The sequence below is a fragment of the Rhododendron vialii genome, chromosome 6a, assembly GCF_030253575.1.
Source record: "Rhododendron vialii isolate Sample 1 chromosome 6a, ASM3025357v1".
NCBI lineage: Eukaryota > Viridiplantae > Streptophyta > Magnoliopsida > Ericales > Ericaceae > Rhododendron > Rhododendron vialii.
In genome coordinates, this window is record NC_080562.1 from 33790595 (window position 1) to 33860734 (window position 70140).

General features: G+C 38.4%; 8 protein-coding genes across 8 annotated transcripts; 2 read left to right on the plus strand and 6 right to left on the minus strand.

Annotated features, from left to right (window-relative positions):
- Window positions 1–696: 696 nt before the first annotated feature.
- Window positions 697–5822, minus strand: LOC131330668 (uncharacterized). The gene is made up of 3 exons (XM_058364335.1): window positions 5304–5822; window positions 2089–3131; window positions 697–1162 (listed from the first exon to the last, which is right to left on the minus strand). Exons 1-3 carry the CDS (start codon window positions 5622–5624, stop codon window positions 994–996), a joined length of 1533 nt encoding a protein of 510 aa, XP_058220318.1. The 5' UTR covers window positions 5625–5822; the 3' UTR covers window positions 697–993.
- Window positions 5823–8029: 2207 nt separating this feature from the next.
- On the plus strand, window positions 8030–11441 carry LOC131330693 (uncharacterized). Its single transcript, XM_058364369.1, has 3 exons — window positions 8030–8468; window positions 9856–9879; window positions 10757–11441. The coding sequence occupies exons 1-3, from the start codon at window positions 8249–8251 to the stop codon at window positions 11101–11103; spliced, it is 591 nt and encodes a 196-aa protein (XP_058220352.1). The 5' UTR covers window positions 8030–8248; the 3' UTR covers window positions 11104–11441.
- Window positions 11442–12301: 860 nt separating this feature from the next.
- LOC131330695 (uncharacterized) lies at window positions 12302–17928 on the minus strand. The gene is made up of 5 exons (XM_058364371.1): window positions 17129–17928; window positions 15723–15879; window positions 15136–15186; window positions 13963–14055; window positions 12302–12677 (listed from the first exon to the last, which is right to left on the minus strand). The coding sequence occupies exons 1-5, from the start codon at window positions 17275–17277 to the stop codon at window positions 12597–12599; spliced, it is 531 nt and encodes a 176-aa protein (XP_058220354.1). The 5' UTR covers window positions 17278–17928; the 3' UTR covers window positions 12302–12596.
- A 170-nt stretch (window positions 17929–18098) lies between these two features.
- Window positions 18099–27551, minus strand: LOC131330651 (calcium permeable stress-gated cation channel 1-like). Its single transcript, XM_058364309.1, has 12 exons — window positions 27387–27551; window positions 25750–26093; window positions 25108–25254; window positions 24563–24698; window positions 22854–22955; window positions 22124–22243; window positions 21918–21998; window positions 20795–21135; window positions 20009–20254; window positions 19460–19784; window positions 19091–19324; window positions 18099–18615 (listed from the first exon to the last, which is right to left on the minus strand). The coding sequence occupies exons 2-12, from the start codon at window positions 26061–26063 to the stop codon at window positions 18343–18345; spliced, it is 2319 nt and encodes a 772-aa protein (XP_058220292.1). The 5' UTR covers window positions 26064–26093; window positions 27387–27551; the 3' UTR covers window positions 18099–18342.
- A 4114-nt stretch (window positions 27552–31665) lies between these two features.
- Window positions 31666–32494, plus strand: LOC131330706 (uncharacterized). Its single transcript, XM_058364383.1, has 2 exons — window positions 31666–31970; window positions 32077–32494. The coding sequence occupies exons 1-2, from the start codon at window positions 31698–31700 to the stop codon at window positions 32137–32139; spliced, it is 336 nt and encodes a 111-aa protein (XP_058220366.1). The 5' UTR covers window positions 31666–31697; the 3' UTR covers window positions 32140–32494.
- Window positions 32495–32663: 169 nt separating this feature from the next.
- Window positions 32664–35430, minus strand: LOC131330687 (ribonuclease 3-like protein 3). Its single transcript, XM_058364363.1, has 3 exons — window positions 34925–35430; window positions 33830–33976; window positions 32664–33266 (listed from the first exon to the last, which is right to left on the minus strand). Exons 1-3 carry the CDS (start codon window positions 35351–35353, stop codon window positions 32985–32987), a joined length of 858 nt encoding a protein of 285 aa, XP_058220346.1. The 5' UTR covers window positions 35354–35430; the 3' UTR covers window positions 32664–32984.
- Window positions 35431–42119: 6689 nt separating this feature from the next.
- LOC131330685 (ribonuclease 3-like protein 3) lies at window positions 42120–47060 on the minus strand. The gene is made up of 4 exons (XM_058364359.1): window positions 46713–47060; window positions 44111–44541; window positions 43358–43504; window positions 42120–42538 (listed from the first exon to the last, which is right to left on the minus strand). Exons 1-4 carry the CDS (start codon window positions 46834–46836, stop codon window positions 42275–42277), a joined length of 966 nt encoding a protein of 321 aa, XP_058220342.1. The 5' UTR covers window positions 46837–47060; the 3' UTR covers window positions 42120–42274.
- Window positions 47061–47812: 752 nt separating this feature from the next.
- LOC131330708 (lysM domain receptor-like kinase 3) lies at window positions 47813–55961 on the minus strand. The gene is made up of 12 exons (XM_058364384.1): window positions 55111–55961; window positions 53135–53168; window positions 53031–53035; window positions 52743–52904; window positions 52107–52300; window positions 51227–51316; window positions 50568–50661; window positions 50346–50497; window positions 50169–50257; window positions 48765–48903; window positions 48536–48634; window positions 47813–48259 (listed from the first exon to the last, which is right to left on the minus strand). The coding sequence occupies exons 1-12, from the start codon at window positions 55718–55720 to the stop codon at window positions 48095–48097; spliced, it is 1833 nt and encodes a 610-aa protein (XP_058220367.1). The 5' UTR covers window positions 55721–55961; the 3' UTR covers window positions 47813–48094.
- Window positions 55962–70140: the final 14179 nt, after the last annotated feature.

Sequence of the window (70140 nt, forward strand, 5' to 3'; positions counted from 1 at the left end):
AGACTATGTTTGGGGTAACACAAGAAGAAAAATCACTGACGATAATGCCAATGTTGGAATGGTTGGAAGGATCACATTCAACGAGTCACCAATTTTCATCCCCGCCACGGTGCCACCATGGTATTGTTGGTACACCAAACCGGATTGGTTATTGGAATTTTCGGGTTCAGACCGGTTGCTCGCAGTGGGAATGGATTTGGGATAGGGGAGGTCATATGTAGTGTGTGGGGTTTTGTGCTTGTGGACATTCTTGAAGGGCCTGTTTGGTAGAGGGAAATATGGGATTCTCTAATCCACCATATGGAGTATGAGTCGGGCATTGGCATTGCTGTTTGTGCACTTGAGCAGATGGAAGCTCAATGGTTTAAGGCTTTGGTGATGAAACTAGAACTCATGATATCAATGTACTGCTCAGAGAAGGGGTCGGCGGCAGGGATTCAAACCCCACAGGGTATGCTGGCCCGGCCACTGAGCTAGTTCTTAACATGGGAGTCACAATTAAAGTACGATTCCATTCTCTGTATGAAAATTTGCATTATCAACCAAGATCTAAGCTATCACTGGCCAGTGGGTGTAAAATTTCATATGCAAAACTTTAGAATGCAATGTACAAGATGCACAAGATGCGGTGGACCATTACCTTACATATGCAAAGCTCGGTCCAATATTACTAATATTCGATAAAAGATGTTGAAGAAAGACAAATAAAGTCAAAAGCCATTTCATGAAAACATAAGTTCAGATTCAGAAACCACCATTCCGCTACCAATTTCACAACATTTTCCCTTTGCAATACTGTCAATAGATACTTGTACAAGTGGATACAAGACCATTTGGATGCTTTTTTCATAAATCAAAGCCCAATGACCATTTTGATTCTTATAGAAAACAGATTTTTGGAAATACTGGAACTAAAACAAGTGGACATTGATAATACAAGCTCAAATAACTTCGAATTGAGTCTTAATCTTGTGGAAAGGAACTCTGATCATCTTACTTGGAGGGAACTGAAAGATCGCTCTTTAGCATGAAAGAAAGATCGTGCATCTGTGACAATAAACTCTCCACGTCGAGCTCGGACTGTGTGGCTGAATTGAAAATATCTTCATTGTTAGCAGCTTGGACAACATTCTCTCCCACTTCGACTTTAACATTGGCCAACCTAAACATGCATGAGTAACATATTAAGGACAACAGGATGGACTTACACGAACAGAAAACAAAGGATAAGCAATCCAAGAAAAGAGAGAAGAAGAAAAACTTGGCTGCGAAAAACACTGCTAAGAACTAGATTGGAACTTCAACACAAGTTCGTTGATGCACATAGATTAGATTAAGGAATTCCAGGAATTGCCAGAGAAATAAGGAGTGAAGGATGGCAGAACAGAGCAGTTGAATTGCCTAAAAGGCATGCAAAATGTCTTGGAAAACAGATTGAGCTTCAACATAATAATAATAATAATAATATGTACCTCAGAATACCATCATTTATACTAACTTAAACTTCCACCACATTTCCAAGATTTCCTATTTATCACATAATATAAGATGACAGAGAGAATTATTTCCTTCTAGTCAAGATCTTTCTCATTAACCCATGAGGAAGCCTCAAAAAGTAAAGTCCAAAGAAGCACCAGTTGACCTTGAAAAACCAACATTAGACTACTCCCACGTCCATACCACAAAGCTGTGAAGAACGAAGTGAAATCGAACAATTTGACATTAGCCGAAACAAATTCATGAGACTGCTAAGCGAGAAGTCCAAGTTGCTACCTAACGTATCAACAGTATCATGGTAGTTATCAAGAACAGAACCACAGCATCATAAGGATGGTGTAAGAACATTCCCATGAATTGTGTGGCAATTTCATTTAATTTTTTGTTCAATTATAAGAATTATGAAATGACATCTATGAAAATATATTGAGTAGTTTGACATAGTAATATTAAAGAAAATCCAGACCAATGCAACAGCATAAAACATTAGCTGAGAAAATAAGTATCATGGACAAGCCCTTGTATAGATTTCTTAAAAAATTGGTCGACAGATATAACTTTTAGAAGGAAACAGAAATTCTGAGAACAAACCTTTCCGAGGCATGGACCTCTGACTGCATAATGTTTGTTTCAACAGAACCTGTTTCATTGCTAAAAGGTCCAGAAAAGATATCTGGTTGAGATAAAGAACTAAAATCCATTTCCTGAGATTTGTTGGTTGAGCTAGAAAAAGTTACATCGGATATTTGTTCACCAGAAGCAATCTGATCTCTGCTTTGTATCAAAGAATCCTTAGAAGAATCTTGTGCATTCTTAGAGCTAGTAAAATCATTCCAAATCTCAAACGAATCATCTGCTCTTTTTGTCTTATTCTCAGGTGCAGTTGTGCCACTGGTTTGCCACATATCATCTGGCAACCAATCAGTACCCGTAGAAGGATGACTGTACAAATTATCAGCTGCTACGAGACCTTTACTCTTGATTGTTACATCAACTTGTTCAGCCTGGTGCGGCGCCAAAACGTTTACATTATTCCACAGGTCATCTTGAATCTGGTCATCACTTGTCGACTCCAAAAGAGCTGAAGCATGCTTTGCGTTCTCATCTTCCAAGTCTTTTCCAGACCCAAAGACTAAATCCATGTGGGCAGAAAGATCGACTGCAGAACCTGCAAATGCATCAAATGGTCTTGAAACCTCAGGCTGATTTCCAGAATCGGCTGACTGAAAATCCGCTTCCCAACCAGAGAAACCATCGTTATCCTTTGTTTCAGAAGAGCTGAATGCTGTCAAAGAATTATGAACATTCTGAAATAAACTAACATTTTCTTGGCTGGAAAATGCATTCATCTCAGCATTCTCACTCTGACTGTTAGTTGCTCTGGGGTCTTCCATCGAATGAGAAACAAGGTCCCTCTTCGATTCAGTGAAAAAGTTGTCCAGGTCAACACCAGCCAAGTTCAAAGAACTTTTTGTTTGCAACAGCTCATTGTCTGGAAGACTATGCTCAGTTAGCTCTGATTCAGCTGGCCATGGTATTTCTATGTTCAAGAGATCAGACAAAGAAATTTCATCTTTTGGTGTACTACGTCCTCTGTTTAGTCCAGTTTCTTCAATGGATGGTCCAACAGTCTCCTGTTTCAGAAAACAAAGATGTCCAATAATTAAACAATTTTGAATTCCAGCACTTTAGGGGGGGAAATTAAAGGAAAAAAGTTTGACGTAACTGAAGGAGGTAGGCAAAGAAGGGTTAGCACATGACACACAGGACAAGTTGCATGATTAGCTGAAGGTGGAACGCATTGTATAAGAACATGTGTGGGTGTTAAGCTGTAAGCCTGGGAAAGGCGAAGAAGATTCTCCAGATGAACAAAGGACTCATGGTGCGTACCTTGAAACTGAATGGGGATTCTAGATAGAGGGAAATAGATTATTAATGAAATTTTGATGCCTTCATCATTACGGTAACCACTCCTACAAATAGACCCACATCTCCATGTGTGAAGGTTGGCAACAAATTGCACTCATACTTTCTCTCTCTAGCATTCCCCAAGTTACGTACTGACTTAAGCATCACAGGGTTGTGCAGCTGGGCAGCACTTACACTTCTTAACTTGCAGTTGCTCATCCTAGTAGTGAAGAAGACTCCCTCTATTGCGTGGGATCCACTCCCGTAAACTAACTTATCACAGGAGAAGGAAAGAAAGGAAAATAAACAATCTTTAGTCATAAGTTCCCATTCAACCTATAATGGAATGGCAGGAAGCTACATCAAGTGAAAAGTGCCACTCTTGTATTGCATCTCCTCGTATACAGAAAAAATTGTAGTGTATAACGATCACGCAGACAACTAAATCCACGTTCAGCACTGTTAGCCTACATGAAATTAAATTGTGGAAAACTCAACTTCAATGCCATGTTCCTAGAACTTCAGACCAACACTCAACCAATCTTAAACTTCCAAATTGAATTCATTCCAAGCAGTAAATATCACATGAGACGGTGCAGTATTTCTTCCATTCTACAGTGGTCAATTTTCAAATCCTTAGTTTTCTTTTCTTGGTTAGTAATCAAAAAGAACCCCTAACTGCGAATCTTCTCATAAACCGAAGTAGGACACTAGAGCTTGTCCCTTAGTATGCACTATGGATTGCCATAGCTTTATCTTAGCATGAAGCTCCATTTTCCTTCTTCGACAGTGATTCAAAACAGCTGCTGTATTTACCTATAGCTAAAAGTTAGTGATGGACCAAGAATGGGCGAGGTCTTGCCTGACCTCACTAAGGAAGACGAAAGGTAACGTTGGGTCTTTCTCTCTTAAAAAGAGGCAACACCAGCCCTGGGAAGACCCAACCTCCCCACTTTGACACGGGGACCACACCCCATAGCCTTATCCTGTAAATCAAGGACCCGACCCTATATCAAATACCCGTGACCCAGAGAGAATCTCTGAACATGTTGACACCCATGAATAACCGTGACAATGATTTCCGTGCGGGAAGGTGGACGCGTGGTAATTGAGGACCATGGGTGACGTTGAGTAACCTAAGCTCAGGTATTTTAGGCTAACGAGGTGCGCGGCCCAGGTAACTTCATCTTCTTCCTTCCTAGTTCCTTCTACTTTCTGAAAACCCTAATTCATCTACCGTATTTTAACTAGATTGTCGGAGGGTCCATGAAGACACCAACCCAGGTGTTTTTTGAGGCCTTCTAACCCTCCCTTTCTCAGGAACCCAAGGACAGAGCAGCTGAACCGGATTCAAACATCATCAGTAAGCAATCCCCTTTGTTTCTACCTCTCCCATGATGGATCTCACATGGGGAATTCCAGATATTATTTTGTAACAAAAAATATAAACCTAGCATTTTGACACTCTTTTCAATACTAAAATAATGCAATTTCTAGCAATTTATCTTACAGCCCAGAACCCTAATCATACTCAGCTAAATTCCAATCAAACCGGCCAACCTCTCTCAGCTAAATTCCGCAATCATACTCATTGAACCAGATAAAATAATGTCCGAAGCGTGATTCTATCTAAGTATGACAGATAGGTGCGAAAATGAGTACATTTTTTTCTTTTTTGATAACTGAGGTGTCTGGGGAGCTTATGCGCACCTCGACTAATCCGGGGCCATCACACCGCCCGGGAGCTCAATTAAATCCGGAACAATTGCTCATTTGGGGCCATGGACTCCCCACCTGACAGGTTTCGGACCTTAGAAAGGAGGAAAATGCATACATTTATCTAGATATTTTGTGTGTGCATAATTTAGCATGACACATTGCATAGAGAAGAGACTAACCGATCCATCCAAGTCCAAGGACTGAAGTAACCATTGAGACCCGAATGTCGATTTGAATTTGATGGGGTCCGGAGCAACGTCCTTGGGCTGCCGTTTACCGCAGTAGACGCAAATGACCGATTGGAGCCCTCTGAGGAGCCTGCCCTGGCAATGCTTGCACCGGAGGTACGGCGGCGACGGGTCGAACCCGGACACGGATCCGCGGAGCGACGGGAGGGCCGGGAGGGTCGGGTCGGCCGGGTCGTATGAGGAGAGCCCAGCTTGCTTCCGGAGCGAGTGCTGGAGTTGACGGATCAGATCCGTTGGGACTTGGAAATCCATCGGCGGCGTAGTTACGTCTGCTGTTGTATGTAATTCGATCGACGTTTAAGCGGTGTTTCTATGTGACTCTTCTCTCTCTCTCTCTCTCCGAGCAGAGAAGGGTGTGTTTTTTTTGGCGGAGGCGGAAATGTTCCGGGGACTGGTATTTCTCTTCTCAGAAAGGGAAAATTGATTTCCAGCGCCGTGTTATATTTTCACGGAAAATTGATTGAGCAGGGGTATGTGTATTAATTTATGTAAATTCAAAATTGTGTGTAATAAGTTTAGTTACTAGTAAGAAATAATATTATTATTGATGTTTGGTGAATTTTATTTCTGGTTTTCATCAAAAGAATTTAAACTACTACTTCACCTCACATAAATTGCAAAGGAACAAAGATATAAGCAAATTTCAAATAAAACAGCACTATTTATCTTTTTTCATCTAATTTTAAAATAGAGAGCCGACATAATTGTTGGGTTAATGTAGCTTGTATCAAAAAAGTTGTTTCATTTGTCTCAATTTGTTTGTCCGTCGTTGTTTCCTAATCAGATAGAAACTTATCTAAATTTATTAATTGATAACACTTTTTATATGCAATATAAATTTTAATATATCTGAATTCTTTTTACTAAACAAAACTTGTGAAATCAACATTATAAATTTAAAAACATAAATACTTTTAAAAATAGCACAAATTTTCTAAAAAGATTAACAAATTGAGAAGGAGAGGGTAGCTTTTTATTTATTTATTTATTATTGAGATTGTTAGAGTACTACTATGATGTTTTGTGTTTTGACTAGTCACAATACCTATAAATTTCATATGGCTAGGTTATTATACATGCCTGCTGTTGTCTTATCGGCCAACAAACTCAATTCTTCTTCAATTTGGGGGAACTATCGAGCAAAACACACTATCAACAGCTTGGATATCGCCATTTTCCCCCTTTGCTACCACACCCATTGATGTCATTGTAGCACTTGGCAGCTCTCTCTTTCTCCCTTGCCTTCATAGCCACTAGATCAATGCAAGCGACTGCCATGTCGTTGGGTAGCATCAATGGGAGTTTCGATGGTGGAAGGAGGAAACTGCAAGAAGAAGCATTGGACTTTGATGGTGGCTAGCAGTGGTAGGTCAGATTTCAATGGGATTTAAGCGGTCATAGGTATGATTCACAGTTAGATTCCATCATCGCCATCTTTTAGGGTTTTCATGATTTTCATGATTCCGGATGGATTTTGGCCTCGATTTACATGATTCACACCCTAATTTTTCAAAAATACTTTGGTTGTTGGGGTTTTCATTCCTTATTGGCTAGCAATGGTAGAAAAATGGCCCATTTGCTAAGCAAAATGCTTAGGACCGGTTGTAGATACTCTAACATGTCATTTGCCCACAAGATTAGTTTTTGGTTGATATAGTATAAGGGAAGGACTTCGGGTTGGTGTTGTGCAGTGAGGTGCACAACACCGTACTGCACACCTCTGAGCCGTCGGATGGTGCATCCGACAGCTCAGATCTCACATTGGCAACCAACGATCGAGAGCAGTTCATTGCCGATATGAGATCCGAGCCGTCAGATGCACAATCCGACGGCTCAGAAGTGCGTAATACCGTGCTACCCACACCACTGCATAGCACCATCCCCCAATTCATGAAGACGATATGATAAAATGACAAACATATATAGGGGAATATGATAAAGACGGTTTATTTGAGTAATTTCTAGAAGAGATGATATGTAGATGCTTGATTTGTTTTAGAGTGGTTATGAGTATGTGGAAATAAAATTAAAAAATGGAGTATGGCATTTTCGTAATTAAGAAGGCCGATATGAAGACGGATATAATAACACTACCTTTTTCCCTTTCCTTATTATATTTGCCACAAGCTGTTATAATATCATGTGGTCTATATCTGAGCGGAAAACACCAGATACAAGCATTCAGATATATATCTAGAGTGATAACACATCCACCTCTTATGTCTCATCGGCAAACTAGCTATAGTAGGATGGGCCACTTGCAATTCTCCATAACAACGGGACAAAAAACAAAAATATACTAGTTCAAATCTAAGGATGAAAACTGTAAGCTTCCCAAACAACATGACCTGCAGTTATGCACTAAACGCTACCGACGCTCGCCTCCCTGCTGTCAAAGTCATTGAACATAACAAATGCTAGATTTTTCAACTTTATTTCAGAAAAATGAGTTTGGATTACGATGTTTTGCTTTTTCGATTTTTCGATTTTTTTGGTCGAAATGATAATAACTTATAAATTTTTTTTAAAAAAATGTAAATTTTATTTAATAAAAATAAAATAATAAGCGAAATAATTTATTTAACCAAAGACATCCCTAAATCTTAAGAGTTTATTTTAATGTTTACTGAAAATTTAGACTGTATAATTTGTAGCACTAAACAATTATTTAAGGTTCGTTTAAGTGCGAAAACAATTTTCTTGCTCAACTTTACGATCTTCATTTCCCTCGTCCCCACAACCCCTCCGTCTCTCTGTCCCTCCCCGTCTGGGTACTTGCCGAGATCTCCCTCACTCCAGCCCAGTTTAGAGAGATAAACCTCGAGGCCATCTGAATCCCAGAGAGAGAGAGAGAGAGAAGAACAAGAGGAACAGAAATGGCTTTGAATCGACCAAGATCGTGCAATCCTCGAGTGCTGAAAGCGGCAGTGGTGGTGGTGGCGATGTGCTTTTTCGGATACATTCTGGGCCCGCCTCTTTACTGGCACTTGATGGAAGGCTTAGCCGCCGTCAGCCACTCATCCTCTTCATCCTCCGCCTCCTGCCCTCCCTGCATCTGCGATTGCTCTTCTCTCCCTCTCCTCACCCTCCCCCAAGGTACCCAGATCTCTCTTTATTTATTTCCTTAGTGCTCTTTCAATTATGTCCTTAGTGCTCTTTCAATTGAACCCGTGAGGAAAGGGTGTGATAAGAAAGGGAAAGACATGCACTTTTAACACTTTCAAGGCAATCTAACACATAGAAAATTGTATTTTTCTATCATTTTCTTGCCTTATTGACAGGCCATTGGGCTTTTATTAGCATTTTCCATCTAACAGTTATCATTTTTGTACTTTTCTCTCCATTTCTCACCAAATTAGTCAATCCAACCGAGTGATTTGGCAAGAAACTGTAATCTTTTCTTGGAAATCTAGTATATTATTGGGTGAATGATTGAATTGGCTTTGGCGAACTGTATGGGTGATTGCTAGATTTGGGAATAAGGATTAATTTAGCTTGTAGATCTCTAATCTCATGATCTATAATGTTTTTTTTTTTTTTCAAGTGACAGATTTCAGACTCCAAGTGGAAATTGTCTAACATGGGTCTTTTATTTTATTTTTTCCTAAGCCTTCTGATTGACTAAAGCATAGACGTGTGTTTGCCCTGATGGGTAAAATTTGTGAACTGAATATTTAGGGCGAGATATTGTATTTCTTCGGCTTGAATAAACTAAGATTCCGTCTTGGCAAGTTGTGAGTGTGAAAAGGGTTGTGATGGGTTTACGTACAAAACAGGCCTTGTGTCATCTCAATTAGGTCGGCTATGGTATTTAAAAACTGTGGATATGCAAGTTCTTGAGAATTTTTTGCACTTCCATGTACCGTTTGAAGTGGCATGGTTAGGTACTTGGGATGTTTCAAGTTGTAGGAACTTATATGTATTTTGGCCAAGTCAAGTTCTTAGCTTTTAGAGAGACATGGATGTCTTAACCAAGTGTAGAGTTAGATAAGTATCCTTGTCCCCAATGAGTTTTCAGTAGTATCAAGCAATGCCTTCATATTGCATAGTATGCATGGTCGACGTCATTGTCAACCGATATGTCAGTTACCACCACTGCATGACTGAAAAACACCCTGCCTACTTTTAATACACCATCTTAGTTTTGTATTTTGTCCGATATGAGTTTTAAATGGCCTGAATAATGAAGAGGAGATCTAGATACATTACAGGTCTAAGCTTCCTGACTTCCAGTCAACTCACAGTTTACGGTAGTACATCAACCCCTTGTTTTCCATCACTGTCAAACGCCAGGTCTCTTTGTTGTTTTCACCTCTTATCTTTGACAGAATTTTGATGGGCATTCTTTGCACATTGGCTTGAGCTTGTTAGGTTATCTTTTTCTTCTTGTGATTACTTGTCATGAATATATTATCGCATCTTTTGCCACTCATTATTTTCCGAACAATCTGCTAATTTGATCCATTTACCATCTTCCTTGCAGGACTGACCAATTCGTCATTTGCAGGTGAGTTTCTCACTATACTTTTGTGGTGACAGTAAGCAAATTATGTTGACATGATTGTCTAGACATTATAATATCCATTCCACCCCACCTACCCTTGTGGGTTTTACACATTTTTGGTGTCCTTTTTGCTGGTCCTCAATTTGAGCTATCTGAACATGCACTTAGTACAAAAAGTGACTTTTGATGCCAACATTCTCTTACCACTCGTCTTCGTAAGGGCACTGACGTAGAAGGGGGTGAATTGAGTTGGGATTTTGCACTTCGTGACTGAGAACGTTTTTTCAACTTCACTCACTGTTTTACCGACCAATCTATGTTCCCTTCTATTTTATTGGCAACTAGGAAGATTACTGAAAAAATGGGGGACATGTACAAGAGAAAAGGAAGACAACAATCCCACCAAAGGAAAATTCAAAAGTAAATTAAAACCACCAAGTACTACTTTACACATATAGCCTAAAGAAAATTTACTTTAATAAGCTAGGACATTATTTTACCAGTAAATTAGAATCTTCTGGGACATGAGCCATGTGACAGAATATGAACAGATTACCAAAGGTCGTCCCTTCAAGATGGTAGCTGTTCATATTTGGCCGCAGTTGTTTAGTTGACAAACCATGTGGCATTAGTTGGGCATGTAGTGGTAATTAAGCAAGTTTCATGGGTCGTATCATTATTCATTTGGCGCTTCATTTATCTTTGGGTCAGAAAACAATAAGTCCTAGTGCACGCCAGACATCTGCCAAGGTTTACATGATGTTATAATTGTCTAATTTCATATCGCCGGGCTATGGAAGGAATGTGTAAGGTGTTATGTTTACATGTGAGGGTGCCTCACCTTTTTTGTGTTGTTCTGTTGCATGCTTTATTCATGCAGATTGTGCAAAACATGACCCAGAAGTGACCGAAGACACTGAAAAGAACTTTGCAGAGCTTTTGTCTGAGGAACTGAAGCTACGGGAAGGAGAGGCCTCAGAAAGCCAGCAGCGTGCTGACATGGCACTGCTCGAGGCCAAGAAGATAACATCCCAATATCAGAAAGAGGCAGACAAGTGCAATTCAGGGATGGAAACCTGTGAAGAGGCAAGGGAAAAAGCTGAGGCAGCTTTGTTGGCCCAGAAGAGACTGACTGCAATGTGGGAGCTGAGAGCTCGCCAGAGAGGATGGAAAGAAGGGGTTGCCAAGTCTCATACTCAGTCTCTGGGAAATGTTCAAGCTGCATAAGCTGCTGGATCCTTGCTCTAATTTTCTGGTCCCACCTCAAAGGAGAGTGGTTTTCATGAATTTGGTCAACTAGGTTAAGCTATCTAGTCCTGTTCTTATTACTCTCGTAGAAGTCTCCATTTTGTGTCCTGGTCCTCACCTTTCAATACGTACAGCGTTTATTACTAGTAATGTAGATGTCCCCATTGGTAAGACCAGGGAAAATATCTCATATAGTCAGCAATATTGTGCTTCTGAATATACCTGCTATCTGGCAAAATATGTATCTCGAGATGGTATGAAAAACATAAGACACTTGTTCCGGTTCCATTTCTTTCAAATAAGTAGCTGTTCGAGTTTGTCTCTGTTTTCTTGATTGAAAGAGTATATGCATACTCATGTCCACATCCATGATCCTAACAGAGTCTTAATCTTTGATTAAATGCGATTTACCTTCATCTCATACAATTTTTGAAAATAGATGATTGCAAATAGCGATAGTAAAGATTTCTAAGATCAGTACATTTCAGATCATTATGCTTCTAAGCTTAATCCAGAGAATAATGTGAAAGAACAAAGATGTTTGTCTGCAAAGTCTGCTCAAGGTATATCAATTTTGTGGACGCAGTATTTGAAGTTTCTTTGACCATTTAACATGAGTTCTTTTGCATCCTAACTTTAGGATGACTCCCGGTCAGTTAATACCTGAAGCACGAACTATGCAAAACGCAAGTAGAGGGCCAAAAGCAAAAGAAAAGGTCAATCAAAACTCGCCTCAAGTCACTGCAATTGAAACATTGATGGTCAATCCGTGCCCATTGGCTAGTTGCTTAAGGCATTCTCAGTGCAGAGGATGCAAGCACGCATGGATGAAATTCATACTGAAGTGGTGTCTTAATCAAATAGCGAAGGCAATGAAACATGTTCTGACATTGTTAAACAGCACTATTTACTTGTTCCTATTGCTCAACTCATCTGCTTTTCCTGTGCTATTGTGGCTAGCTTTCTGGCAGCTATTAAGCAAAACCCAAGGCAGAAGCATGATATGCTACTAACTTTCGAAAACCAAAAAGAAAAGAGTGGACAGAGATGGAAAATCGTAGATCCGGGCACGCATGTGAGACCTCCACACATTGAACAGCTCTGGAATGTGTCCGGACCTGTGTCTTGTGGGACTATGCGTTAGTCTTCGCATAATTGTTTAGGAAACTAGCAGAAATACTCGAACGACTCCATCGGAAAGAAAGGTGGTATCTTGTTTATTCCTCAGAATAGAAAAACAAGTATATATGACAAATGCTTCAAGCATAGATAATTGACCACATAAATCTTTTCATCACAAGCAGATTCTAGAGAGAACGAAACGTGTATGTACTGAAGTTATGATCCTTTAATTGTCCACATATGTGGTAAGTAAGAACAAGACTCTGGCTAATATTACTGTAGTCCTGTTTAAACATTGCTACCTAATCTTCCCGGCCAATATCCGCGGTGACGAAATAAATGAATCAGTCTCATTGATGCTGCTGTCTACCCACTAAGGAGTTCTTCATCAGAAATGCTACAACGCATCCCAATATTGCTCCAGCAAGAACCTGTACCAAGAAAAAAAACATGCTAAAGATATTTATCTCTTCTATTATTATTGGCATTCAGCCTTCAAATGTATATGATTGCATAACAATCTCCAGTCATTAGCCATAATTGTTAGACTAACATAACCATTTCACATTAGGCAATATGAGTAGAAACAGTCCCTACTTTCTAAAGTTTAATGAAGAAAAGGCCGAGACCACAGGGAGGCAATAACTGCCTCGTTAATTTGTTTGCCAAGCAACTACAAAAATAAACGAGGAACTCGCAACTTAATAATAGGAGTCTGTATTCGGTAACAGTTGAATCTCCGTTTCCCACAATAGGAAAGCCAAATACAGGATTAGAAATGTGGAATTCTTTTCCAGGAGAGCCAGGCAGCAGCACTACCGATATATCTATAACCCTCCCTACTGAAAAAGAAAAGCTGAAATGTAATAATGCTATCTGCTCGGTTATCAAAATACAATGACACGAAAATGGCATCAAGTGTGAATGGATAATATACCATTGTTACAGAAGTTGTGATCATTTGTTTCTATGAGCACTTTACACACTTGCATGGTTGGAAGGCATAATTTCTATAGAAGATTTGCAAAAGTAAGTTATAGACAGTCAAAACTTCCACCCAAAGGTATACTATGGATTATTACAGCAAACGTTGTTGCATTTCTATTGCCGTAATTAGGTAACCAATGAGATAAGCATATGTCCAATAGCTTTGCCAGGGTAATTTCATAAGTCAACTTTGCAGAAGAAGTGGAACTTTGCTAAACCAAAAAAGGTGCACTTTCAGGCTAGTATGCTGTTTTGGTACGTTATTCCTGGGCGGATTTTCATGAAACAGTTAGGCTGTAAGGGCAAAAAAGTGATTTTGTCAGCATTGACGTGGAAGACATTCTGTCTAAATTTTTTATGTTTTGCTAAACAGACATTCTGTCTAATTATGCAAGAATTATCAGGCTAGCAGTACTTCCTGAATACATGAGAGGTCAGTGCAGAACACACAGAAATTCAAATCCCCGTGAAAAACATTTCTTTTCCATACTAAACAAAACCCATACTGAATCTTAGAACAACCGTTGTTCTAGATTCCAATTTAATTTCTTTGGAGAAAAAAAACAACCTAGGAATGTTATGTCCATTAACTACAACACATCCACATACTAAAGTTCAAAGTTTGCAGCAAAGGGGGTTTGAAGAGTAACAACAATCTTACAACATAGTGAAAACGCACAAAGCTTAAACTGTTAAGATACTGATATTTAGAACATAATATCAGCAAACCTGAAGAGGAGTATGTCCAAGGGAATCACGCAGAGGTCTTGAATTGGATAAAGGGTGTTCTGGGGGGAATTCACATACAATTTGGTTCAACAACTGCAAATAGCAGAGTTTAAAAGATGTAAGAATTCGACAAAACAAAAGATTTTGTGCTCCGCACGTGTATCTATCTACCCAATTACTTCTTACATTAATGCTTGGATGCATCATGGCTACAGCACACCATTACACAAATTAATGATTACAAACAAGAACTTTGAAGAGAACAAAAAAAAAAAAAATCTAAGCACAACAGTATACTAAAATTAGGAGAAACAGAAGAAAGAAAAGGGAAACTTCAGTGACACTAAAACTCTCTCCTAGCCCCTAGATTGTGCAGAATAGCAAAGAGTCAATACTTTTCAATATGCCAGCCTTCAATGCATAAAACAACCGGAGAGAGGGAGAGGGAAAACAGTGGACCATAGACCAGATAGAGAGTAATAAAGATGCAACTGCCATCAAAGAGCTCAATCACATTTGGAAGTTTTCTGATGAACCCGATGCAGAACCAAGTATCACATTCATTCTCACATCCGTTCTTATTTCTTTCAACATAATAGCCGTGACCACAGACCAATTGAGATGAGGATTGCAATAGCATTGAGATAGTTATTGGAACAAGCATCAGATTAAAAGACCAAATTCAGACAGTGAACTTAAAAAAATTTGGAAACAAAATAGCACATGATTGCGTTGAACTCGAAGGCTTTTCTTACAAGAAAGAAGAACTACCATAACAGGTAAAATGTTGAATAGTAAGTTCCTGATGTATGGCATCTGTTACTATAGGATATTAATGAAGAGCAGTAGGAAAATGTGAGGTTGAGAACATCAGGAAACAATTCAGAAATTGTTAACATAGACACCATCATATATGTTTGTGGGCAGACAGATGATGCAAAATCGCAATCTAAAATGATATGGACAACGACAAAAACATGTAAACTCATTACTTTGTGGCAAAATTTACAGGCAATCTTTATGCCTGAAAAAGGGTATCTCCCTTTATTTTCGATCTTCTTCTTCTTTTTAGGGCATGTCTAAGTACATATCGAATCAGTTCGCAATTGACTCATTCCAAGACAATATCTACCACAGCTCGTCAGTTTATATGATTATGACAAGCAATCTTACTTCGGCCTGTCGACCAGCATGAAGTCTGACCCCAGTGGCATCATACATAACCTGCACCCATTTCAAACATATAAATCACAAACTGAAACCTTTTTCCGAGAATTAATAACCTACAACAATAAACCAAGACGTCTGACAAAAGCAAAAACATTAATCCATAATAACATTAAGACTGTAAACAAGAAAATTGAATGTACTTAGAGCATGTAAAAATTAAAAACTGTTCTGTGCATCATGGTGAGAGTACTGGTAAGCTTGCAAAAGGAAGGAATTGGGTAGGGGTTCATTATCATTGACCATGCTTGCTAATTTACGAAAGATGAAACAGATTCCGAACGATAAGATCTGCATCCAATTAGGCAATAACTCACTCAGATTCTGAATTACTACATTAAGAATCTGGGCAAGCATCAAATAAGGATATAGCAGAACACAACAGTTGAAAGCTACTCAATTCTATAGTAAATGGAAACCGCAAATAACGTAGCCGTCCAAGAATTACAAAAATAAACATGAGTACCAGAGCAGCTCCAATAGGTTGAAAACAGATTAAAAAAAAGAATAAAACCTGGTTTTTAGGTACATACAACACATGCCAAGACAAGGGAAATGGCAAAAGGTGATCCTCCTATTCCTTCTTCGAGACCTATAGCAAATGCCAAAGCTGTCACAGTGGCAGAATGAGACGACGGCATTCCACCAGAACTAATCAACCTTTTAGAGTCCCATCTATTTTCTTTATACCTGACCATTTAGGAAAACCACGTTACAAAAATGAACTACACCATAAAATATTGTACTTCAATTCTATCAAATAGGGGTCAGTAAAAAAAAAAAGGCCGAACCGCAAATCCAGCCCGAATCAGTCCAAACCGGCTGGTAAAAGGTTTGGTTCTTGGTTTACCGCAAAACCAAACCGAACCAATTTGGTTCATGCTCACCCATCAACACACAACACTCAAAACAACATAAGCAACCACAATTGAACTTTGATCAAACAAATTCATATATAAACCACAATTCAACTCAAGGAAAACGGGATGCAGCTAAAGGATCTAATTTGCAGTTCACCTTACACGAATCTCCACGATTATATGACTTAAAGTAGATAATCACCGCGATCGAACTGAAGCTTGTAACTTTTAAGCCATTTCTAAGTTCAATAGAAGAGTAATGCTTGATGTGTGTGTGTGTTTGGAACTTGTGGAAAGGAAGAAAATTTTAAAAAGTTTCCTTCCCTTGTTTGTTTCTACAAAAAAGGAGGGGAAAATTTCAAATACAAGTTCAACTTGTCTCTCATTTTCTCTCTCATTTCCCTCATACTCATTTTCCCTTCTTTTCTTTTTCTTTCTTTAATCCAAACAGTATTCTGAGCACTTTCGTCTCGTCCCAAAATTTCCTTCTTATTTTCTCCTCTGTTAAAAATAGATTCGGATCCAAGAAACTCATAATTATTTACCCAAGTAACAGTAGTTCAGTGCCCTTAACATAAACTTCAAACAATTTCTAAAAAGCAACAGACTTTCACAGCCCATTTGGATGCTGAGAAAGGATGAGATAAGAAAGAGAGCCCTTTCTCACAAAATCTCACTATTTTTGGTGAGATTGGTTGAGAAAGGAGAGAAGCCAGTCAAAACATTTTATTTCTGTCATTTTTTCTCCATTTCTCACCAAAACAATCAATCCAAACGAGTGATTTGGCTAGAAACCAAAACCCTTTCTTTTTATTTCTTTTTATTTCTCCTGAAATCACTAATGCTTTGTCTGATTTCTTTTTATTTCTTTTTATTTCTCCTGAAATCACTAATGCTTTGTCTGAAATCACTAATGCTTTGTTTGGATTGGAATTTGAATTTTTTTTTTTGAAAAATAGTCTGGGTAATAAGTGGAGAGAGATAGAATGACAAAAGTTAAAAATAGGAGAAATCGAGGGGGAAGTTTTTGAAAAATTCTTTAACTAATCCAAAGGGGCTGTGAGAGAGAGAGGGCGGACCAGGTGGTGAAGAGCTTGAGGAATTGGGCGAGAGCGAAGGCGAGGAATGCAGATAGGAGAGGGAGGCTTGGAGGGAGGAGGGCAGCTGGAGAAGACGGCGGCGACGAAGACGTCGTTTGCCCATCGGCCGCAGTAATCACCTCGTCCATGAATCAAAAACTCGACGCGACACACAATTCAATCGACCGGTGACCGATCTGAACTCTCAACACGAGGCGATCAACCACGATTCCTCTCTCTCTCTAAAAATTCCGCCTTTTTTTTGTCAGCGCAGCAGAGATGCTATTGGAAGGAAACTAGAAGTGGGCCCGACCGTTGTTGTCTCTTTGCCGTGTTTGTTGGCCGCATACGTTTAAACGGTTGGCTTAGCTGAGAAGAAAAGAAATCAGAAAAGTTTGGAATACGTTTGTTATTGGGTTGAAGGCAAACTTCTGGGAGAACCGATCTATCAAGAAATATCAATCGAGACAGAAAATATCAATTGAGTCTCGAGTCGGGAAAGCAACGACATCATTTCTACATGATGGAGCGATAGCACCGTCGCAACTGAATCAACGTTGCGAATCGACAGCATTTCTACATGATGGAACGATAGCACCGTCGCAACTGAATCAACAGGAGCCGACTAGAGGAAGTTGCTAAGCATTACCATCCCACATCAAACACGACTAGCTAACCGAATCAAACAACTAAATGTAGAATTGAACTATAGAGAAGGGGGAGAATGGAACGCCATATTTTCATGATTTTAATGTGATTCTTGATTGAATGTGTCATTAGAATCATGAACTTCTCATCCCTCCTCGAGATTGCTATCATGAAACAATACAATACTTGAACAGCGGAACCTAACTACCAGTCTAGAGCCGCAATATTTACCCCTTCTTTCCACGTGTGAATACCCAGGGTAAACAGAATGACTATGACTAGCTTATCACATGAACAAGCTGAATTGCTGGAAACAAGCAACTTCCAATCACATAAAACTCATCCAATTTCACAAATCTTAATGAGACTGGCCCAGAAAATCTCAAGAAAACCTCAAGCTGCTTTATATACATCCCAATCTTTTACTACAAAATTTCCACCACACCAATAGGCGAAGTTGCCGAAGCAAAAAACTGTTCCAACAACACCGCAAATTCTACCTCAAGACCTTTATAGGAGCATAAATAACGGAAAAAATTGGGAAATGTACATATGCCGGTTAGATGTCATGGCTGACAATTTACATGAACTTCGGAGATGGAGGGTGGAGAAGACCCACTGTGCTTGCTTGGCAACGGTGTGTTCCTCCGTGACTGGCGTTTAGTAGGGACGAGCTCTGGCTCGCGGTCTGAGTTGACAGTACCTACATCACTCTCACTATCGCTATCACTATCATCCTCCTGTTTGAAGACTGGGTGGATGTAAGCACTTCGAAGGTATTCTTTCAAGTTCAAGTTTGGCTCCCGGGTTCGTTCCAAGGTATCTTTCATCATTGCTTCCTGAAAAATACCCACACACAGCACACACAAAAAGAAGATGTAGAATGAGAAAGCGAAATTTTTGTTTTGGCAAATTATAGAAACTCATTCAAAAAGAAGAAAGATACATAAACTAGCAAGATACAGAATGAAGTTACAAATGAGAAAGCCAAAGAGATTTGAGATTAGGATTCACCGACGGACCACAAGGACAAGAAAAAAATTCAAGGTTGCTAATTTCTCGGAGAAAAAATTCGAGTTCAGTTTGTTGTGTCAAGTTTACTCTTTTTTTTTCATTAACTGAATGAACTTTTCGGGTCCAATTGGTTGCTAATTTCTGGAAGAAAAATCAAAGGAGAGAGTAAACTTGACACAACAAACTGACTCCACTATTTTAGAAACTTAATGGTTCTTTTATTTCTCAATTCTATCTTGGAAGTGAGATAGCTTAAGCCAATATTAATCCACCATATCATATCTTACGGCAGCAGCTAACCTGTAATGGGTATCGGATGAAAGCTGGTTCATAACGACCTCTACAGTATATATGAAACCATACTGTTAAAACTGGGAGTGTAATGAGCAACGGCGTCGATTGTGCGGCTTCTTTTGTGCTTAACAATCCCATTAGAAGTAATTGTGAGACAACTAGTGCAGTTATGATGCGACCATGAACATCAGGCCAAAATGCTGCAGCGCTCTCATACTGCTGATTGTAGACATTTATAATCTACAAAGACATAACAAGCTTAGTTAGAACAGGAAAAAGAGTACCAAAAAATTCAGAACCTACAAAAGATGACTTATAGTAGTACATATCCCGACTGAGAAAAAACGTACAATCTCAGTCTAAAATGATATTTACCTGATGACGATACACAACATATGCCAAGCCAAAGAATATTATGATGAAGGGAAGTAGTATTGGTGTCACTACAGCATAAACAAGGCCAAGCAAGAAGTAGAGTTGTATTTGAGGTTCGCCCGTGTTGAAACCTAGGCTTCCAGGATCCATTGCCTCTTCCCGATCTTTTTCAGTCTTCACAAGGAAGAAGTTTTTCAAGTGATAGAAAATCAAGGGTTTCAACCTTAGAATCTCCCCAGCAACTCCAGCCCACCCATCAACCATAATATACGTTATAAAAAAGGTTGCTTTCATTGGGATTGAGACACCAATAGTCATTGGGATTCTGCAGAAGTAGCAACTCGATTTATTTAACACACTTCAAAAAAATGAGCATAGCTCACACTATTAAGTAGAAAGTGGAAACTGACTTCAAATAAGTTGTACCAAAAATAATCCGTACATGTAAAAAAAGTCCACTATAGCATAAAATGAGAAAAGAAAACAGCAGGCATATAATGTCTGGAGGAAAATGGATCAATGAAGAAAAGTGTTGAAACAAGAACATACTCGTTTGCTGACTGGTGTATGAAATTGTTCAGTTGCTGAAACGCAGTGCCGGTAATTATGCTTCCGAGGAATACATTAATGAATAGAAATATGTAGTATTTACTTGCAGATACCCTCTCTAATGATGATATGGAACAGTATCCTTCAAACTTGGACATTAGCATCAATACACTGGGTAGGAAAATGAGAAAAAGCTTCAGAGCAATTCCTGGAAGAAAACCTTGGATAATTGAGTTGAAAAACTTCCTGCATGGAGAAAAATAAAATAGAAGAAAGAAAAAGACTATATCAGTAATTTTGAAGTGTAAAGATGCCAAAAAGGTAAGGATTGGGTAGAACAATCATAAATAACACCAATATCATGGACATCTTTCAAAGAGAGATGCTTCTTGAGCAATTTATATCAAACTAAAAGACTACAACTCCCAAGTGATAACCGAGTATATTCTGGTTATTAGAAGGCAAGAAACATGTCAGCAATATGATTTGATCGATTAAGGTATGTGAACCTTGGAAAACCTGATGACCTCAACTCAAAAGTACAAATATAAATTAGAGGCGCATCGAAAGAAGAAAAGGGTATAACAGAAGGCAGGGGTTAAAAAGAAAACAAACTGGAAAAAAAATAGGAACTATGCCAACTCAAATCGAAAAACATCCGCAGTCACTTTTAGGTCTTTCTTTGGTTGGTTCACTAGGCATTCATTACAGAGAAGATTCTGATAATAATAGGCAAAACCGAGAAAACAACAAAAACAAAGAAGAGATGATGGAGAGTCAACTCACTCTTCAACTATGGGCTTAAGGAAGGGAGCTGTTTTCTCTATTCCTGAAATGTTAGCAAGGGACTGTACAAATGCTATGGGAATCATGAAGAAGAAGGTGAGGAAGAAGAATGCAACACCACTAATCAACCTCCTGATTGTTAGTGAAACATATGGAATCGGCAGGTTACACCAATATACATCACGGGGTTCTGGAGCCCATTCAGTTAACCATATAGTTGGGTTTCTGGATTGTTGAGTTTGTGCACAAACGGCAGCTCCCCATCGATCTTTGAAAGAAACAAATGATGCTGGCATGATAGATTTAGGGTCTTTAGCAATCCTCATTCTCTCTTTTGATATCTGAAGAACACCCATTCAAATAATTAGATGACTCAGGTTATATTTTTGCCAGTAGAACCTAGTATTTTACAAAAAAAACCAAAGCACATGAACATGAGTGAAACATCTTGACAATAATAAAACAACTGAAACCAAATTTCAACTCTTCCGGAGTGAAAACACTTGCTGTAGATGATGAAGTATGGGAAACTTCAACTTGATCATATTCTCTAGAGTCTGTTTTGCGAAAAGAACTACAGAATACTAGTATCATTAACTTTAAAAAGAATCTGAAAATCAATGGGTATTTTGGAAAATTAAGTTCACAACCCCTTCCTCTTCTTAGCTCTAAAGAGTGGTTGAATTTCTATTAAATTACGATGAGGTTGGCAACTGAATATTCTGTTTAGAATGTTTAGTATTAGGGGACAAATAAGAAAAGACTTCTGCAAGTTTGAGCAATATGTAATGTTAAGTGCATTCAGGGTTCTAATGTGCCCAAGGATGCGTAGTCATCTATTTCTCACCCGAAAATACTAATATTTCTTAACTTCTTTTATTTCTCAGGACTATGTGGTGTTTACATATTACACAGTGGAATAGTGCATTCCATGTGTAGTATCAGAGTCCTTAGATAAAAGAGAGTTCCTCGGCATTACTGGTCAGTAATTTCAACTACAAATGTGGGACTAATATCCCATACCACTACGTACCCCAAGTGCAGAGATACTGATACTTACAATTAGAAAAGTTTGGTGTAATATAGGCAACAAACAACAAGCAGATCAATGTCAACTACTTACTTCTTCTGATAGTCTCTCAATCTCAGACTTATAAAAATCAATTGCATCCACCTTCTCTCCCCAAAAGCCAAGATAACCAGTCTGCTTAATGAAAAACATTTTCCTGACAAGATGTTAGTAATGAGTTGTGAGGCATAGCATGATTAATTTCTTTGTAGATAGTCAACAAGAAACCTGCTCGAAACCATTAAATTGTCAAGCAATACCTTCACAGAGGGTCTCTTTGATTGGTTTCTAGAAAACTTGAGCTGATAGTAGTCAAGCCAGTTGTGCTTTTTCTTCTTCTCCTCGACTAATTTTGTAAGTTCGTTTGCATTGTATACAACCTACATGCAATTTAAAGTAAGACATGGAAGTACAGATTCCCTTTCAGCAAAATAATTTTGGTTATTAAATGAATATGCAAGGGTGGTAACTTGTTAGAATACATGAACAAAATCTGCTCGCCATCAATAGATCATACAAAACAAAATATTTAACTGACCAATCCACACAAACTAGTTATGTGAATCCTTGTCAACAGAGCAATTTTCAATAAAAATCAAGAACCTTGTCGGAACTCAGGAGAAAAAGGGAGGCCTCCTTTATTTCCTCCAAAGTTCATTACAAGAGGTCGACCGGGAAAGATAATTAACTCCTATAAAATCTTATGAACTGCATTGGTAACTCCACCAAAACATTGCGATCATTTTTATTGTCTGACTCTAGGTGAGTTACACGATTAAAGATTTTGAAGTCAAACATGAAACAACTCTCCAGGTAAGTTTAGTAGTTATACACTCTGTAAAAGTAAACAAAAAAAATTGTTGTGATAAATTTAGTCTAAAGAAACATGTCAACACACACACACAAAAAGTTTATATGTATGCATGAATTCCTGAAACCTGGAATCCTAACTAATGTATAAATTTTAAAGGAGTTGTAGCAAGATGAGACCTGATGAGTGAGATAATGATCTGGATGGTTGACAAGAAAAAAATGCTCCACAAGCTCACTAACTGATTCGTCGGGGTCTGGTGGCACATTCCTGACAAGTACCTACATAAAAATGTGTACATCCACAAAGTTTAGATACATAAAGTTAACGACAAGCAGGAAGTTTTAAGAATTGAAACTCAAGCTAACATATCTTGTTTTCAACCATCAGTTCAAATGACGTATATTTTTGGCTATTCATATCTCAAATGGGAAAATAATAATAATAATAATAATAATAAATAAAAATAAAAAGAGATTAAGTACTTTATCTGCATTAGACAAATGACTCTTTCTAATTCTAGGCTTTCCATGAAAAAAAAAATTTCTAAGCTTTTAATGTCCTCCAGTCCTTTTTTCACAAACAGTGCACATGATACGAATCTATGATGGACCTTCCAACATCCTCAAAACAGTTCTTGTTGCCGGTAAGCTGAAATCTTGCAACACTGAGTGGGTAAGTTATTACCATAGAGATTAATACAATGGGAAAATCACTGAGAATAAGCTCCAATTTAACTTTTTCAAATAAAGTGAATTGGCTGTCTGGTAGTTCTTATTTAGCGTAGGAGAATATTAAGTAGGTTGTCAAATGTTTTCTCCTTTTTTTTTTTTCAAATTTCTGTGTGACGTGTGTGTGTGTGTGTGTGTGTGTATATATATATATATATATATATATAGAGAGAGAGAGAGAGAGAGAGAGAGAGAGAGAGTAACATGCATGCACATGAACAGGGGCTGACCCACGTTGGGGCAAGTGGGGTCACGTGCCCCCACGCCTTTTTTTTTTTAAAATTAAAAAAGTTTTGATATAAAAATTTCCTAGTCTTGTGCAAAACATTGGCGTGGTGCAGTGGTTGTACACGCCTAGAAAAATGTCTAGGCGCCTGGGTTCGGGTTCGATTCCTAGTAACCTCCATTTCTTGATTTTTTTGTTTGTTTTCTATTTTAGTTCTACCTCTTTCCTTTATATTTCCATTTTTGTTCTACCTCTTTCCTTTATCTCTCCATTTTTGTCCTATCTCTTTGTGTTTTCCTCCCAATCCAAAATATTACGAAAATCAAATTTCTAAATTACTATATTCTTTAGTTTTTCTCTTGACTTTGGCATTAATCTTACGGTTGCCACCGCGACAGTTGAAGAGTATTTTCAGCCATGAAGATTGTCAAAAATTGATTGCGGAATAGAATGAGTGATCAATATTCAATGATTGAGCGATAATTTAGTACTCCATCCGTCCCATAATGTTTGTCCGGTCCACAAAACGAGGATGTAAAAATTATACAATTTTTGCAAGAAAAATTCAAATTTCTTTCAACAATTCACTAGATATCGATGGGTTCTTTTAATTTATGAAAAAAAATTGAATTTTTTCTTTAAAGAAATTCATTATTTTGGAGTTCTCGTTTTGCGAACCGAACAAACATTTTGGGACGGAGGGAGTAGTATATATACAGAGAAATATTTTTTAAGATTGTGAATGATAGGTGCCCCCAGTATATTAAATTTCTGGGTCCGCCACTGCACATGAATACTTTACACACCCGAAAAAACTTTGGAAATAGACTAAACCTCCTCTGTTTATGTTGGAATACGACACTATAGGAAGGACAAGAAATATACTAATGCAAGTAGGACAATATCCTGATGGGGGTGAAGAGTTGATTACCGTAAATTGATCAGGGCGCCGATTTTCTGATTGAATGAAATGCAACCTCATGGAAGCAACTGTCTCATACTCCTTTTTCAACACATAACATGTCCAGAAGGTAAAGACATAGGACATCAATAAATGGGTCCAGAATCTGCATCCAAAACATGAGTGAAATTTACTAGCCCAGAATGGGAGGTATTTAAGAGGAACACCAAACACCTTTTCACGTCTTAGAAAGAAAAAGTTTAGATCAAAATCCCAACCAATACTCACACAAATCTTTCACATATTTTTGAACCTCCACATTGGAATTGATTAGGAAGGTAAGTTGTTTGCCGTTGTCAGTTGCAAGGTTTCAATAAATAAAAAATGATTTCATGATCCACATGTGGAGGAGAGGATTCATCTCATCAAAGCAATGAACATAAGTGCTAAACGATTACAATGATCTGTTGAAAAAGTTGTGAAAATATTATCAAGTAAATAATTGATTTGCATTCCCTGTGGCAAAAAACGTTAGGAACAGAAAGATTAAATTTAGCAAATAGAGTCTTGCTTACCTATGTGATGCATTTGGAACGTTTGAGATAGAAAGCTTGTCTATATCGCTGTATACTAGATTGGAATGCTGTAAAGTACCATTGGTATAATTAACCGGAATCATGATTGTGAAAGCAAGAAATGCGATTGGAACAAAAATTTTAAGCCTGCATTTCAAAGGCAAAAAAAGGAACACGATCAGTCCGGGAAAACAGAAAGAAAACAGCAATTATTGAACACAAGATTAACATAAGCCTAAATTATTTGTCACAAACTATTAGATGCAGGAAATGCTGAACTAAGAAATGACAATGCACAAGCATAAAATGCACTAAACTAAGGTTCACTAACATTATCATGCCAAAATCACGTCACACTCGCAATTCAGATATTGTGAGGTGTCTTGTGTCCTAATGTTATTATAAGAGTTGCTAAAGAGGGCCTCTTACTAAGGCTCCGGGTTGCAATTTTACAAGGCATCGGGAATGAGTTAGCACAGTTTACAATGCATCGGTAACGAGCTAGCAACACATTTTTAGATTGTTTGCAACTATAGTAACAACTAACAAGTGGACATGCTTTCTCAAACAAAAGAACAATACAGATACTGTAGATTTACAAGGAGATGAAAACTGCGACAACTCAAAGCTACTAGGGCATACCCTGTCCAGTATATCCTCAAATAAACAGCAGAGTCCAATCCTGCATGGTCAATAAGCTCAGGTTCCGGCATTTTCAGAGCAGCTGGCATCCAATTCAAAAACGCCACATATGACCGGTAGTCCAAATTGACAAATTTCTGCACGAAAACACCAGCGCGAGACGGACTGCTTCTTAAACCCTTTAAATACCATTTTGGAAAGTAGACTCTATCATTGAGAGGCTGGATGCGAAGTACAGCAAATGCCACAAAGAAGGCAAATGCACTGAGGATATTGATTGCTGCTGCAACCATTATATTACTAAGTGTAGCCATCTATCCTCTTCAAAACAACATGCACACTTCCTGTACGTGAAAAGATTCTCATTAGGAAAACGATAATCAAACACTGATGTGGATGTATTCCATTAGCCATTAGGAGTGGAAAACAATAATCAAACACTGATGTGGATGTATTGGATTACCCATTCGGCAATCAATTAGACGGTCCTTTTTTGCTTATTTGGAGACAATGAACTCAGTTTAGTTGTAAAACAGGTTTCAGCTGATTTGCCATATGGCTTCCCAAAAATTTCTTACTTGAGAACAGGGCCAACAGGCTGAACAGCAGTTCCATTTTTTATATGTTTCTTCAATTTTATTTCTTTAAATTTCCTTCTCCTCATTCTTTCTTAAAGCAAGTGATTTCTTTTATAGAAAAAGTTCACAAGTTTCTCCTAATATGATGTACATGCATATATTTGTACTCAATCATGTCATTCTAATCGAATTTCCATGGTATAAGTACGAAAGATAAAACTCTCCAGACACTATTTCCTTCAACCTCTCCATTTAAGTTGAATGTTCAAGCACTTTTCTCAACTTCTGAACTCAGATGATGGGAAAAGCTTTTTTACCACCAAGGGGTTGGTTCGATGGGAACTTCGAATTCCTTGGTCAATGTCTGGGTTCAAGTCTCTGTAGACTCTTAGTGGGGCTAAACACATGGACCTTAGATTCGGCTCCGACATAAGTGAGGTGGAGTCCCCTGCAAATGGCTATGCGGTGCTGGGACTAATACTCCCTTCGCATACATGTCCATAGCCATATTTTGTACCCAAGAAAGAAAAAAAAGAAAAAGAAAGAAGGAAAGCATTTTCATTTTCTTTCATGATTCACAATCTCAGATATCGATAGCGAAAAACACATCCCAACACTCGCAATCGGATAAAAAGTAATCCATAATCGTCAAGTACGGCCTACTGTGCACAAGCTTAGTGACAAATGCGCCTTAATACCCGTTCAAATAGAAGACACAAATTAATCTGAGTGCTTTGGGAGTTTAGGGTTTTGGATTTCTTCTTCCACTTTGGGAGTTATTTGTTGTTGGGGTTCATACAAACAAAATAAATTTTGGGCCAAATAAAAATAAAAAAAAAACTCAACAAATTTCTGGGTTCAGTTGCATGCATCCTTCAATCACATTCCCTGCAAAAATTTCATATGGGCATATACCCACAAAAACATGCATAGATATTAGATTGGAATAGAACCCAAATCAAAGTGAAGTACTACACACTTAAAAAACGAAAAAAAGAAAAAGAAAAAGAAAAAAAAGTGAAGTAGCACACATTAGAAACGGAGTTCAAAGAATCATACTTTGATCTCTGAACTTGAACTCTCTGTTGAGTGCTTTAGAAATCAGAGCAAATCAAACCCTTTCCAATAATATTGAACTTGCCACAGGCCCACAGATAAATAGAGAGAGAGAGAGAGAGAGAGAGAGAGAGAGAGAGAGAGAGAGAGAACATGAACTGGAGGAGTCCAAAACGACAATGTAATGGATTAGTAATTTCTTATCAGGTTGGACTGGAGGAGTGAGGAGAGATGCTCTGGGTGGAGTGGGTGCAACATTAAAAATGCTAACCAATTGGTACTCCATTAAAAGAACCTGGGAGAGCGAAACGATGACCGGTTATGATGGGGTCGAACAATGAACAAGAACATATACCATTAAAAATGAATATTCAATTCAATTTGGGACCGACCAAGAAAAAGATTATTGAATTTTGGGTTTTCGATGCGCTGGAACATTTGACGTTACCTTTTTCCATTGTTTGTATTTCTTGGAATTCGTTGGTGGTCGGCAATTGGCATGTGGCGCTTGTAACGGCTACTTTTAGGACTCTATTGGAGAATCTCTTGGGTGTATCAGGCTCATACCTGTTTCAAGCACCACTCTAACCAAGACAACTATAAGATCCATATAGTTGAGTAACCATATAAAATCCGCCAAGATATTTGCAGAGCCTATATATTCTAAGATTATATTAAACAGGGTTCCCTAAAATATTATTTTAAAATTTATGAATATTTTTCTGTATTTTTTTTGAGATTCGAAATGAGCCACGTAACAAATGTAGTGGATGGTGTAGTGGTTTAGTGTAGTGTACCTAGACTTATTGTTATATTATTTAGTTCTATTCATCTTGATTATTATTTACTCTTCTAAATTTCTAATTAGATTTCAATTTGTCTTTTAGATTAATTTTGCTTATGTTTTGTATATGCATCAACCGCAGCCAAAATTGGCTCTGCATGAAACATGCACACATGATCGCAACCAGGGGAGGGGCGGATGGAGGAGGCTACCAAGCACCCCTGCAAAGCGCGTGCAGAGCGATCGATCAAGTTGTTCATCTCGGCAATCGATGACTGAATCTTAATCAAGTAATAGATGGTTAAGATTACATGTGCTCAGATTAAATCCAAATTGTCCGTGCTGAGATTAACTGTCGGATCGGACGCTTGGTACTACTTTGCAGGAAAATACTTGGCAGCATCCCCTGTCTGGGTTGGAGGGGGTGCAGGCAAGGGCACGACAACCCCAAAATTTACTATAACCTCTCTTTCTTTCTTTCTTTTTTTGGCATGTTCTAATATTTACAATAACATTCAGTGTCTTGGGTCCAGATTCTCTAAGAGGATTGTCCACCGTCTAGCGGTTTTGTTATGAGCATACCACCTCATAGATGAGTACATCCAACGGATAGAAAAAAGACACAAGACACGCAGACCCTCTCCAAAATTAATTTCTTCAAACCGTAATCTCGCGAAATTACTAGATAAGTATAATTTCGTATCTAGTTCTTGCTTTGAAAAAATTTATGCGTCCGCCACGGACCGAAACTCGTCACCTTTCTAATGTTGCCGCCCCCAACACGATCTCAACAGGTCAACGATACTTAAATATTTAGCACATAATATAGAGTAGAAATTAAAAAATATTCATGAAACTAAGGTGGCATGCCCAAAGTGGAGAACTTGTTTATTCAGGACACCTAGATATATCCGAATACGGATTACTCGCAATGTTTTCAGTTTTATCTTCTCTTAAACGCGTACTAGGACTAATCCTCTTTTCGGTCCAGTTCAGTTCAAGACAGGTCATTCACATCGAGATTAAGTAATTCACAAGAAGTTACTTTTTTGTGATCTTACTCCAGAAACCGAACTCTGATCAATTGTATGGAGAACAAATTCACCAACCAATCGAAGTAATCCTTGGGCAGCAATGAAATTTTCAGTTACGTCCATGCACAAGTATAATTCCCGAGAATCAGGACCTGATCATGACAACAAATCCCATCTCATAATATGTCGGCAATTGGACCACCTATGCATAATGTCGTTTTCACACCATATTATGCCAGTACATGAGATCTTCATTTGTTTCATGAAACCAAGACTCAAGATAAGTCACACGAGTGTGCACACATGTTTGCGTAACTCAAAAGAAATTGTATTGTGTGTGGAACCAGGCACGGATACACACAATGAGGCACGTGGAATCGTGAAAACAATGGAGCTAGAAATATACAAGGTGAGTTTAAATTAGGGTTGTTCGTAAAATTCGGTGAATCGTGAAACTGGTTCGAATCGTATGGATCCGTATATTTCGGATTGAACTGTGGATTAATGATCTAAACATGGATTCAAAATTTAGAAAATTGTGGTATACTGATCGGTCCGTGAAATAATTTTAACTATTTTGCTTTAATGTAATATAGTATCCATATAAAACCGAAGGGGGTAAATTATACTCCCTTCGTCCCTTTTTAAATGTTCCACTTCGTAACTCCAACTTATTAAAAAACATCATCATTATACCTTTCACATCAACTTTTACCTCCACTTTCCCTATTTACCCTCTATATCATTACACTTTTACTCACTAACTTATATCTACTTTTAGGGGCAAAATGGAAAATGTACTAATTTTTACCCACTAACTTTACAAAACAGACATTTATTAAGGGACAACCCAAAATGAAATACTAGACTTTAAAAAGGGGACGGAGGGAGTAATTATTATCTAAATGGAATACAAACGTGATACATATACACAGTATATTCCTAAAGTCCTAATCGACTAAACTAGGAAACCAATTTCGTTCTGTCTCAAATACTCAAAAACATAACTTTGATTTCCAGTTTTTGTACTAAGTCAAGGTTTAAACATAATCCCAAACAGTAAGATACATGATATAATATTTAGAGATGCTGAAACTTAATTCCGTAAAATATATATATGATAATCCGTGGATAAAATCAAAACTAATTTGTGACTTGTGGATTGGATTGGAACCGAACCGTAGGGATTTTGGTTTAGACACAGATTGCATTTTCTAAGAACCGTGACTCGTGGTTCGGTCCTCGAATTCCTAGAAATTCGATCCGGACCATAAGCAACCCAAGTTTAATGGCCTTATTCTTGTGCATATTATGTTCATTGCTTTACCCATCAATTGCAATTGACTCTCGTGGCGTGGCAAAAAAGCATGAGAAATTTGACATTTTTTTTTAATTTCATTGATAGATTGGTGAATATTGTTGGTGCATCATGTAAACATCTGCAATGAAAGAGAAACAAGTGGTAAAAGTTATTGAGGCACGTAGCATTGGAGAGCTTTCAATCAAGCAAGGCTTAAACTAATCTCAAACGTGCCGGTCAATCTCAAGCCCGGCTCTAGACAAACCCAAGAGGCGGTCGCTTTAGGTATTAAAAATGTGTAAAATTTAGGGCCCCAAATTATTTTTAGTGCCAAGTATGTAAATCTCGAATTTTATTTTGGGAAAATAATGGCTCAGGACGTGTTTTAATAATTAATACCTGCCAATGATATTTTCAGCATTAACAAATATTGACGAGTATTAATTATCAAAATATGTCATTAGCCGTCATTTTCCATTTTATTTATTTTTGGTAGGGGCCATTCTAAAACCAAACAGCCCATTTTATAGGCCCAAAACTTAACTTGACAGGAGAAACAAGCAGATTTCCCCGGCCCTCGAAAATTGATTAGGTGTGGTATATGCATCATTCAGTTTGATACATCATTTCCCTTCCTTAACAACGAACGGGATTTACAACCCTTAATTTTTTTTTTTTTTTAACACATTCAATTCATTTCATATCAAAGCTCGGAGGCAATACAAATTCCATCAAAAGATACAAGAATAAACCAAAACTACCGAGACTTCGAAATCGCCAGATAGAGTCAATCTAGGTCCGGATAGTAGAGAAACCTAAACGGTCCCCCAGGTCAAATCCGAGAAAGCGCATATGAAATCTGGACGGCTTCACGACCGTGATACAAGTACCCACCGGTGAACCGACGAACGATGCAGCCACGGCTACAATGTATCACCTCCGGGAAACCAGTGCAACCACAGCTACAATGTATCACCTCCAGGAAACCAACATACTGCTGCGCACCAAACTCACTCCATGAACCAAACCATGGAGACTTATTCTCACACAACCAACAACCATCGGATCTAGAAAAACCAAACCAAACACAGACCCGGACTGGAAGAACCAGCCGGTAAACCCTAACTCCAACACACCATTATTACCTACCTCACCGACAGCCACTTGAGCTGGATTTGAGAAGACAAGGTGGAGACATGACACAAGTTGCTTCCCAGAGGTCAGAGAAACCGAAACTTGGTCACCTCGAACTCAGCATCTCTTGCTCTCAAACCGGCGAAAAGATACACCGGCGGAGAGGAGAAAGAGGAGGAGGGGGAAGGGAGAGGAGAGGAGAGGAGAGGAGAGGGAGGGGGAGGAGGCGGCGGCCCCCTCCCCCAGATCGCAGAAGATTTCCTTTCTCTCTTGGACAATTGACCAGATCCTTTCTCTCTCTCGCAGAAGATTTCCTTTCTCTCTCTCAGTCAAAGGTAATGGATCCTTTTGATTCTTTATTTGGTCTCTTCTTCGACTGACCGCTATCTTCCATTACGTTCAATTGCCCAAGTGAAGAATTTGTATGCGTGTTTAATTCAGGTGACAAGAGCCATCGCGATGATTTTGACATCTGGTGGCAACGACAGGCTCCGATTTCTTTAGAAGCGGCAACAATAAACGCGCGATCGCGCGCGGTAAATGATTAACCTTGATGCACATGTTGGTTATTTCCAAAACCACTTCCATGAGCAGAATGGTGGTTTCCAAACTACTAGTAGCTTGTGCTTAGAACTTTTCTTTCTGCAGTTTGTGTAGGTTTTTCGAACCTTTGCATTTGCTTTGTTCTCAAAGCAAATGCAAAGGTTTTACAAGTATCTATTCAGCACTTCTCTGAAACTTCTTAGCACAAACTTCTACTGTTCGCATAACGGACAAGGGGATTCTTTAGGGCAGCCGCCCTACAGTGCTGTAGGGCATGCTCTTGTTTAACAAGTATATATGCTTATGTTGGTTGTTACATCGTGTATTCTTGTTTTGTAGGCAGCTAGCTAGCCTGTACATCATCCATCAAGCCTCATTATTTTGACACAACGAAAGCAAAATTTTCGCAAAACTTGAAGTATCTTAAACTTAGTGAGAAGCGGCAAATCAGAGCAAAAATGAAACGAATAATAGCCACAAATAGACCAGAACATCATGATTAATTTCATTATCAAAATATAATAGGGTTGTTACATTTTGTTCTTGTTATTATCAACAAAGAAAGGATCTTATTGAGAAGAGGATTACAAAGATTAAAAGGACCCCGGGCACGACAAGATTACGAGGATTACAAGGCTGATACATTCGAATCAATGTACTACAGATCAACGAGAACAAAATCGAGAGATGTCAAATAAGACTAAGAATCTGTTGAATATTCCAATAACATCAATTGAAGTGCAGGCATCATCATATACAAAAAATTCCATAATCCATATAACTAGACTACATAACTTTCGTTAGTATCAGCCATTGTCGCAGTTTTTTTCTTCTGCGCTCAACTTTCTTATAATTTCATTGTACGCGTTGTTTGCGGCTCTGTTTTGTGCGATAAGCCTCTTGGAAGTGTAGGTAGCTCTTTCAACAAACTCATCATCTACAAACACTTCAATTTCCCCGGTTTCCTTCCATAAATCTACGAATTGTAATTTGAGTCCGTGCTTCTGGCATAGTTCGGTGACCTTTGTTACCGGATGCATTTGAATTGTCGTCGGTGTGATTATCGGCTCCAACAAGCTTTTGACTACCTGAAGAAAAAAAAAAAAAAAAGAATTCTATTAATTACCTTTTATTTGAGGGATGGCAAGAAGGTAATTTCACCTACCAAACTCACCTAGGCAATTGCGACTAGAGAGAGGTAGAGTGAACCTTTTAAACACACACACACAAACCCAAACTCCCGAAAAGTACCTTAGTGTCAAGAAAAGCGTCTGTATATAAGTGTGCAGTCGCATTTTAATTGGGTATTGTGGTGAAATATACTCACTAACTCAAGTGAATCTAAACCACACAATTCCTTCTCTCTTTCATGTAAAGCTGTAAACAGGAGACATGAAATATTACTCTCCTTTCTAGAATTTTAGCCCAACGTAGAAAACCTTTCACGGGCAGGGGCCGGGATCGTGTTTTTTCACAGGATTTCTCGCTACTAATGTCAGCGTTCTTACTTATGATATCTCTAGGTGTTGTCACCAATAACCTTCCCCAATCGACAGAACGTGCCACTACCGGCACTAGGTCTTCTTATTTTTTGGGACGCAGAAATCAACAACTACTATGACAAGAGATGGTAAGTGGGAAGAAGAAGAACCTTCCAGGTAGTGTCAATTGAGGAGCTGCTGTCGATGAAAATGGCTCCAATGGTGGATTCAACTATGTCTGCTAGCACTTTTGGTGCATTTACCAACCCACTGGAGTGCAGAGGATAGTCTGCAATTGCATCCATAAATTCTCTAATCTGTCTCAAATGAGAATGACAATTGGTAAGAGTACACAACTCGGACATCCGAAAATCAAAATTTGTAATTTTGTGGTTGCTGGATTTGTTGTACTGCCAATCATACCGTTGGATAAATTACATAGGAAATGATAATTCTAAACGATTGAGAACCCGTTATCAATAAACACCTCTCAAACTAAATTCTCTAATCCAAGGGCAGAGCTATGCTGGGGTACTTATAATCTTAATAATTATGGTTTGATTTGATAAAAAAATAAGTTATTTTGCATTCTAATTTCTCAATTTCTTTCATAAATAAAAAATCCACACTTTACTATTGAAGTGGTCTAAAGAAAAAAGCAAAATAATTGGTATACTTTAACTGCATTAGACTAGAATAATTTTAATATACAAATTTAATTTCAATATACTTTAACTGCATTACCTCTCTTTTCTTATGAACTGGCAATAAATTTTCCCATGGTCAAGGAAAAAAGAGATTTATTTAGAAGAAAAAACTCTTCTTTTTTTTTGCGGCTTTGCAGTAAACACTATTCTTCAGCTCCGGTAGCTTCTAATCCTAATCTAAAGCTCTAGCAGAACTTCTTCATTCTTCATAACTTCTTTAAAATCTGTAATCTAAAATCTGAAATATAACAAAAAGAGGAAAAAATTTTAACGGGCCCTCCCGTAAATAAAGTTTACGGAGGCCAATCTCGACCGTCCACAAGTGTTTCCAAATTAAAGACAACTATTAACGGTAAGAAGTATTTATTACGGCCGGTAATAGTTTAAAAATATATTTAACCGTTGATTGCCGAAACGGAAACGGACGGTTGAGTTTGCTTGGAGCTGTGAATAAGTTATTCCTCTCTAAGAAAAATCTATTGCAAACAATAAAATGTAGTATTAAAAAGAAGAATTAATTAAGAAAATGGGAATTAATTAAGCAATAACGTAACATACTTGACCATCTAGTAGGGGTTTCTCATGCCGCAAATACTTGTGCAAATTGTGCTTGACGGCCACACGTGCGAGCTTCTCCGTGTCAACATTGGCGGCGCGGAGCCGAGTCAGTTTCCCCGGCTGCAAGTCAGGGTAAGCGAAATAGTCCTCTCTCGAAATCAAGAGGTTCAGCACCGAGTCGCCCACGTACTCGAGCCGCTCGTAAGACGACGTCGAGCACCGGCACGAGCCGTGGGTGAAGGCTTGGGCTAGTAGGCTTCGGTCTCTGAAGTTGTAGCCGATGATTTCTTCGACCTCGTCAAGGCTCGGAAGCAGCTCGGCCGTCGGTTTTTGTGTCTCTTCCGGTGGTTGTTTGTTGTGGAGATCACGGAGTTGGGTTTGGATGGAAAGGATTAGTTGATCTTGATTATGCTCTTCGTTGGGTTCCATTGCCGTCTTATGTACGTACCAGGAGAGAGAGAGAGAGAGAGAGAGAGAGAGAGAGAGAGAGAGAGAGAGATACACTCTTGTTGAGTTATGTGACTTCTGTCTGCTTCAATATATAGGCAGTTCTAGTCGGGCACCTCTTTCTTGCCTCTCAAACACACACCGAACTTTAGTAGTACTTTACAACTACTTTTACGACTTATTTTGATGATTCGAATCGTATAATTCATTGACGCATGCCACCACGTTGTTGGGTTCATAATAATGGATTGCATTAAGTAAAAAACGGGTTGAATGTAGGAATTATCCCCTTATAAATCGATTAAGACTTGACAACAAAATGACACCAATCACGGGGTGGGATATTACGAATTAAGAGTAATGGGTTGCATTGAGTAAATAGCAGCTTGTATGAAGAAAATATCGCCTCCTAACCTGAATCAGACGTGACAAGTCACTAACACCACCACGTGGGTGGGGTGCATCCAATTCAGAATAACGGATTGCATTAAATAAAAAGCGGGTTGAATGTAGAAATATCCTCTTGTAAATCGAATTTGACATAACATGTCACTAAAACCATCACGCGAGTGGGATACATCCAATTCAGAACCCCGTTGTATTGAGTAAAAAACGGGTTTAATGCAGGAATTTTTCTCTCCTAAGTAGTACCGACGTGATAATTCAATGACACACATGGATGGGATACATCCACGATAAGTCACGAATATGACAAGTCAAAAACCATCGAAATTAAAAATTGAAGTGCATTTAAAAATTAAAAAAACCATGGGTTGTAATTTCCAGGAAAAGAGGGACTGATAAATACTATTTATTTAAAACGTCGATCGTTACTATCGAAGACGAATTAAATTTAGTTTTTTGCTTAAACAATCTTTTGAGCTGAGTTTGACACTTGGTTAGCCCATCTCACACACATAGAAATTGAACGAGAGGAGCCTCCTTGAGTCTTGACTTTCCAAAATATTCTAGGTTTGTGGCCTACAAAAAAGGGCAAAATCCGCACAGGCCGGCAAAATCTTTGAACTGGTGATCATTGTATTTATTTACAAATTAGTCCCCAAATTGTGCACCGCAAGTATCACAAACACATCTCAATCACTTTGCTCCGCTTTGTGTTTAGGATGATAGTAATTAGACTCGGTGGCAACGCGGTGTGTCTACTAATGGAAAATTTGTGGAAAAATTTTTTGGTGTTGAAAAGTTATTAGATATTTCCGGTAATAAATTAATTGTTGAGAAATATCAAGTTGTTTTCCACTAGTGAATAAGTTATCGATAGCTAAGTGAATGAAAAAATTGCTGAGAAAAAATTTTCATCGACAAATTTTTTATTAGTGCGAACGAAGTGTTAAAATGGAATAAGTTAGTATTTGTTAGCGTGAACAAAATTGTAAAATGCCATAAATTTTTAGTGACGTTTGTTAATGGAAACGTGGCCTTATTGGTTCACATACCCCCTCCCCTATATTAGCTAATGAAATTTTAATTAAAAAACCGAAAGAAAAGTCTAAGGTGGGACCTGCACAAAATAAAACAAAACAAGAAACCAAAAGTCTTGAGACTTTCTAATTACGGCAGTTGGCTTCAGAGGGAAAGAAACCTTTCTAGATGAAACCAGTAGAATCTAGACCAAGTCAACCACATACTTAAATTTTCCCTTGGCCAAGGGAAAATAAAAAACAACTGTATTTTTTTTGCAATTTCGGTAGCTTCTAATCCTAATCTAAAGTTCTAGCAGACATTCTTCATAACTTCTTTAAAATCCGTAATCTATAATATGAAATATAAGAAAAATTGCTATCGCAAACAATGAAATGTTGTATTAAAAACAAGGTTTAATTAAGGCTCAATTTGGAACCGAAGGAAAGGAAAAAAACAGAAAAAGGGGAGGGAAAATTTAATACTCATTAAACTTGAAATTTTTATTTTCTACTCTCTTTCTCTTTCAACCATATAATAGAAGGGAAATTTTTTTAATTTTCTTTTCTTTTCCTTAAGTTCCAAACAGAGGTTAAGAAAATGGGAATTAATTAAGCAATAACGTAACATACTTGACCATCTAGTAGGGGTTTCTCAAGCCGCAAATACTTGTGCAAATTATGATTGACGGCCACACGTGCGAGCTTCTCCGTGTCAACATTGGCGGCGCGGAGCCGAGTCAGTTTCCCCGGCTGCAAGTTAGGGTAAGCGAAATAGTCCTATCTCGAAATCAAGAGGTTCAGCACCGAGTCGCCCACGTACTCGAGCCGCTCGTAAGACGACGTCGAGCACCGGCACGAGCAGTGGGTGAAGGCTTGGGCTAGTAGGCTTCGGTCTGTGAAATTGTAGCCGATGATTTTTTCGACCTCGTCGTGGCTCGGAAGCGGATCAGTCGTCGGTTTTTGTGTCTCTTCCGGTGGTTGTTTGTTGTGGAGATCACGGAGTTGGGTTTGGATGGAAAGGATTAGTTGATCTTGATTATGCTCTTATAGTTGGGTTCCACTGCCGTCTTATGTACGTACCAGGAGGCACAGGCATGGCACGAGCACGACACGTTTGAAGGCGGCACAGCACGCTACAGGCACCTAGCATGGCACGACACAGTCTTAGTGGGCACGCGGCACGGCATCGGCAGGCACGGCACGAGCACGACACGTTTGAAAGCGGCACGGCAAGCCACAGGCACGATTTAATCCTGGCACGGCACGACACAGTCTTAGTGGGCACGCGGCGCGGCACGGCATCGGCACGGAAGTGAGCGGGAATGACACGGGCATGGCATAGAAGTTGGCCTAGCACAACACGGTCTTAGACGGGCATAACACGGAAGTGGGATGGGGCACGAGTCACGTCACGCCACGACACAGTTCTGGTCGGGCACGACACGACACAACACGGTTCTCGTCAGACACAGCATGGCACGAGGCATGGAAAAACCAAAAAAAAAAAAAAGATGTGTTAATAAATAAACAAGGGATTTCATATTATACTTTACTTTATTTTTATGTATTTTTTGATAATTCAATAATTTATTAATCTTTTCTTTTTATTTAACTAAAATAAGCTTTTAAAATATTTTATATGATTAAGAAAATTTGAATCAAAATTATAATATACCAATTACCACACATATATATTGTGTTTTATCTAATAAAGATTTTTTTTAAAATGTCAATTTTTTTTTGGTGAAAATGAATTATTTTTTGTTTGTGTTTGTGAATTATATCAAGTTAAAAAAACTTATCAAAATAGGGGGAGAAAAAGTTTCAAAATAAAATGATTATAAAAAATATTAATTTTAAAAGATCAATTTTTTTAAAAATGAAGTCATGGACAAAAATAACGTGTGTGTGAGAGAGAGAGAGAGAGAGTTTGGAAAAAAAAAAGTTACAAAAATTTTTTTAAAAAAAAATGGGCTAGGGAGTCGAACCCTGCAGCAGTGGTGCTACCACGGATTATTTTGGAGCTCTTTCCCTTTTGACTGCCCCTTTGTTGTATCATAATTTGGTTACGATAGTACGACAAGTTGGAAAATATGAAATTGGTTGTACATTCGTGGATACCATATGTACAAGACTGAGACTGACTGAGCTAATTGGTTGTACATTGTTTTTTGTTTTTGTAAGAAGCTTTCTGGGTTTTTTTGTTTGCGCGGTTTCTTGTAATGGGTAGTTCTTGTTTTTAATCAGAATGACTTGGTTCTGTTTCTGGTTTAGATCGAAATGAACATTGAAAGGGCATTGTACACCGCTTTTTGTGAAGTTTGTTTGTGTAGCATTGATTTATTTTCGATGTTCTAATCTGTGGATGTTGTTTGGTTCTGATTTTAGTTGGTGATCATTTCATAATGCTGCTATAATGGTGGTATCCTTCAATGAGGAATTAGTTGTTGTTATAAAGGGACTGTAAAAGACTCCGAATTTACGGTTCGGTTAGGCCATGTTTGATGGAACAGACTAATAGTGAGGGTTTAATGAATCCAATGGGATGAGGCCATGAGGGAGGGAGTTACGGTTACGGGATTAAAGTACCAATCAATGTATTGCATTTTCTATGTTATGCAAGATGGGTAATCCAACGGATATGTAATCCATAAGCAGGAAATGATCTCACAGGGGAAATGATCCAAAAATTAACTTGCAGTTTCTGCAATTCTGAAAAGGAAACACATAAGATGTGCCCGTGTACGGCACGCCACAGGCACGGTCTAATCCTGGCACGGCACGGCACGACACGACATACGATTAAATAAACGGGCCGGCAAGGGCTACAGCACGACATGACACGATAAAAAAGGCACGGCACAACACAACATGATAAAAAAAGCACAGCACGACACGACAAAAAAAGGCATGGCACGAAACGTCACGATTAATTAATCAGGCGTGGCACGACACGATACGATTTAAAAAATGCATGGCCCGACACGGTACAATAAAGTAAAATGGCCCAGCGAGGCACGCTTAAAGCACGCCATGGCACGATGAAATAAACGGGCACAGCACGGCACGGCACGGTTAGCACGAAAGTTGCACGACACGGCACGACACAACAGGCACTTTTGACACCTTTAGTTATGTGACTTCTATCTGCTTGAATATATAGGAAGTTCTAGTGGGCACCTCTTTCTCGCCTCTCAAACACACCAAACTTTAGTAGTACTTTTTTTTTTTTAACAGAAACTTTAGAAGTACTTTACACCACCAATTTTACGACTTATTTTGATAATTCGAATCGTATAATTCATTGACACCACCACGTGTGTAGGTACATCTAATTCAAAATAACGGGTTGTATTAAGTAAAATATGGGCTGAATATAGGAATTATCCCCTTGTAAATCGAATCCGGTGTGACAACTCAATGACACCAATCATGGAGTGGAGTATTACGAATTAAGAGTAACGGGTTGCATTGAGTAAATAGCCGGTTGTATGAAAAAAAAATTCCTCGTAAAATGAATCAGACGTGACAAGTTACTAACACCACCACGTGAGTGGGGTTCATCCAATTCAGAATAACGGGTTGCATTGAATAAAAAGCGTGTTGAATGTCGAAATATGCCCTCCTAAATCGAATTCGATGCAACATGCCACCAAAACCATCACGCGAGTGGGGTACATCCAATTCAGAACCCCATTGCATTGAGTAAAAAACGGGTTGAATATAGGAATTCTTCTCTCCTAAGTAGTTCCGACGTGACAATTCAATGACAACAAACACTTGGGTGGGATACATCCACGATAAATCACGAATATGACAAGTCAAAAACCATCGAAATTAAAAATTGGAGTGCATTTAGAAAAAAAAAAAAACATGGATTGTAATTTCCAGGAAAAGAGGGACTGATAAATATTTATTTAAAACGTCGATCGTTACTATCGAAGACGAATCAAATTTAGTTTTTGCTTAAACAATCTTTTGAGCTGAGTTTACAAATGAATAGTTTTGATCATATTTGACACTTGGTTAGCCCATCTTACATTCAGTACCTTTACATATGAACCGTCCAAAACACTTTTGGACGGCCGAGATATGCTCGGTACCTCTGCCAAGCACCCCTGCTTGGCAGGGTCTCCAGGTCCCTCACAAACATAGAAATTGAACGAGAGGAGCCTCCTTGAGTCTTGACTTTCCAAAATATTCTAGGTTTGTAGCCGATAAAAAAGGGTAAAATCCGCACAGGCCGGCAAAATCTTTGAACGGGTGATCATTGTATTCATTTACAAATGAGTCCCCAAATTGTGCAGGAATCGCAAACACGTCTTAGACCAAGTCAACCACATACAGTTCAACATTTTTAGGATCAAAAAAAAAAAATTACAGTTCAACATTTTTGTTTTGTTTTTCAAAATTTTGTTTTGGAAAATGATTTTCGCACTCCAATTTTTGATGATGACACTCCAAAATTTATCTTTTAGTGTGCATACTATGTATAATTTTTACACTAAAAGACAAGTTTTTGAGTGCCACCATCAAAAATTGAAGTGTCAAAATCATTTATCTTTTGTTTTTGGTGGGTGTAATTTTAGTTGTGTCCAAGGTCTGGCAACCTGGTCAATGGTGAAATCCAATCTTGTGGGAACTAGGGAATCTGGGTTATGTGTCCAACCGGGTCACGAAACGGATCCATTTGGAACCCAACTCATTAATCAAAATATGTCATACAACTCTATAAGTCATGGAGAACACCAAACTATGAATGATTCCAATTGGATGACATCTGATCAACATGATATTATTGAAAATTGTCGAGATCTAAAATATGAACAGTTTTGATTATCGAGTCAAGTCCGGAAATAGCCAAAAAAGGGCTTGGGTTGGACCCTCCAACTCATTTGGAAGAGAATTGGAGAGGAGCTAGACCAGAACCAAACTATTCAAACTCGACTCGTGTCCAGTTCGTTTAAAACTCATTCAAATCTCCCGTTACATACAGAAACCCGTTTTAGACAAACCTAAAACTCGACTCAATAGCTTGTACCATCTGAAAAAATCAACTTACTTGAGTTCCTTACTACGCCTGCAAATACGTACACGAGCGACTATAGTATCCTCCATTAGTAATCTATTGAAGCATCCAATGCATTGAATGCAATATTGGAACATCCCTAACAAACTGTGGATTCGGAGACCCCACAGTGCAGGGGTGCACTTCAGAGTGTAGTGTGGCATCTAAGTTGTCCAAAAGTGTTTTCAATGGTCCGTATTTAAAAAAGACAATAAACTGTATGAAAAGGAGATTAAAAGTACTTTCTAACGAGTAATATGTCAATAGTACCGTTGAATATCTCATAGATTAACGAAGATTCAAGTGATCTGGGAGTTGAATTTTCTACTTCCTGAGAAAATGGACAACACACACCAAAAAAGTATGATTCATTTATTGAATTTCTACTTTGCAATGGCCATTTAGCCACCGCTACTGTTTCAACCCCAGTTTTGTCACAACTTTAATGTATGCATTATTTGCAGCTCTGTTAAGTGCAACTTCCTTCTTGGCACGACACTTACCTCTTCCCTTAAGATTCTTATCCACAATGACTTCGTAAGCACCTTCTTTCGACCACAGATCAACCAGTTGTAGTTTCAATCCGTGCTTTTGGCAAGTCTCGTAAAGCTTCTTTACAGGATGTGTTTGTAGCACTTCCGGAGTGATTATAGGTTGCAAGAGCCCTTTAGCTACCTGCAATAACATGCATACTAGTGTATAATGCCTTACAGCAGCATGTAATCAACAATGCTATAAATAAAAGCCAAATTAACAAAAAAGATAAATTTCTAGACAGCAAATATCTTATCAAAAGGAGCACTGTAACACCTTCAGGAACATATGCAGAAGCACAGTTGTCAATTTACAAAACATGGGAGCATTCCATCAGAAACTGTTTAGTCACCTAAAAGCAAGCTGTAAATATCGCCTAAAGAAACGCAAGAAATAGTCTCGCTCTCACTCTCGTTTTCCTCTTTTTCTCCCCCCTAAAAAAAATGGTTTCTTAAGGAAGCAACAATCCATACCAGAGTCACATTTATATGCATATGGTGATTAAGATATTTTAACTCCGCCTGTGCCGTGCTTAGAGTTTTATCTTTTTAACAGCCAGTCCCAAGCCCGGATAAAGGAGGAGGATTGAGTTTTAGGTAGCTAACAACCAACCCGTAAAAGCCTCATTAGATCTTTATTACAAGAATCCTAATATGAATTAAGGAAGGATTTGGGCTTACTAAATCCTAAGTGAACATGTATTCCTGGATAGAGGAGCTCAATGGAAAAATAGGATTTATGTAGCTGACCCCAATTGATTGGGCAAGGCTCGGTTTGGTTTGGTTTCACTAACTCAGATATTTTCCTTTACTTCTCCTCCTCTGACAAGATGTGCATGTTTGTCATAACTTTCTGACTGACATTTACTTGCATGGGCATGAGCATGTGACTTTAAAATGCTGATCCGAAACATCAAGAACAAGCAGCTGGATGGAAATGTCGTGTGCTAGAGGAACAAACCTCCCAAGTGGTTTCAAGTGAAGAATTGCTATCGATGAATATGGCCCCAATCGTGGATTCAACAACATCAGCAAGGACTTTTGGAGCATCGATCAGTCCATTGGAATGCAAAGGATACTTTGGAAGAGCAGCGACAAAATCTCCTATCTGTAGAGAATCAAGATAAACTCTGTTACCAAAAGCAGATAATACATCCTCACCATACACTTCAATTCTAAACCTGACTATAAATGTTTTGAAGTAAGCGAAACTTGAATCATCACTACATACAGAATATAATCAGTGGAAGGTACTATCATTCTCATATCTATAAATTTAGTACTTTGACATTCAGTATTGAAAACTTCCAATGCGATTTTTCAGTTTAGCGAATAACCCCCAAGTAAAAGGATACAATCATTCTCTTGTAGTTTGTCGCACAAGCATAATGAAAGAAAGCCATGTAAGACACAGCTTAGAGTTTACGGTTAGAAAGAGAATAACTTCAACTCAAGTCGCATTACCTATCCTGGCAACTTTTCTTTCCTTTTGAGTTCCATACCCATATAAATTGGAGCTGGATGGCTCCAATCTACATGTGTTCCCACGAATTAAATTGAGTTCAACAAGGTTGACTATCAACTAAAATACATCCTCAACTAAGCCTACGACAAAATGGTATACCAGACAACAAGTTCAGCAAGTATTACAGTTTTATAGTTCCATACTCCTGTAAGCAACAAAATTGCAGAATGAGCAAGATTTGCCACTTACTTGTTTACGAAGCACAGGTTGTCTAAGCCGTAAATATTTGTGCAACTTATTCTTGACAGCAACACGTGCAAGCTTCTCTGTGTCCACATTGGCTGAACGGAGAGAACTCAGCGCCCCTGGTGGAAAGTTTGGATACAAGAAATACTGCTCTTTCGTGATCAAAATATTCAATACGGAGTCCCCCACATACTCAAGTCGCTCATATGATAAACATTTTTCCTGGTACGAAGCATGCGTAAAGGCTTCCTCTAATAAATCTGAATTCTTAAAAGTGTACCCTAAGATCCCTTCCACTTCTTGAAGCCTGGGTAATGCCTCAGTCCTCAAATTATTCTCCTCCTTTTGAAGAAGTAAAGAAATCTTGTTAAACAAGACATTTGTTGCCTGCTCTTTTACTCGCCTGGCCCTTAGGAGATCACCCAAAGAAAACCCTGTACAAAAGCATAGACCTCATTATACGAGTTATCTACTCAGAGTAAGAGGGGATGTGTCAAAGATTTAATGAAGTTCTCTGTCAATGCAAGGCTGGTAAAAATACAAACTAAACTTACAAAATAATATTAACAATAAGTGTGAATGATCAGGGCACACACTTCTCATGCCATAAATCTCGTGCAATTGGGTAAAAGCTGTTAATTACCTCTCTGAGAAATGAAATTTTGAAATGTGAAGGTATATTTACGCACAAAGCCAAGTGAGAGAATAGTGGTTAAAGTATGACCGTCATATGCAAGGGGGGGGGGGGGGGGTGTGGGTTGGTAAAAACTACTTGTATCCTACTTTCCAAATACTCTCCTCATGTTCTCCTGCATACCTAATGAGATTGGAGGGTGAATTCTGTTTTTGTGAAATGACAATACAAATCTAAGGAGATTTTTTTTGATAAGTAAAAGATATTATTACCGACAAGGCAATAAGAGAATGCCGGCCATGTACAAAAAAGGCCACAAGACAAAGAGGCCTTATACACTCCTATGAGACTGAAAAAGCTCAAACCAATCTAAAAATTGGTCAAGAGACAAATAACATTCTCTCTTGTCCCAATACAAGCTATTCAACAAAAAACTTTCAATTTTAAAAAAAGCTTTTCGACCCCTTCGATGCATCTTGAATTTCTTTCACACCATATAACCCACATCAAACAAAGAGACATCATGGCCCAAACCCACTTCCACCTTTTTCGCACTCTAGCACCTTTCCAAGCAATTAAGAGTTTCGTGACATTCCTCGATAAGACCCATTGCATACCAAACCAAGAGAAACCAAATTCCAAAGCTCCTAAGCCACCGAGCAATGAACAAGGAGGTGATTGACCGTCTCCGCATCCCTTTTGCACATACAACAGTAATTCCCAATGATTCTCCGTCTTCTTATCAAATTATCGATGGTAAGAATCTTGCCTTGGGCCGCACACCAAACAAAAAAACTCACCTTAACCGGTACAGAAGTTTTCCAAATTGCTTATTTGCTTGCAAAGGAAAGGATGAATTACCCCACCCCCCCCAGATAACGCATTATAGTAGGATTTTACCTGAAAAGCTCCGGATGAAGATAAACTCCAACGCAACTCATCCTCCCCTCCTCCCAACCCTCAAACATCATTACGGTAGAAACACGACTAACCAGCTAGTTTCACACAAGTCACACGACTAGTCAATAAATCTCACGATCCATAAGAGTGCTCATATAGACGTAACATGAACAAATTGGAATAAAACATTGTAAAGTAAGTTGAGGGTACACCAACTCGACAAAGGGGTCGACCAGTTGGTAAATGCTTGGGATTTAGGAATTTGCTTCCTCTCTTAGAATGTCCCAAATGGCACAATCAAAACTAAAAGATTTCTAAAGCAAGCAATGTTGGTCCAAAATATGGCTCACAATGGCATAATCAAACTCACCAACCCCTGAACCAATAACCAAATTTTGGCCTTTGGATAACCAAAACTAGCAACTTTTATCTCTTTGACTGATCAAATTTAATGGGTACCACACTCTCTCTCTCTTTTCTTTCTCTCTCCTCCCATCACTATCAATGGACCCACCCCTTACATTTATTTCCAACTCTCTCTTGTCACTATCTCTCTACAAAAAATGGGTTTTTGATTATGGACCATTGTAGGACTTCACGTTGTTAATATTAGCTACACCTTACATGGATAATCAAAAGATGAGGTATTCAATTTTTGTCATGCCATTGTAGATACCCTCATGTTGGTAACGTCATAAACTCTTGGAAACGCCATAAACTCTTGTAAGATGGGATTGGTCATGAGTCAAGGTGCGCGTTAGCTGGCCCAAGTACAACCCGAGAACTTTGGCTTATCAAAAGAAGTATGGTTAAGGGCGCAATTCGGGAAGTAACCGTGGGTTCTACGAGATACTCTCACTGATTCCGTGCTAAATTCCACGCATTTCCTAGCCAAGTCTCATTCAAAAAGCTCACAATCAACTCTACACTAACCCGAAAAGATGAAAAACCAAACTCTGCACAATTACACGCAACACACAAAACCCAGTTCAAGATAGATGTAAAATACAGATCTCACACACGTATCTGAGAGAGAGAGAGAGAGAGAGAGAGAGAGAGAGAGACCCTAACCATGATCGCGAAGGCGTGTGGAGAGGGCTTTGATAGGTTGAGCGGAAAACCAATTCTTGGAGGGAGAGAAGAGAGAGCGCATCCATGAAGACGGCGCCATTGAACAACCCGTGTTTGTCTGCATTTAACAACACAGCCCTCTTGGTCTGGTCTCTCTCTGGACTGAATCTATCTGTGAAAGAGTGGAAATTTTAGCCATCAGTGTTGTTGCCAATTCCTCCAAGTAGTTAATACGGAGTAGTATATCATTTGGGGAAGAAAGTTGAGGTCAAAGACAGACAGAGGAGCTTCCTGTCTTTTTTATTAATTGTCTTTTGGTTTGATTTTGAAAGGAGGAAGGGAACTACTCCAACTCCACTATGAGTGCAAATTAACTTTATTTCGTCATTTCTTTTTATGATAGTATATTCCTTCATTTTTGTTTTTGGAGAAACTAAAAAAGAAAGATAATAAATATATACTCTTCCTCTAATTTTCCTTTTAACTCTCTAGATTTTTTCCTTCTTTCCTCTTTCCTTTCCTAATTCCCAAACACAGCACTCCTATAAGCTATATTTATCTTCCTTCCTAATAAAAAGAAGACAATATTTCTCTTACATTTCTGACATTATTTTGGCTTCTAAAATGGTTTCCTAAACTTTTTTTTGTTCAAAAAATACTCCGTAGCCGTTTCTCAAGATTAGTGCAGAATTTAATCTTGGTTTGGCTTAAATAAGCTACTTGATTTATTTTTTTCACTTTGTTTGTTTTGCTTGAAATTTTTGTGAATTATTTGTTCGTCTCGACAAGAGAAATTAAAAAAGAAAAAAAATTATGATCCAAACTTAAAAGTTTGAAATAAAGACAAAAATAAGCTAAAAAAAAATTACTAGTATCTTTTTTGACCGAAGAAAAGCTTACAATAAACACTGACCACGCAATACAATAGTTTGTTGACCAGAAACAAATTTATACTGTAATATAGTTTGGACTTTTGGTGAAAGTATGGCATAAGTTGCAACCCTCAACATCTTTTGAGTTCGTTGAAATGACTACGTCGCAGAAGCTGTAGATCATGGAATGATGATCTCTCTCCATCTTTGAAATAGATTGGAATCAAGTAAAAAAAAATTACCAACTAATGTGTTATTTTTCATTTTGGTCATTTCTGGCCGTTTACACCGAGAAAACATGAAAGACTTGGCGATGAGCTCTGATACGCAACTCTTCTACAGAGCATTCGATGAACACGAAAAATCGAGGGATTTTACACTTCTCCACTAATATCAACTGTCCTGAAACAATGCATATCTACATGCAAAAAATAACAAATATACAATTACATAGTTGTATTTTCAAATCTTCAACAAGCTTTGTCCGGGTACTGTTCACAAGCAGTTGCTCTACCTCCCAGACATCAGATTGACTAAACCTTGGTTTTCATAGAAAGAGGCTACATCCCAATCTTCTGTTGTCGATGAAAGAGTCGTAAGCGCCACCACAACCAATCTCATGCTTGGCCTTAGTTGAGGGTTCTCTTGAGTGCAAGCTCTGGCGAGCTGAGCCACCTGCAACCAGATTGGTCACAAAAATCCATGAGACTTATTAGATCAGCTTTTAGCTTTTTCTCTCTTTCGAGTTTGTGCCAGCTTGTTTAACACAGTATGTCAGTATTTATTTCTTATGGGTAAAAATACCTTAAATAAGCTGGAAAAAAGTTGATAACTCAGAAATTCTCTTTTGATACTTTAGGCTTCCGTTTTGTGAAATCAGCTTTTACCATGACCAACAAACCTCACTACAACATGAACTATGAATGTTCTTTCTATGAAGAAAACAGGTACCTTGCGAATTGAATCGAGAGGGTAGTTATCTCCAAGCCTAGGATCCACCAGCCTGCTAAGGTCTTCTCTTGGATCTTGCTGACTAAGCACTTCATCAAACTATGAACAATTAGAGGCACAACGAAAATTAGCTCATCAGAACATGCTGGACAATATTTCCAGTAGCATAATTGGAGTTTTTCCCACTTAAAATATAATCAGCAAAATAGAAGGATGCAAGAGAACTTACTAAAGCAACGAGGCCCTTTGCGTCAGCCATCGAATCACCTGCCTTGACTATGGCCTCCTTGGCTGAAATAAGCTCATAGAGGACAACCCCAAAAGCGAAGACATCAACTTTGGGAGAAACATCACCGAATTGAGCATATCTGCAAACAAGAACGGTGAAGTTGATCCATCATCCATGCCCTTTAGAGAAATGCCAAAACCTAGTTCTTTCTATAATAGCAGGCAAAGATTGGATCAGCAAAAAAACTTTTTCCAATTTATTGATCGAAAACTAAGATTCTTAAGGGACAAAAAATAGTCATCTAAAATGAGAGAAAAATAGAGAAGTGAAATGGGTATTAGTGACAAAATAGACAACAGACAATTCACCTACAGTAGAAAGAACTTAAAAGAAAACACCATAATTACATATAACAAGAAGTTAAGGTAGGAAGTGTACAGCCCTCTAGAACCCTGCTAACCATACATACATCTGTGCACAGATTTTGTTGTGGGGCCCACCACGGGTCCCACACAAATGATCTGAGCCGTTCATTAAATGTAAAATATTTTTTCAAGGGTCCCCGTAAAAAATCAGCTCAATCTAATACCTATAAGTGCTTGATCCAATCATCTAAATTTTCATTCAGATTTCCGGGTAATGAAAAGTTAGATGATTAGATCAAGCACCTATAGGTATTGGATTGATCTAATTTTTTACGGGGACCCTTAAAAAAATGTTTTACATTTAATGAACGGCTCAGATTATTTGTGTGAGACTCGTGGTGGGCCCCACAGCAAAATATGTGCACAATCTGTGCACAGATTGTCTGTGTGGACAGATTTACACTTAAAGAAAAGGAAAGGATTCTTAAAGTGAACACCACATCAATTAAACAGAAGGAACTATCAAGTCTCAAGTGATAATATTACAGATAAGACAAACATATATTTGTGTCAGAACTCTCTAATATAATCAAACTCAGGACTGTACTTGCACGTGGTGCTCGCATGAGTTTAAGATTGATTTACTTAGACACGTCAATTTTGGTATTGTCTAATGAATTTACACCAATGTCCCAAAGCAATTGAAAAAATACAGAACCCAAGGCGATGGCTTTTTTTTATTCTTTTTTCCTGTTTTAATTTTCCTTTTCTGTGCTAGTTGGTCCCTGCACTTATCTTTCCTTCAAGGCTGAACTATGTCAGCCCACAAAATTAGTGTAGAAAATCATTTTCACTATGTCAACAACTTTCATGAAGCGTGGACTTGTTCTGGTTCACATAGAAGAGTGCAAAAATAAATCAGACCGGTTTACTAAGGAAAACATAAAGCAACGCTTCTCTCGCAAAACATCCCCAATCCCAAGGTTTATAATTGGAGTTGAATTTACTTTACCATTAGTAAACATCAAAGTTATCTTACTCTGGAGGCATGTATCCGAATGTTCCCACAAGACGTGTTGGCAGTGACACCCCAACCTCAGTCAGCTTTGCTAAACCAAAATCTGCAACCTGAAAAGAAAATTTCAATAAAATAATGATGAACCAACTTTTACGCGGTCCACAACAACACACGACAAGAAAAAAGCGTCAACACAACCTTGCCATGGAAGTTCTTGTCTATCAAAATATTTGCTGATTTTATGTCACGATGTATATAGACAGGAACAGTATGCTCATGTATGTATTCAAGCCCTCTCGCTGAGTCAAGTGCGATTTGCACTCTGGTAGACCAAGGCAGGGGTTCATTGCCTGGAAACGTATAAAGGTATATCATAATTGTTCTAGAGCACTATATAAAGACTTGCCATGCACATGTTACCTGATCCACGTAAATGTTCGCTCAAATTGCCATTTTCAATATATTCATAGACTAGGAAAAGAGAGCCCTCAACACAATACCCTATCAAACGCACCTGCATTAGATGCCAAAGAGTAAGTTACAGTGACCAAAGTACAAAATGGAAAAAAAAAAAAGAAAGAAAGAAGAAGAAGAAAAAAACTGACTTTTCGAAGACTAACCAGTAAGAAGACAAACAAAAATTTAACCATAGATGAACACTTAAAACAATTCCATCGACAATAACTATATGGAAACCAAACCTAAAATTGCATATGATAGTGCAATCTAAAATCCACCTCCTACCATTAACTAGGCGCATACTTTTTCTTTGCCACCCTAATTACTCAAGCATTCCATCTATATCCCACTTCCATGAAAACAAATTAGTATCTTCCATATTGCTTTTTCACTACTAGGCAAGAACAATATGCTGGCTTTCATGGAAACAACTGTAACATCCCTAAATAGTTGGCTACAACTATTTAAATCCTTTGAGATCAAATCTTGAAGTTCTAGCAAGGTGTAAAATGCCAATACCACTTCAGGAGGAAAGTTCTCAAACTTTGCAAGCAACAGTAAGCCTATCATTGAGATACAATTCTATTGATTAACTGCCTACCGATAGAAAAAGACAATACCAGGTTTAGGTGATGAACACGTGTTAAAACCTTCAACTCAGCAAGAAACTCTCTTGAAGCTTGCATAGCCATCTTCTTTATTGCAGCTTTCTGCACAAGAGTTCCTCAGGAAGAATTAGCAAAATTCACATGCATATTTCAGATCAGAAATGAGCACAACTGTGGAAGGCTGAACCAAGGCTGGACCTTGTATTGGCCCAAGAAAGGGAAGCAAGCAGAGCCAGAGTTTGGGCTCTCCCGGCTGGCCCCGCGTACGTCGTCTGGGCTAAGACCCAGCGTAGTGGACAGGGCGGCCGAGTGGAGGTGGGCCGGACAGAAGGGTCCGACTCACCAGTCTATGGCCCAATTTGTTGGCCTAGCGCCCAACCCTTCCAAGTCGGTCCTTATGGGTCGGGTCGGTTTGGCCCATGTAGAGGCCACATGGAGCTCCTTCCTGTTGTTTCCGGAGAGGACTGGAATGTTTAAGAAGGAAGACGGTTATTCGTGACGTCACGGGCTTGTGCCGTGCATCACGGCCACTCTTGGCTTGGAGAGCAAGTACGTTGGCCTATATAAGTGGAGGGATAAACCCTAGAGAAAGGTACGCAACCCTATGCTCTGAAAGCAATCTCTCTCTCTCTCATGTATTCTAACTTGCTCGTCGGAGGGGCGGGAGGCGGCCAACCGCCTCACGCCTTGGTGCAGGTTCCCAGCAGAGCGAAGGAGGGACGATCCGGAGAAGCTGTGAAGAGAAGCCGCCACTCACAACAACATTGGTAAAACCAGTCAAGAAACAAAGCTAATTATATCAACACACTGCAAAGTGTGAAGTTAATCAACTGGTATCTATTTTTCTTTTTCCATTTTGTTATGCCAAGTGATGAGATTAACAACTACGAACCTCGCCTCGCAACTCAGCGTAGTAAACGGCCCCAAATCCCCCTTGGCCAATCTTATTAGCGATATTGAAGTCATTAGTTGCCTTCGCAAGTTCTTCATAAGAGAATTCCACAGATTTGTCCACTGTTATGCCGGCAAGGCCTGAAGAAGCACCGCCAGAGGAGCCTGTACCATTCCCATAAGTACCTCCAGGAGCTACTCACAAGCAAGAGGATAATGCGTCAGGGTAATTGATATTCAACATCACCATACGGTCCATACCCAAATTCTTTGCAGCATTTGAGTTGGACAAAACATGTAGATCCACAAGGAATGTGCTTCAGAACATGCATTAGTGTAAGAGAAATGAAATATGTGAAAAAAACCAAGGGAAAAGGTCTAGGAATCCAGCGTTCCAAGGCATACACAGAAATATCTGGCACACGTAAAAACCACAGGAACAACCAAAGAAATGACTCCCATAGTGTATAAAATTTGAGGATTCTCCTTAAAATTGGTTTTTCAAAATTGAAAAGTATGTCAATACTGGTTTCTCGTTCTTCAGCCAAGAGGTAAATGAGTTCAAAAGGGAATTCCGAGTCCAAAACATCCATGGAAATAAGAAATAAGGAATAAGGCAGGAAGTAGGAAGACGTACTTCCTGCAGTATCAAATGATTGATCTTCAGGTGTTGCAGAAAGCAATACTTGATCTTGCACTTTCTTCTTTCTGTAAAGTCCAATATATACTGAAAGCCCCAACAACAGCGCCCCTGCCACTCCTGCTACAGCTATCCCAGCTATGACTCCAACTGATAATCCTGCTCGTACAAAAGGTGACAAATAAGCTTAAAAGTAGCAGCAAAGATCCATAATTATCCTCCTGTATTTGCATCAGTGGGGTAATTAAAAGTGAACAATCCAGCAAAAGCAAAGAAGACAGGCACCTGAGCTGCAAAGGAGAAAAGAATATGTAAGTATCACACGTTAAATACTTATAGACTGGCAAAAATAAAAAAAGAAGATGTATCAAACTTCAAATACAACTTACCTAGATTCCAAGGGCGGATAATTTCCGTTTTTATCTGCAAACAAAACAGAAATGCTTAGTAAGATACCAAAACTCTTGAAGCATTGTAGTCACAGTGAGGGTGCTAATCCATTTGTTCTACTTCTGTTTTATATCAAAGCCTTTGTTGTACTGGTTCATCTAAACCAAAACCTAAATCACTGAATGCTCTTCATGTCATTGAACTCAAAGTGAATCATGCAGTAATGACTAAAGTTGCCAAGCATATTACATGACACAACTGATTTTATTTAGAAGCTAGTATTATAATGACCTTATTCAAAGGTTTTGCTGAGGGAACGCCTAGGGCATATGAAAATCTTCTAGAAACAAATGCCAGAGGCCTATAATTCCATTCTTCAGTTTGACGATAAATCCTAAACAAAATCACCTAGGGGCGTTTGGCCGCACATTGAGAATCAATTCCAGAAAATGCATTATCGAAAATAAGCTGGAGAATGGAGAATCCAAAAATCACCACCAGAGGAGCTAATTGGATTCTCATTTTACATTCTTCATTCCTCAAGTTGTACAAGTCAGATACTTAATACCCACCAAACATCCAAATGGTGAATGTGTCCGCTTTTGGGGAAAGCAGCAAGGGCAAACCCCACACACACGAGTAGGGAGGAATGGGATACTTCTATCAAAAGTGTCAAAAAGCAAATCAATTTTTTTTTTGCTCGGCAACCAAAGTTTAATTTTCATATTATAGTTCCAAGCACTACTCTCCTAAAAAATATATACTTTACACATATCATCCAAATACTTTTACAGATTTTGATTATAATCTCAAAAACAAACTTTTACAAATCAGAATCTAAAAAATAATTGGCTCCTAAATACCCCTTAGTTATATGGCATCCTCAATTGGGGTTGGCTAAGTGATCTTGTTTGATCATGCCGTGTTGTCAAAAATAAATGTTCAATTAAGTGTTTTTTTAAACAACATATCATTTGTCTACCATATCATCCTATCAATATAGGCCTGTCCCTAAAAAGCAACAACCTTGTCGATTTTCTTTAACATTCATCAGTTCATCTTCTTGTAGTTGTTGTGCACGATCAAAATATCTCCATCAATTTTCTCTCAACTTTCTTTCAATTAATGCTACCCCTACTAATTCGCAACTACTTTCATTTCTAATTCTATCTTACCACACCCTTGCTCTAAAACCTCATTTTTCATGACCCAAGTTCATGGAAAATGGCTCAGAGATCCTCCCAACCAATTCAACGCAGTTTCCTTTGTGGAAAGCCTCGAATCAGGATAAAAACAATGGTTAATTTCCATTCCCCGCACTAACTTGTTATTCCTAGACCTTAGGCTCGATAATTGCCTGCTATGTGGGGGACAGGTGACTCTTACTCAGTGAAGCCAAAACGACATTGCTAAAAATACTCTAGTAGATGTTAAACACACAATGACATTAAATTGACAAAATCCAACTGCGGTCAACTATGCATCCAAATGAAGTGTTCTGAGTTGTCAATAAACTTTGGTATATAGCGTAAATAACTTAAATCCATGCTACTTTCTTCGAATTATTCCTATTCTAAATCCACCATATTCACATGGATTGCATCCCAACTCTTCAATCCTAAGCAAGGTTTTTAAATAGCGGTACCGAGACACGTAATGGTACCGGTTGCAGTGAACGGTATTGACAGTATCGAACACTATGTAACGAGAATCGACCACAGAGGTTGTGAATTTTTTAAAGAGTCAATTTTGACCAAACACACACAAAAAAAAAAAAACTTTAGGGTGCCTATATCAGCCATAACGGTGGAGTACCGGGAATGGTGCGCACACCAGCCCTTAAATCGGAAACAAACCATTACATAACAAGAACCGGCCAATACGCAAACGGTCCGAGATTCCTCGGTATACAGAGGATCTCCTTTGACATTCAAAACCTTGATATTAAGCTAAAGCACAGAAAACAACAACTCACCTCGGCCCGGAATATACACCAGCCCACTCCCCGCGCTAAAATCCACACCGGGGTTATAACTCTGCAGCAAATCCGCCGTGAGGTTCGAGGCCGCCGCCACTGACTCCAAGGTCTCCCCCTCCCGTAGCGGGTACGTGACAAACAACCCGTACTCCTTCGACACCGCCGCGTTCCCGCAGGAGCAGTTCACCGTCACGTTCACCACCCCGTTATCCGGAATGTTGGTCGCGGGATAGCTGTTTGACCCCTCCAAAAAGACTGCCGTCGTCAGGTTCGCGTAGTATTTGCTGGCAATGGTGGAATAAGTGTCGCCGGAGTGGACGGCGTACTCGAAGACGTGGGCGAGGAACCCGGCGTCTAGGCAGTCGCATGGGAAGGGCACGTTGATGCGGATGCCGGAGAGGACGCTGTTGGCGTTGGAGATCTGGTTCTGGTCCTGGATGTCCTGGACGGACCCGTTGGTGACGTTGGCGATGAAGGTGAGGTTGGAGCCCGGCCAGACGTAGTAGGATCCCAGGGCTAGGTCACAGCCCTTGGAGCACTGGGATTCGGCCGGTGGGAAGACCGAGATTGCCAGCAGGAGAAGCCCTAGCAGTCGAAACCCTAACATGTTGGGCGTGGTGTGGTATCATCTGCTGATATTCTGATCTGGTGAGAGAGGAAATGGATGAGAGAGAGAGAATTATTATTGCGTTGGTAAAGTATTGGTAGATAATTTGACTGTGGCCGCGGTTATGGAGGCGTGTAAGACCGGCCAAACTGAAATTTGCCGCCGCCGCCGCAGTTTTATTACAGTTGACGGCGAGCTGCCTTTGGTAAAAGAAAGTTACCCGCCGTATTTTTCTACTAGATTCTAGTCTCTCTGTCGGAGCCCCCATCGACTCTTTTCTGATTCCCTGAGGAGCCTGGGAATCTATTAACAGAAAACGCGAAAATCTCGTCCATCCATTTTTATAATCAACGATTGATATATGTTTTTAATTTTTATCGATAATAAGTATTTTTTATCGTTAATAGTTTGTCTTTAATTTGAATCTTCAAAACACTTTTGAATTGCTGAAATTAGCCTCCATAAACTTTATTTTCGAGAGGCTCTGTTAAAAAGTTTTTCTCGATAATTGAAATTTTCATTTGTTTCAAAAATCAAGTTTTTTTTTAAAATGATATGAGTCAATTTGCATGCACTTCGAATTATTTTGGGACCATAAACCCAACTTAATTCCACTAGCGAGCAAAGGATCCTTATGGACAAGTCTTAAAGAAGTTGATAGCGCTTGAAAATTTTCGAATTTAAAATCTTTTAGTTATTGAAAATTATGTCGATCATATATCATCTAGTAGAAGTCTGTACATCGTTATTAGAAAATGGATATCGATCCAATGTGGCAACATTCCTTTTTTGAGATGACTGAATTTATACAGAAAGTCTACGCCCACTGTTCAGTATTTACCGCCCCTCCCATTATTCTCAATTTCACTGTCCCAAAAGTATTTTGAACGATCTGAATTTTTGAAAACTCTTTCAAGGAAGATTTACTAGATCTTCCTCTTCCCTGAAAGAGTTTTTAAAATTCAAATCATTGATTGCCGAGACAGACGGTAAAATGTTAAGCAGTGAAACAAAACGGTGAGCATAGCACCGCTGAAATTTATATCAAGTGATATCTAATCATTACTGTAGTTTTTGGTATGAATTGTGTTTTTAATGAGATTTAAAAAAGACAAATCCCGATCATTAAAATGGAACTCGAAAGCGCCTCCAAATGGCCCAAATTGGATTGTCAGTTGTACGAAAAAACTGGACATCAATGGGATTATCAATTACCATAGAACTATTTATCTTCTTTTTTTTATGTCATGTTTTTATTCTAATGAAATTATTAGAGCTCTTTAACCAATTAGAAGTAGCTATCAAAAAAAATACCCGCAAGGCATTTGTTACAAGCCAACTACATATTTTTCGATAATAATATGTTTAGGTCAGCTTCCGCGTAGCTTAACTAATTTTGGAGCCGTAAAGTTAATGATTGGATAAATCCTCAATGATCCCTAGAGTTTAGCGTGTCACGTAATCAACAATTACATGTACTATTTGATTTGAAAACAATTATTCAAAAGATTATGAACTGGTAAATGGGAGGATAAACTGGGTTGGGCCCTCAATTTTCTGTAAAAGGGACTGCATTTCGGGCTCTTATATTCACACTTATTTTTACCGCTGGAGTGTACTATGTTTGGCTTGGCTCTTATATTCACACTTGTTAGTACTGGCCTACTGGCTCGAAAGGAACTCAAGAGTATTTATTTGGTGGGAGCACTAAGAGACCAGATGGAATTTTAGTTTGCATACAAGAAAATTTGAGACTTGGAATCTGTACATGGAGGAATATCCCCAACTCAGTAGAGAACCAAAGTCTATATGTAATCTTCAGCACATCTCTTCCAAAATGCTGGGGAATTCTGTCCTTTAGGGTTTTGATTTCTAGTACTCTTAGGGCCCGTTTGGATACGGAATAAAGATTAAGGGTATTAGTTATGAAGGGGGATAAGATAGTAGGAGGTATTATATAAGAAGGGTGGGTCCACATTGATGTGACAGAAGGATTAAATAGTACTTGGTTTGGATGGGGGATAAAATAGGGGAATAAAGTTGTTTTGTAGTTGAAGGAAGAGAGAAGGGGTATTATCCGGGCAAAAGTGTTACACACACAACGGTTGTGTAAAACACAACACACAACCAATCTCTAGCCGTCCATTGCTGTAATAAATGGCCAGGATTTGCTCAAACTCTTTCCCGAAAAAGTTAAACTTTTCCTTGGAAGAGTTTTTTTAAAATCTAGACCGTCCAAATACATCTAGACGGTCAGAATTACGCACACAACCAACACAACGGTTGTGCAAGTAGTATGTTTTCTATCCGATGTATTATGTATTATGTAATTACTCCATCCATTTTACTTTCCAAACGAGGTCTTAAGACTGGACCCACGGACTAAAAGGGGATATAACAATCTCCCTACACAATATCCCATCCAAACAAACCCTAGTATGTTACAGGCTTTCTTTGTAAAGTTTGATCGTAATGGTTTCCTCCCCCGAGTGGATAAACCCACACGATAATTTGTTAGTAGTATTTCAAAGCAAGTGAACCCCAAAAAATATTGAGGAATTTTTGTGCCGGAATTAATGACAGGACGGAAGAATGTTAGGAACATGCACCAACTCCTAATAAGTGTTTATGCTTTGAATATGTTCTAGAGTCAAAGATTGAACTAGTCACAAGAATTTTTTGACTCGTCAAAAAAAAAAAAAAAAACTAGTCACAAGAATTCAAAGTTCCCAACTCGATCGTGGTCTATCTAATTGACCAGTTTTCTCATTTGACCTGGTAAATTATTATTGCATTCCCTAAAAATGATTTCGTCTTATGGAAGTTTAATGTATGTAGAATAAACACACACTATATAATTTATTTCTTTTTCTGGCGAAAGACTCCCAACCAATCATCAAACATATGTACATATACATGTGTCTCTATATACCAGGTAAATTCAAGGATGGAATCAAGATTTTGTAAACGTGGAGGCCAATATATGAACATAAGATTTTGAAATTTCAAGGTCCAGGGATGTCTAAAGCGTTTAATTATTTAAATAACACTCAATACAAAACACAATATTTAGGTGTTTTCTTAACAGATAAAAAACAAGCAAAAGGTGAAAAATAAAAATTTCTCAATGCGTTATCTCAACCATGTATCATAATGGAATGTGATGCTTCTATAGATCTTTAAAGTCATCGATGATTGTCAAAACGGATCTTCATTGCAATTTTCTTCTCGATGAATAAAACCAAAGCATCGGTAAAAAAACCCATACTCTATTTTATTGTGAAGACTCGTTTTGACAAAGTTCAGTAGGGGACCACCCATGTGAAGTATTAATATTAAAATTCCCAAAAAAAAAAAAAACCTAAGCCCAATCCTCCTTCCGTCTTTGCAGGTAACTGCATTATTCCTTTTTAATATAAACTCAACAAAGGATGATGAATAAAAGATTAATGCCTCATCTACTTTTTTTGGTCCCTATAAAATACATCAATAATTGAAATGAAGTAGTGTTAGAACATCTCGGTTCGAGTTCGAGTGACGACATGACATCTTCTAAAAAAGATAGAATAGATCCTATAATGAATTCAATTTTTTGAGATACTTTTGAATGAATAGAGTAATACGTACTATCTAATTCAGAGTTGTTATGGCCTTATGGGGGGGGGGGGGGAATGTTCGGGGCTTGCGTGGTACCTCACCTGTGAAGCCATGACTCATAGGTGAGGTGTGTGCATGTACATGAGTCATGGGCGAGGTGTGTGTATGTATAGCTAAATGTAGCTAAGGTCAACCTAGCCAAATGAAATAAAGGCAAAATAGTGAAGAGATGTCCATGAGTCATCTATGGAGGTTAATTAGTATTTGATGAGTAAGCATGTTCTATAAATTAACAATAAAGATAGGTAAACTACCATTCGTACACTACATTTCAACAATAAAGATAGGTACACTACATTGGCACACTACATTTTATGTGGGGCCCACTCCGGGTCTCACAAAAATTTAGAAAAATACTCATAAATTTTAAAATATTATTTTATGGAGCCCTGTAAAAAATCAGCTCCAACGAATATCGATAATTATATTTTCTTGATTCGTAGAGTCGAAATTGCTCAACTGCGCAATTTCGCCTGTACGAATTCAGAAACAATACTTATCGATATTCGTTGGAGCTAATTTTTTTACAGTGCCTCATAAAATAATATTATAAAATTTATGGGTATTTTTCTGAATTTTTGTGGGACCCGAAATGGACCCCACATGAAATGTAGTGTAACTATGTAGTGAAACAATATAGTGTATGTAGCATCTCTCATAAATTAAAGCAAAGAGAACATGAATTAATTAAAGAGGAGGGGCAAACAAAAATAAAATGGAGACAGGAAAATGCAAAAGTGTTGGGTATCCAAAAAATATATCCCAAAATTACCTCGAATAGACTTTTAGAGGTATTTATGACCGTTAATAGACTTTTATTATCAGTAAGAAAGGAACTTGAGATATATTTACGGGGTACCTATCATTGCTCAAGAAAGATGTTGCGGGATAGAAAGGAACTTGAGATCTTGGAGAAGAATGTACAGATACGAAAAGTGAATTATTTCCGTAAGGTTTTGTGTGGAGGAGTGGTTTAAATTTAGTTGTAGTTTTTTGCACAAAATTTAAACGAAGGTGTAAAACACGACATTTTGGTGTTCGTGTTGGTCACGCATTAGGGGTTACTTGAAAGGGAATTAGGGCGAGTTCATGCTTGGTTATTTGATTTAATTTAGCTTTGGAAATGAAAAATTAGGGTGTAGAATATACTGACGAGGTACTTTTTATTTTGTGGTGCTTGAGGATCCGAATTATTACATTAAGTTTTGAAATCGTCCCTACAAAATATTACATGCCAATTGAGTCCTTATATTTTACTACGAGTTTCAATGTTATCTTTTCCGTTAATTCAATGATGAAAATTGATGATGTGTCTAACGGCTCGCTTTTGTGAAAATGACATGGAAAATTACTCAAAAACCATTTATGGTTAATTAAAGCTTGCATCCCTACATTATTCAGCTTTTGCCTGTTTCTTTCCCCTAAAAGATAAATTAACCCAACAAAAAGCCTATCTTATTCATCTGAAAAACTCCATAGCTCTCCTCCACTTTCACCTCCCGTCCTCCACCTACCCCTTTCTCACTCTCCCCCTCCAAATAAGCTTAAAAATCACAAACAATCACAAAAACACTTAACACACAATCACAAGGCATGTGAGCTCCACACAAGCCCACATTTCTTGTCTCTATGTGCGCGAGCGTGTGTGATTGTTTGTTTTGTTAGTGGTTGTTTTTTTGCTCCCCCTCCACCTCCACCCACCGACGCATCCCATTCTCTCTCTCACACACACACATTCTCTCTCTCTCTCTCTCTCTCTCTCTCTCTCTCTCTCTCTCTCTCTCTCTCTCTCTCGGGCTACACATTCATTGGGCCGGGTCGGATTTGTGCCGAGCTAATACCAGATAATAACGATACTTGTGCATGTTCAAGTCCGACTGAATTCAGTGGTGCAAGGGACCAATTGAATTCATTGGGCCGGGGCGGGTTTGTGTCGGGATCATACCAGATAATAACGATATTTGTGCATGTTCAAGCCCGACTGAATTCAGTTGTGCAAGGGACCAATTGAATTCAGTTTTCTTCTGTAGGACTTTGTTCTTTTTCCCTTGTATTTCAAGAGATGTGGGTGTTCATAATGTTTTTGAATAGAGAGTTTAATTGAGTAGGCTAGCTATAACTAAGTAAAGAGAAAAAGTTCTTTCTGGATCAACCGGACAAGGGGCTGTCCGGACAGCCCCGTATAGGCCCCTTTCGCGCTTTTTTTTTGGAAAATCTGAATCGTGCATCTTGTAAGGCCTGCAAAATAATGTTTCTACACAAAAAATCAGCTTGTCCGGATATCGATAGGTTTGTCAAAAGTTGAGTTTATACACTGAAAAATGGACGACCGTGATCTGTCAACTGTTTTTAAAGTTAAACTGTTCACGGTCGTCCATTTTTCCGTGTAAAAACTCAACTTTTGACATACCTATCGATGTCCGGACAAGCTGATTTTTTACGTAGATACATTATTTTGCGGGCCCTACAAGATCCACGGTTTGAATTTTCCAAAAAAACGCACGAAGGGAGCCCACACGGGGGCTGTCCGGACATCCCCTTGTCCGGTTGATCCGATAGAACTTATTCTCGTAAGTAAATCACCTACATATAAAATTTATACTTGAGGGTGTTCAAATGACCACTCTACTGATCAATGGGTAGAGCCGCCAGTGATAAATGTCATTCTTACCACAGTACTGATCAATTAATCCAACTGTACTGATCAATTAATCCAAAAAGCATATAAGCCAAGGTTAATCACTGATCAATTAATCCAACCATAAGTTCAAACCCATAACAGAGATAATTGTATGGCCGACACCTATGTTAGAGATGAGTGATCGGTAAGAGCATACGTAGCATTGCTCTTTTGGGTAATGGTTGGACAAATATTTTGAAAAGATTGTGCAAAGCATAATTAGCATTAGGAATTCAGACCAATTAAAACCATTTCAATGGCCACACGTAATAAAGCCCCCATTTGTTACTGTCAAAGGGGACATATACTTGGATTTGTTCAACTTCATAATTGTGTTTCTCAAGGAAATTAACCCAAACAAAAAGTAAAAGATGCGATTCAAATCTGATGAGATCGAGCTAGACTTGATGCCACATCTAACTCATGACTACTACCGAGTTTTGAGCAATAATTTCGCCTCATAATTCTCCCGGAGCTGTGATTTTTTGCCTTCTGCGCGGTGTTTGGATATTGGATTATTGTTTTCCAAATATGGTTTCTACTGTTTTAACCATTTTCGTCAAATCATTAGTGGGATATTAATGAAGATAGACACAGAAGGTTTTGAACCAAGCGTTAATTGGCATTGGCTCCGTTTGTTATTGATATGCCCTTGTCTTTTTAATCTTTGTAATTCTCGAATTCGAAGATCAATAAAAAAAAATTGTTGATCACAAAAATAAATAAATATGCTCATATATGGGAGAAGAACAACGCATGAATCAGAAATTCTGCAGGACACTTTCTGTAGTGCACTCTGCATGGCATATCCAAGCCGTCCACGAGTGTTTTCAACAATCCAGATTTAAAAGAAACTCTTCTGGGGAGGAGATGAACTCTTACAGGGAAGAGTTTATTTTTAAATCCGGATCGTTGAAACCACTCGTGAACGACCGTGATTGAGCCTTGCAAGGTGCACTACAGGAAGTGCCTTGCAGGATTCCCGGATCCCGCATATATGCACTGGCATCCCACAAACACACTTCAGGTGGCCATTCCTGTTCTCCCTCATCCGTTCCATCATCCTTTCCCGTTCCACTACTTCCCTCGCTATTAGTAGTAGTATGAAACAGCATGCCATAGTCCAAATATGTGTGCTTAATCATCAAAGTGCAGTGCTCGTACTTGACAAAAACATGCGGATACAAATATGTCTGGAATCGTGCGATATGCACGTTCGTCGCACGAATATCATTGTCCGGAGCATTATTATTGATACAGCATTGTGTAGATGAAAACCAACAATCAAAAGCTCTAAGTAGTAGCCAAAACTATCCAATTAAATTAAGCATTGGTTATCCGAAGCATTAATTGTTGTGTTCCTAGCTAGACTTTTTAGACTAGAAATTACTCAAATTTAGTAACTGAGATTTCTGTTATTCGATCAATTCAAGGAATTTGCTGTTTATGTACATCAATTATCAAGACTAAAGTGGCACATGCCTCATATGAGAGAGAGAGAGAGAGAGAGAGAGAGAGAGAGAGAGAGAGAGAGAGAGAGAGAGAGTCAAATTGATATTAATGCTTAATCTTATTTTATTATTAATTACTCGGTTTGATCACTAAATTAAACATGCCGGCAAACCCTTTGAGATTTAGTACCTAACCCCTTTTAATAGTGAGGGTTTAGGTGTAATGGAACTTTCATTAGCAATCAAATACTAACAATAATGCACTAACCAATTCCAATGGGTTCTGCTCCCCTCCGGTCTCTAGTCTACAATCTCTGTTGTTGGATCAATTGTGGATCCTTTGCGTAATTGTTTTGAAGATCGAAATCGATCATTTTTAGACCTCATCGACAACATAACCATGTCAAAAATCATATTGATCGAACGAATTGGGGGATGGTGCTGTGCACTGGTGTGCGCAGCACCGTGCTGTATATCTCTGATCCGTCGGATCGTGCATCCAACTGCTCGGATCTCATCTCGGCAATAAATGACTCTCGATCGTTGGTTGCCGAGATGAGATCTGAACTATCGGATGCACAATCCGACTGCTCGAAGGTGTGCAACATGTACTTGAAGAAAGCATATTGCTGACATTGAACTGGAACTCATTCATCCCAATTTAAATATGGTGCGATATATCATGTAACCAATATATTCTACCATCATGTTTTTTCACATGGCTATGTTTTTTTAATGAGATCGATCTAACAAATGAACAGTTCTGATTATTAAAGAGGGATCACAAAGCTCCCCACATATTAATTTGCCAGTGGACTATCCAATAATGGTGCACTTCCAATTATAATTTGCACTAAATACCACATTGCAAACATGTAATGTTGTGTGTGTGTGTGTGTGTGAGAGAGAGAGAGAGAGAGAGAGAGAGAGAGAGAGAGAGAGAGAGAGAGAGAGAGAGAGAGAGACACTATGTCATATCCCAAGCCAATGCACTTTTCTTTCTGGATTAGACATATAAAGGTTTTGATATCATGGAAAATAGAAGCTGATGATTCCTAAGAGTCGATGGAAGTATGATTAGGCATATGAACATGGGTTAATTTTAGAAATCGTCCCTCTAGTTTGCACGTAATTTCAATTTCGTCCATATAGTATTAATTGTGTCATTTTTAACCCTATAGTTTATATTTTATCTCAATTTGGTCCCTCTCATTGACGGCGTTATTAAAACAAACGGAACTCATGGGCAAAATTGACATTTTGCTCTTAGAGGGACGAAATTGAGACAAAATACAAACAAGAGGGACTATTTTAGAAAATTTATATATATATATATATATATATATATATATTATTTTGTAAAGACAAACTCACACCTAAAATCTTTCTCTGATTGAATAATCAAAATGTATTGAGGAAATTAAAAATTTTATTTTCAAATATATTACAGATAATATTACGAAATTCGAAAAGCGTAAAAAAGAACATAATGGGATTGTAAAAATCAAGATAAATCCATTGAAAGAAAAAACCAATGCAAAGTTATTTAACTAAGGGATTCTTTTCGAATTTCGTAATATTATCTATATTATATTCTAAAAAATTAATGTTTTTTATTTCCCTAATATATTTTGATAATTCAATGAAAGAAAAATAATTAAGGTGAGAAAGATATTAGGTATGAGTTTGTCCTTGCAAAATAAAAAATAAAATGTAAAATTTTTAAAACAGTCTCTCTAGTTTGAATTTTGTCTCAATTTTTAAAACAGTCCCTCTACGAGTGAAATGTCAATTTTACCCCAGAGTTATGTTAGTTCTAATTACACCGTTAGTGAGAGCGACCAAATTGAGACAAAATATAAACTACAGGGTTAAAAATGACACAATTAATACTAGAGGAACGAAATTGAAATTGCATGCAAACTAGAGGGATTATTTCTAAAATTAACCCTATGAACATATATAGGTGGAAAGAACATAAGCAACACTCACAAACTTTGCTTTAATTGGTTTAAATATCGTTGAAATTCCAAGCCCACGCCGTACAACGAGAGCAGTAACCCTTGACCTTTGCCTCTTTTGTTAAAATAAAATACTACTACTCACAGTGTTGATTCTGGTCTGTTTTTATAAATCAAGTGTTGAGGCTAGTTTGCACTCACATTGACCAATTTTACAAAACTAATTTCACCGCCTACTTGCGGGGGTTCCTATTAAATATAGAGCAAAACTCTACATGGATTGGCCCGAAAGAAGCTTATAGCACCTGAAAAGTTTCGAACCTCAAATCTTAGAAGAGAGCAAATTCATATATAAATCGTTGGCCTTGACCACTAGTCCATCCATTCGGATAAACATGCACATTTTTGGTTGTTACCTCTCCTTTATGGAATTTAATAGATCTCCTGATTTGTCTTTTTGAAATTATAAGCTAGAGTCAAAGATAAGGGTTTCTTTTTTTCCATATACATAGTGATATCATGAAGATCACCTTATTCGTGTTTAGGGTGGTTCACTTTGTCAACATATGAAGGTTTGAATCGAATAGCACCTTTGAATTACAATGAAAAGGTTAAAAACTAGAATGAATGTGGGAAGTAGGTTAACGATGATCTTCCATTTCAAGTTTAGTACAGTATAGAAAAAGAAATCAGGAAAGAAAACTGGAAGGTCGACCGTCCAATTTAGTAGGTTTACTAATGAGCTTTCATTTCAAGCCTGATACAATATAGAAAAAGGAATCAGGAAAGAAAATTCGACGGTCGACCGTCCAATTTTCTTTCGTGGATAGTTTCCTGAATCCTATCATTTTTGTCTTCCATTTACTTAGAGATTGTAAAGGAAAAAGATACGAATTGAAGGAAATAAGGTTGTCCCCGGACCAAACTGCCCTCCATACCACATCCCTCAATATTCCTCGTACTCATATTTGGGGACTCTAACTTGGGCTCACGTTGATGACCCCAACTATTGGGTTTGTATATTTCGCAGGGAAGAAGATTTTTGTGAAGATACAGACTCATAAATAGCTTACATATTCCTACACTTCATTAGACGGACAGTTTATGAGATTTTAATCTTAAATCATTGATTTTTCAAAAAAATCCTACGAGTTTTTTACTTTTTTTACTATCCAATCAAGTTTTTTGTAAACATAGTTGTTCTTCTCCGCGAGATGTAGAAGAAAAGCAGTTCGGATTATCATTGTTGAGACTTGTATTGGACACCGAAAAAAGCTTGGAGGAGTAAAGTGGCATGGAGTATAAAGGGGAGCCTAAACCGTTTTCCTTTATCTGGGTTTGATTGGAAACATGAGAAACAGCCAAGATATTTTTAGAACAGTCTTATTTTTAAGAGTACTGTTATGATTACCGTACCGACGGTCACGCCGGGCAGTCTCCGGCCACCGGACGGCCAATCCGAGCCGTCCAAAAATTTAAAAATAAAAAACCGAGGGGCCCAATGCGAGAATCAATGGCATCCGATGTGTGTAGGGTGGTTGGATCAAGCACCCTATTTTCATGTATATATGTATCTACATATAAACACGAAAAATATGGTGTTTAGATCAAGCACTCTACACACATCGGATGCCGTTGATTCCCGCGAAAGGCCCCTCAGTTTTTTTTTTAGAATTTTTGGACGGCTCAAATCGGCCGTCCGATTGCCGAAAACGGCCCGGCACGGATGGAAACCGTCGGTACCTATATCATTTTCGTATTTTTAATTTTGCACCCACAAGAGATACTAATAACGTTTTCTTCGAAACAAGTCGCGCACCAAAAGGCGCCTGCACCACTCTTCCTGTGTAATTAATTTCAATTGGGGTAACATTTTTGTGCAATCCAAATTGCATAACAACAGTAATATACTTTTGTGCAATTTTGCGATTGAAATTGTACGAGAACAAAGGTACATACACTTTTCCGATACATTTGACCTCCGTTTTCTCATAGTCCTTTCGTTGTCCTTGCTTGTAACCATTTCAAGATAACAAAAGTCTGAAACTGGTGTAGCCTATTGACCTAACATAAAAAGTTGATGAACCCACACAAAGAGCCATTTTAGGATTTGTATTCATTATTAATTGGACCATGGGATCCTGAACTCTACATTTTCCAACTAGACAAAATCAAGTGCGTCGGCAAATGACCCTGACTTTTGAGTTGACCAAAATACCCTTGATCTGTAACTTGTCTCCACTGTATTTCACCACTTAAAGATGGGAAAATCTGGCTTATCTGGTGAGACAGCCCAAGGCCATTGTGGTCCTCCAATAAATCCCAGTACTCACACCAAGCTTTCACATATAGATATGCTTCGTTTTCAATTCCCTGGCGTCACTGTCCCTATTGAATTGTGACCCCCCCCCACCACCCCACCCAATCATCGTCCCTTCTGGCCTATGATCACATTGTATCCTACTTGTTCAAAAAAAAAAAAAACATTGTAGGGGAACATTGTATTTATATTTTGTCCAAAATGTTTAAAACCATTAACATAAATCCACAGAGCAAATCATTTTAGATCGGTCCCTGTTTTGGGAAACGAAACCAAAATGAACTACTATAAAAACAAACCAAATCGATGGACAATTTACAATGAGATGAGGACTATTACACTTTCAATCCTAAGGAGTAGTCTCATGTTGATAACCTCTTAGGTGCTATCAATTGTTATGAAAGCAATTTATACGGGATTTTACTCCGATTGTAATCGAGCTCATCCCGCTAATGGACGATGAGAATGGGTCCTCAAGAATTAAACAATGTGCACATAAATTGGCCCGTAAATAAAGAAAAGGGTATTTTGTTAGATCCTTTGGCAATAAAATCCAAGCTTAATTAAGGTGTCATCACCATACACACTTCTGGCTACCCTAGACTTGGCCTTGTCCATATATACTAACTAGCCAATGCCACCACCCAGCTAATCTCTCTCATCCATCTCTCTCTCCCAAACACACCCTTCAAAAATATGAATCGCTTTCACCTCTGCCTCTTTTTCGCCTCTCTCCTCTTCTTTTCCCCCGCAACTCATTCCCTCCGGCGAGACTTTTCCGGCCCCTCTTCCGGCATAAACCCCCATTCCTTCCGTCCGTCGCCTACCTCTCCGGCGGATAGAGAATTCGAGGCCGAAAAGCGAAAGGTTCCCACTGGGTCAAATCCACTCCACAACAAGCGATGATTCCCAGAATTTCACATGGGTTTGTGTTCAATTTTGCTATTTTTTGATGCTTGTGTAAGTATATGGCGTGGTGGTACTCATTAAGCATACCAATAAGTATGTAGTTGTACTGTGGTAGATCAGATATCAGGACATTGGTGATTCAGAATTTATTTCGCCTGCCCGAAATAAATTCTGAATCACCATTGGAGATATTGCACAGAAGGTAATTTGCATGTTTGCTTTTAGATTTCCGTAGCTTTTGTAGCGCAGTAGTCGATTAGAAGACCGTATACGAAGATGCAAATTGTTTGTAAGATTTTTGGTATTGTGAATTGTGGTGAAGAAAATTGGGTTTCTTGATTTCCTCCCCTGTTTTTTGATCCTCTGTACATTTCAGTACGGCTGTCACGTGAATCCTACTCCTACTATTTTTCCTCTGTTTTCCCGGCAGCCAAACACACACACACACACACACACACACACACACAAAATCTTGAGTTGATGAATCATTTTCATCATGCTTCAATGCTTTCTCAATAAATATAAGTCTTTGGACTAATTTCGACTAATTTTTAATTAATGAATTGTGTTTGTTGTTAGTGAATTTTTATTTGTGGAAAGAGTTGGCCAAAAAAGATTCAGAAAGAATGGGTTGCTTTTTTTCCCTCGGTTTTCTCGGCAACCAAACACACAAGAAAAGACTTGGATTGATTAATCATTTTAAATTTTTAATCAACGCTTTCTTACTAAAGCTAGTCTTAAGAAACTTAAACGCATATGATTACAAGTTTATGATCACTCCACTATTGAAATGACTCAATTGTCAGTACTTAATTAGGGTTAATTATTTTTTTTTTAAAAAACCCATTAAATATAGGTTCTAAAAAATCAATCTTTTACTTATATTATTCTATAAATAGAAAATACGGAGTAAAAGCTCGGATTTAAAATTTAAAAATAAAAAAAAAGAGTTACTCCTATAAAAAAAAAACCCATTTCAGGGCTTGTTTTATTGAGTCGTTGCCGAGTCAGAGTCCGGTGGTTACAACTCGCCGGACCATTATCTCATTGGACCCAATTTTAAATAGGTGTTGTAAATACCCATAATTTCATTCAACAACCCCTGTGCACTTAATGAGAGTACCACACTGCACAAGAGGAAGAAAAAGAACATCTTGATTGCTGTTTGGCTGGCTCATTCTCTCTCTTGATATTAATGGAGAGAACGAAAATGCAGGAATATGAGTTGTTTCCATGGCTCTTTCATCTAAACAGAGAAGGGCTTCAACATGCTATCTTTTTCTCTCTCTTAAAATATCAAGATGTTCGGATCAATTTATACACATTTCGACTGATTCTTAGAGGTGCAATTTCATTATTCATTGGATCTCAAGTGAAGTCAGGACAAAGTCACAAAGCCGGACAAAGACCTGTATGGAGTGACCCTCTTAGTGTTAATAGTA

Excerpts from the sequence above, each read along its gene's own strand:
- LOC131330651 (XM_058364309.1), bottom strand. The coding sequence starts at position 26,063 with ATGGCTACACTTAGTAATATAATGGTTGCAGCAGCAATCAATATCCTC. Across the intron at positions 19,325-19,459 it reads ATGTTGTGTATCGTCATCAG|ATTATAAATGTCTACAATCA; the intron begins GTAAATATCATT and ends ATGTCTTTGTAG. Across the intron at positions 18,616-19,090 it reads TCATCCGATACCCATTACAG|GAAGCAATGATGAAAGATAC; the intron begins GTTAGCTGCTGC and ends GGTATTTTTCAG.
- LOC131330693 (XM_058364369.1), top strand. The coding sequence starts at position 8,249 with ATGGCTTTGAATCGACCAAGATCGTGCAATCCTCGAGTGCTGAAAGCG. Across the intron at positions 8,469-9,855 it reads TCTCCTCACCCTCCCCCAAG|GACTGACCAATTCGTCATTT; the intron begins GTACCCAGATCT and ends TCTTCCTTGCAG. Across the intron at positions 9,880-10,756 it reads GACCAATTCGTCATTTGCAG|ATTGTGCAAAACATGACCCA; the intron begins GTGAGTTTCTCA and ends TTATTCATGCAG.
- LOC131330706 (XM_058364383.1), top strand. The coding sequence starts at position 31,698 with ATGACACAAGTTGCTTCCCAGAGGTCAGAGAAACCGAAACTTGGTCAC. Across the intron at positions 31,971-32,076 it reads TTTCTCTCTCTCAGTCAAAG|GTGACAAGAGCCATCGCGAT; the intron begins GTAATGGATCCT and ends TGTTTAATTCAG.
- LOC131330685 (XM_058364359.1), bottom strand. The coding sequence starts at position 46,836 with ATGCAGACAAACACGGGTTGTTCAATGGCGCCGTCTTCATGGATGCGC. Across the intron at positions 44,542-46,712 it reads CACACGCCTTCGCGATCATG|GGTTTTCTTTGGGTGATCTC; the intron begins GTTAGGGTCTCT and ends GCTTTTGTACAG. Across the intron at positions 42,539-43,357 it reads CACTTGAAACCACTTGGGAG|GTAGCTAAAGGGCTCTTGCA; the intron begins GTTTGTTCCTCT and ends ATGTTATTGCAG.
- LOC131330708 (XM_058364384.1), bottom strand. The coding sequence starts at position 55,720 with ATGTTAGGGTTTCGACTGCTAGGGCTTCTCCTGCTGGCAATCTCGGTC. Across the intron at positions 50,662-51,226 it reads GTGTTCATCACCTAAACCTG|GTGCGTTTGATAGGGTATTG; the intron begins GTATTGTCTTTT and ends CATCTAATGCAG. Across the intron at positions 48,904-50,168 it reads TTCGGATACATGCCTCCAGA|ATATGCTCAATTCGGTGATG; the intron begins GTAAGATAACTT and ends TCTTGTTTGCAG.
- LOC131330668 (XM_058364335.1), bottom strand. The coding sequence starts at position 5,624 with ATGGATTTCCAAGTCCCAACGGATCTGATCCGTCAACTCCAGCACTCG. Across the intron at positions 3,132-5,303 it reads CCTTGGACTTGGATGGATCG|GAGACTGTTGGACCATCCAT; the intron begins GTTAGTCTCTTC and ends TTTCTGAAACAG. Across the intron at positions 1,163-2,088 it reads GAGGTCCATGCCTCGGAAAG|GTTGGCCAATGTTAAAGTCG; the intron begins GTTTGTTCTCAG and ends ATGCATGTTTAG.
- LOC131330695 (XM_058364371.1), bottom strand. The coding sequence starts at position 17,277 with ATGGACGAGGTGATTACTGCGGCCGATGGGCAAACGACGTCTTCGTCG. Across the intron at positions 15,880-17,128 it reads CTCAAGCTCTTCACCACCTG|GTATAAAGAAAATAGATGGG; the intron begins GTCCGCCCTCTC and ends CTAAATGGTCAG. Across the intron at positions 12,678-13,962 it reads TTGGACATACTCCTCTTCAG|GTTCTTGCTGGAGCAATATT; the intron begins GTTTGCTGATAT and ends TTCTTGGTACAG.
- LOC131330687 (XM_058364363.1), bottom strand. The coding sequence starts at position 35,353 with ATGGAACCCAACGAAGAGCATAATCAAGATCAACTAATCCTTTCCATC. Across the intron at positions 33,977-34,924 it reads AACCCCTACTAGATGGTCAA|ATTAGAGAATTTATGGATGC; the intron begins GTATGTTACGTT and ends CATTTGAGACAG. Across the intron at positions 33,267-33,829 it reads CAATTGACACTACCTGGAAG|GTAGTCAAAAGCTTGTTGGA; the intron begins GTTCTTCTTCTT and ends TTTTTTCTTCAG.